The 69135-nt window shown below is 33.2% G+C and overlaps 3 protein-coding genes across 4 annotated transcripts; 2 read left to right on the top strand and 1 right to left on the bottom strand.

Moving 5' to 3' along the window:
- Window positions 1–346: 346 nt before the first annotated feature.
- Window positions 347–13509, bottom strand: LOC139504007 (uncharacterized). Its single transcript, XM_071294058.1, has 7 exons — window positions 13419–13509; window positions 10916–10995; window positions 8359–8457; window positions 7296–7358; window positions 6947–7003; window positions 1105–1397; window positions 347–639 (listed from the first exon to the last, which is right to left on the bottom strand). The coding sequence occupies exons 1-7, from the start codon at window positions 13459–13461 to the stop codon at window positions 462–464; spliced, it is 813 nt and encodes a 270-aa protein (XP_071150159.1). The 5' UTR covers window positions 13462–13509; the 3' UTR covers window positions 347–461.
- Window positions 13510–17113: 3604 nt separating this feature from the next.
- Window positions 17114–34755, top strand: LOC139504008 (actin-related protein 3). 2 transcript variants are annotated; one of them, XM_071294059.1, is made up of 11 exons: window positions 17114–17717; window positions 18742–18922; window positions 21556–21666; window positions 22539–22634; window positions 23166–23273; window positions 23728–23871; window positions 24171–24344; window positions 24884–24976; window positions 25612–25737; window positions 27277–27360; window positions 32293–34755. In XM_071294059.1, the coding sequence occupies exons 1-11, from the start codon at window positions 17653–17655 to the stop codon at window positions 32386–32388; spliced, it is 1278 nt and encodes a 425-aa protein (XP_071150160.1). In that variant the 5' UTR covers window positions 17114–17652; the 3' UTR covers window positions 32389–34755. The 2 variants fall into 2 exon arrangements, with proteins under 2 accessions (XP_071150160.1, XP_071150161.1); XM_071294060.1 differs by having other exon boundaries at window positions 17114–17278.
- A 6568-nt stretch (window positions 34756–41323) lies between these two features.
- Window positions 41324–43182, top strand: LOC139504010 (uncharacterized). Its single transcript, XM_071294062.1, has one exon. It carries the CDS (start codon window positions 41452–41454, stop codon window positions 43162–43164), a length of 1713 nt encoding a protein of 570 aa, XP_071150163.1. The 5' UTR covers window positions 41324–41451; the 3' UTR covers window positions 43165–43182.
- The last annotated feature ends 25953 nt before the right edge of the window (window positions 43183–69135 follow it).

Genomic DNA, 69135 nt, shown 5'->3' on the forward strand with positions numbered 1-69135 from the left:
TTCTTGTCTATTCGTTTTTGGTGTGTTTTGTCATTTGATTTTGACATGTAATTAAGGACTTTCCGATTTGATTTTCCTCTGAGTTCAGTATTTTTGTGATTTTACTTTTTTCCACGTGTAGTGTTCGAATTCATAAGTTTATTACATGAATTAATTGGCCACTTAGCCGTCAATCCTCTCGATCTAATCTCCCCGTGTTCTACAACATGTACAAGTTAGTGACAGTATGATTAACCAACTATTTTCTAATAAAATGTTCTCGGTTAGGACTTTAGTAAACAAAGTCTGGTCGTGTAAAACGAAATAAGTAATATATTGGATTAACAAGTTAACAGAACGCATTCAGTGCAATTAAAAAAGACAACCTGTTGCGTTTATTTCAGGTAGACATCATCAAATGATGGCATTTGATTTGTTGAGTGTGTGTCACATGATATCTTACATTGTAAGGTTTAATCGGGTCATAATGTGTGTTGTTTCTTCAGCAGCTTCTCTTTTTCTAACATTCTTTGAACAGCAGGATTTCTATCCTGTTGAAGCTGTCCTCTCAGTATAACATTTTCTTTAGAAACTCTTGAAATAGATTCTTTCAACTTGAGATTTTCTACATAGATTTCATCGTAGTTTTTACCCTGATATCTGAAATATAATTATAAGTAGAACTTAAATGTTAAAGGTGCCTATTTTAAAAACACAGACAGGGCAAAATATAATTCACTGTAAGCGAGAAATAAACAGAAACATTTATCTTTTTTAAATATTGCTGTGAAATCTATAAATTGAGCAATACTTTTGTATCTCTTATGCTCAAATACTGAATCCATATGAGATCTGATAAAATTGTATCATGAGCAGACGATAAAATCACAAATTACAGAAGCAAAAATAGTAGTATAAAAAACTGCATGACCATGGTCCCTACTTTAAACGTAAAACATCCGTTGTCTTTCGTATAGCATTCTAAACAAAATTTAAACAGATTCATTTGCGATGAGTCATTTCTGAATCTAATGTACATAAAAACGTAGACAAAAGTAGTGAAAATACCCTGAAACGGCGAACTTGACAAACATTTTTCAGTTTTATAAGTATTGTATTTCATACCCTTCAAGCTCTTTTGACAACTTTGAGTTTTCTTCGGTTGACTTTGATAACAATCTCTGCATCATTTGAAGTTCTTTCTCTTTTTCTTGTAAAATTTTCTTTAAATATTGCGCTTGATGGCTGCTAACGGCCGAAGATAGTCGGGTACGATCGGATGTCTTCGGTCTATCGAAACTGAAGTATTTCGATCGTTCTTTGGCTGAGCCGATTGGTTTTGGCGATGTCCATACAGCGCCACCTGGTTTCGTTGTGTCGAATGGTCTACTGATGTGAGACGGGTTTCGCAGTGTAACCTGTAAAAAGAAGTTACAATTTAATTAAAACAAATCTGCGTTTCAAGCGCTTTAGTTTGAGAGCTTACATGTATCTCACCAGAGATACTCTAGTTCAGCATTTAGAAATTGAAGGATGTATATTCAAATGAATACTTTTGTTTCTATTCGTCGGTCGGGTTGTTGTCTCTTTGACATATTTCACGTTCCATTCTTTGATCTATGTGTCAAGCTATGTGACCAAAGGAACATAAAAAAGTATTCAAATATATCACAGCCTTCTAAGGGTTGCAAGTATCTTTGCGTCATTTACTATTTAGTACAATTATATCATTTGCGCAAAAGTGTACTCTTCAGCGGCATCAATTGCACCAGATAACGGAATTACGTTGCGATAAATTAACTTTCTATCATACATAATAATTCTTATCGTTTAAAAGAAGAAGAAAATCATTGAATAACGAGGACTCCTATTACTTAAAGACCAGATTAGGTGTTGATTGTGTGTTACTTTGTTTGGACATGTGGGTGTAACATTCCAAATCAAGCAGCTTCAAAACTGTACAAGAGAAGTGGCAGACTATATATGTGAGGAGAACTCGACTGAAAAACTACGTGTATCTTAAACTGCAAATTTCAATAAACTTATATTGCCAGGCTGTTATTTTTTATCTGAATACTCGTAATATGTGCGTTGAAACGGCGTAAACTCCGACAGTTTAAACTACTAGTGCCAGTTCGAAACCAGGATAAGTGAGAAGAAATTACTTGTTTTATTTTATTTTTTTATTTTAGTTTTTAAATTGGCGGGATCGTTTCTGTTATAGATAATGCTTATTTTTATGCAATGGTACTTAGAATTAAAAAAAATCGTGACCCAAACGTAGTTCTTTTATTGGCGCAATTGTGTTAGGGCGATAAAGGAGGTACTTTTGGCGCAAACGTATGTCGACCTCCAATTTAACACGCCTGAGGAGTTTGATCTTGGGTTTTGAACTCTCCTAAACATTTTCTATATTTTACACTTATGAATTAAAGAAAATTTATCTGTAAAAAGTAACTTTGAACAGAAAGTAGAAAATATCTGTACCAAGCTATAGAAGCCAACTTTACAATGATTTTTCTGCATAGCATTGCATACATACAGCAGCTCTACTTTGTTTTGTCGACAAAGACAGCTTAAGAATCGCCTACCCCTGTCCAAGAGATCATTTTGACACAGTTATATTTAAAATTTATACTGCACTCGTTCTTTTTGAGCAGTCAAATGCGTTGACTGTATATTTCTATGTCATATTAGTACTGCAACCAGAGTTCATTTTTTAAAACTTTAATGGTCCGGAAGAACACACACCTAAATTATATATCGATGGAAAGAGGAAAACGTGTACAATAAGAAAAGTTGGGTCGTAAAAATACAGAGTGGTCACAATTTTGTGAAATTGAGGTCAAAGGTCAGACAAAAAAGTATCAATATTTCAACCACAAGGACAAAAAGGAGAAATATTCTGATATTTATTCAATAGAATGCTACAAAAACGATTCAATCATAAGCAAATGCTATAAACGATGTTAAAACGACAAATTTGACTACTTATATGAAGAGCTGCCATTACAAAATGGCGTTGATTTGGAACCACCTGATTATTTTGTCATTTAAGACATAGCAAAAGAAGAAGTGGCCTTGACCTTTTCACATCCATAAACTTTCATATTGTGTGTAGTATTTCACTATAGTATATTACAGAATTATTTTCTAAAGTATAAAATACCACTTTATCAAATTATTTCAATATTTTTTCTATCTTTGAAAAAAAACTAAATTCAAGCGCTGAAACATTGTTTTTAATTTTGCATCTTATAGGTTGTGTATTTTGTGACCATTAGTATCTAGTTATAGATTAATACATATTGTGTATTTGCAAAGTCTGGAAAGAGCAGTTATAACACAAAATATACTATAGTCACCCGAGGCGAATGCGAGGTTTAAAAAAAATTGAGTGTAAAACAAAGTCAGTTTGGTGCATGAACATTCTTTTAGTGTGATAATCCTGGTAAAAATGTTAACTCATTAATTTTTTAAGGGAAGGATGAAAAATTATACAATGCAATGCCAATTTTCTAATGTTGTAATTTAAAATCAGTCATGATCCTTATATAACTTTTAAAAGCGAAACACAATAGCTCAAGTATTCATAAAATAGGGACATGAATCAATCTCGTAGTCATCATATGCCGATTCAGTACGCGTATTAGCATTACAAGACACTTCCCTTTTTTTTTATAAGAACAAGTTCGGCGCAGGACAGATTTTGTGCAAAGCAAACACAGTTTTTGAGTACAAATGCTATCTGGAGCGTAAAGACCGTCATGATTCGGTCAAACTCGTCAGATATAGTCTAACCTTTGCATAGGAAACACAAAAGAAATGTGAGTACAAAAGTTCGATCAATGTTCGTGACCCATATTCCCATATTCATATGCATGATGTATCTGCACTGCCAAGCCCAAATGTAATGGGTCGAATGTTGCAATAGTAACGATTGATTTTGTAATAGCCATACATTTACGAATTTTTGTTATCTTTAGGGACAATATACGGTTCAGAAGCGCCTTTGTGTTATTTTTCACCAATTAACTAACAAATGGACTTTTGAGCCTAGGCTCCGTGTTGAAGACCGGACCGTGACCTATAATGGTTTACTTTTATAAATTGTGACTTGGATGGTGTGTTGTATCATTGGCACTCATACCACATCTTCCTATGTCTATTAACAAGCTATGCGGGCATCATTTCCATAGAAATACCAAAACGAGGACATAGCTTATAAGAGCACTGGTGGCAGGGTGAAGTAATTGTTCTTCTTTTAATGTATCCTTGATATTTTCAGACACACCTTGGTGTAATTCTGAAAGTCTTAACATAGACTTCACTTTTCCTGCAGCAGATATGGCATCCCCTAAATTGAGTTCAGAGCTAAACTCTATATTTCATATCCCTTGGCCCCACTGTGTCTGAATTGTAAGGTGTCACAATATCTAGTTAGTTCTGGAGTTTGGCAGTTTGGTAAGCATCAGAGACAATCTTGGGTAAAATTGATCGGTATATATAGAGGGTGTGCTACATGAGAAAGGCTTTTTTCTTATGGAAGAACAAATCACATCACTAACAATCGTTATCAATGAACTAACAGCAAGTTCAAATTCTAATTTTTCAGTAACTGTTTTACTTAATTGCAAAGGTGTTGACTTCAATAAGAACTTTGTTATGCATGGATAAATGATTACTCACATTAATAAGCACAACTTAAAAGACTGTCAACACGTTTAGAGGACTCAGTTTTGCGTAGTTTTCTGGTTTTTTTTAAAGGTTTTTCTTTTACACAAAAACCCTGTTTTCATATCAAACTATAAGGAAGAAACTGAGCGTGAGATCGTAAAAAAGTGTCAGGTTGTGAGGATACATGTCGATCAGTTTGATCACATATATGGATTTCTGTTGTTTCTAATTTAAAGTTTCCCAAGGGTGACTGGGGAAACGAAATATGGTCACTTGGTCTTCCCCCGACCGGCAGTAAAACGAAGTGGGGCGTCCGTTTGGCTTTGCGGGATGTATCACGTTCGCAGTCACGTCCGGTCAGAATGGGGACGTTAAATCTGATGCCTCGTGTAAAGGGAGTGTCACGTTCTTTGCACGTTAAAAACCTTTGCATCAACTCTTTGAGGGGTCCGTAGGTGGCATGTTGCAATGGAAAATTTCTGTCCCAATCCAATATACCATCATTTTCCAGTGGCAGTCTAAATTTTTCCGATCATCATCCCGAATGGCCTCTATTATGACAAAACCTACCTATTGTTTTTATTGTTAACTTGTTCTCGTCCTGAACATGCATGAAATATTTGCCACTGGATGTTAAGCAATCATCAATTAATCAATCAATCAATCAATCAATCTAATTTAAAGACGCACCAATTTTGCCTTCTGGTGCAAGTCTCATAATATCACTGATGATTCGCCCACGGAAAGCAGAATATCAAGAGACGTTGGTTTTAGCATCACCTTGTCACACACCAAATCTCTACGAAACTTCAAAAGTGCTTTTTCCCCGACCACTTGTATGCATTTTAATTGCTCTGAGGTTAAACATTGACATACAATGTATTTTCACACAATGTCAACTATAGTCATTATCCGGAAAACCTCTTATCCGAAGGATTTGGTTAACTTTTATATAAAGTCAAAATTTTATTAACCAAAATATAACTTATTTACAGAAAATACACGATAGAACTACCATATATATTCAAATCACTCAAAAATAAATTAACTTCTCCTACAAAATATACATAATCACATCGAAACTATTAAATTCATTGTGAAGGAAAAAATAAATGGTGGAGCTGATTGACGGATAGGAAATTTCCGTAATTAAAAAAGGTACAAATGATGTTTTTATTTTTGAATTTTTGACAAAATTGTTTGGAATTTGCCCAACAAAACTTGCATGCAGTATCGCAATAATATGTTTTGTCCTCTCAAATGTCAAATACTGTTTTTGAATCATATGTTTTCTTGTTTTCAAAGAAAAACGCGTTAAATTTCTATCTAAAAAACAGCCAACTTTAAGTTTGAAAGTTTTACTTGGAGATGGTATTATATTTATATCTTCATCATTCCGATGATCCTTGATGATATGTGCATAGAAAATATTTACGAAAATAGCTGGAAATTTAACCAAAAAATATTTTTTTGGATTTTAAGGTAACTACCCAAAACCGTAAATTGAGGGGTACCCCCATTAAAGGGATAAAATACAAAAATGTGACCATAGAAACTTTTTACGACCCGACGGAAATTAAAATATAGATATTATTCTATCATTTAAAACAATTTGCAGCCGTGTGTTATTCCGGACTATTAAACTCGTTAACTAAGCGTCTTTTTCGATGTCAGTTGCAGTACTATATACAGTCACTGACCTGATATCTCTTTTTCTCATGAATATTTAAATAGAAATTGACGAAATTATTAATTAATTATTCATACGAACTATTCAACCTGCTCTTGGTTCCAATGTATACAACGACATAAACTTATTTCTTTTGCAAATTTTAGAAAAAAAAACATATTTCACTTGTTAATATTTTTGGTTTGCAAACTATTATATATCATTATGTTTTATGCTTATTGTTGATATTTTAGTTCATTCTAAAACAAACTTGTTCATCATCGACTGGAGGTAGATGTACATTTCATTGTGCTGTACATTTCAACGCCTGCATGATATGAGGCCTTTTTATAAAAGGTGGAAGTTCCCCAATATTTAAATCAAACAATTACATACACACTAAAAAACAATTCAAAATGTACTATTTTAGATTGCAGTATAAAGACAATAATAGTACATTGACTTGACATATCAACGATATAAGGATTCGGCCCGAAACGGGGAAAAAGTTCGGCAGAGCCTCGCATTTCCCCGTTTCTAAGCCTCATCCTTATATCGTTGATATGTCAAGTCAATGCACTATTATTGACTATATATATGAGGAATTTATGTGGTGTCTACCTGTATGCTATCGTCCTGGTCGACGTCTGTCATCTTTGAGAAACTCGTTCTATTCTTCTGAAAATAATATTCGTGACAATAAACATAAATGTAAGTTTATTCTAGTCCATGTTTTGATAAGAGTAAATGCATAGCATAATATATTGGTGACTTGTCAAAATTATAGTGTAAGGGAGATAACTCATTTTTTTCGATCAGCATGTTTCTAGATTAACGTTTGAATTTCAAATGATAGTATTTTCATGACGGGAAGTAAAAATTGAAAGGCAAACTGTGTATAAAACTTTGTATATGACATTTTTTCACAATAAACTTACTTTACTTGGTATTAACATCATGCATATCTTACCGTTGCCCTTACTAATGATGCGACATCTATTCTAGGTCTTGTTGCATTACGAATACCAAGGAACTGAAAAATAAAAAATAAAATAAAAAACAATATAAAAGAAGCAAGTAGCAGTCATCATACCGTTCTAACAAATGTAAAAAATCTTGTGACAAGCCTTAAATTCAAACTAAGAAAGGGAAAAATTACATTATAAGACAAATTATCAAATAAAATATGAATATATCAATTGTTTCTTCGTCCATCAATGAATTTAAAGCTTAATGTATATATATAAGGTGTATTCTAATTCTTGAGTGCGAAAGAAAAGATTGAGAAAAAAGAGGAAGATTAAAGTGGATATGGGTAGTTTTCAATTCACTTTTCCATGGATGTTGGCAAGCAAAATAAAGAAACCCATATGCATGAATCCAATTTTTCAGGTACATGTATAACCACCCCTCATCTTTTTCAATAGTTGCTGTATACGTCTCTGTTTCCAAATTTATTTATTTATTATTATTATTTATTTTTTTTTTGGGGGGGGGGGATACGGTTTGTTACTAGGATACAGTATGTAACTGGTAATTATACGTCAACTATGGTGTGGAGTTGAATTTAGTATATATGATTTCTATCAAATGATAACAAATATACCTTTTTTAATTCTTTTTTACAGGTGTACAGATATGCATACACAGATGTCATTGATATTTTACATGTTCGTTATACATTCGAAATAACACATAAGTCAGACATTCTGTATGTGCCAATCCCAAGTCAGGAGCATACAGAACAGTGGTTGTCATTGGTTCGTGTCTGTTATATTTGTTATTGGTAAATTGTTTAGTTTCCTTGTTTGAATTGTTTCACATTTTTTCACAGGTCCTTTCATAGCTGAATATTCTGGTTGGAATCACGCCTAGTGCGCTTTTTAACGACCTTGACTACCCACGACAGTCTTGCACGGTCGGGAGCTTTGGAAATCATACCACATCTGAAAGCATACCACATCTTCTTATTTCTTAATTTTTTTAATATCCGGTATCTGTCACCGGCTAATGTCATATTCAGACATACAAACCATAACTGCTCCTCGAGCTTTCACCCATTTTGAATGAGTTTCTTTTTGTGGCCCAACCCATCCTTTGGCTCTCGAATCATATGTAACTTTATGTAAAACCTGTAAACAATAAAAATGAAATATCCATACCTGTTATATAGATCCAGTTTATTTTCCATTCAATTATGAAATATTCTAACTCTATATTTTCTACTTTTAAAAATTTACCAACAACACTACCCCTTATCGTGATTCTTTTTATTACATTCGTTAGGATCTTTTGTTTGCTTAATCTCGATTTATCAGACTAAATAAATTTAGTAAGAAAGTTATAACTGTTAAGCCTGTTTAATTTGATATACGTCAAGTACCTAACAACTCCTCTTATTCACAAATATGGTTATAATGTATAGAAAGTTTTGATTTGATTTGCGTTAAAACGCAGGTTTTTGTTAGTTGCAATTTATGTACGTCGTTCAACATGAAGATTGTTTATGGTGTCTAAAAGAACATTTTAAAATGAAAACATGAAAAGTACACTCTTCATTAACAATTAATGGAAAATGATTAAAACGGGGTCTTTTATAGCTGACTATGCGTTATGGGCTTTGCTCATTGTTGAAGGCCGTACGGTGACCTATAGTTGTTAATGTCTGTGTCATTTTGGTCTCTTGTGGAGAGTTGTCTCATTGGCAATGACACCACATCTTCTTTTTTTTATACTTATTTTTGTAATGCTTTGAATTTTCTATTGATATTAGGCAGCTACCATTTGATTTCTATGGGGGGGGGGGGGGGGGGCTAGGATGACATTTGAAAAAAATAGGCAGGACATGAGTTTTGATTTAAAAAAAAAAAAAGGCAGGATGAGACGCTTGCAAAAAAAAAAAGTTTTGGTAAAATAAAGTCAGGAATAACTAAAAAAAAAAAGGCAGGACCGAACAGAGTGAAAAATAAAAAGGCAGGACAGAGATTACAGCTAAAAAAAAATGCAGGACAACATTTTACTTTGCATTGTTTTTGTTTTAGAAATTAAAACTTAACACTATTTCATTATCTTATTTCAGTACTATTATTGTGTATTGTTGTGGAAGGGGATGTACTGTAACCATTGGTGTTACTCGTACGATAGTCCCGCATCTTCTTATCTCTAACAAATTTGTCGAATGCACATCTTCTTGCGTTCATGAGTAGCTACGCAACAAGCACCCTGATTTTCATATAATTATATTTATTATGAAATGTTAACGAGTTATTGTTTCTGTCTATCAGCTTGCCTAATTAAGAGGATTGAACCACTTTCTGCACGACCTTCTATATTTCGAAAAGTAACATATATAAGGAATTGTTGTTTGCTTACCGGCCAGTAGCAAATATTTCATGCATATTCAGGATGCAAAAGGAAAAATATGAAATCAATTCAAATCCATCAATGATAGTCACAAGGCATTAATTCGATAGATATACATATTTATATTTAGTATCTTTAACAACAAGAAGATGTGGTATAAATGCAACTCTCAATCAAAGTCCCAATGTATAAAAAGATAGCAGATATGGTCAAAGTACGGCCTTCAACACGGTGCCTTGACTCACACCGCACAGCAAGCTATAAAAGACACCAAAATGACTAGCGTTCAAATAGGAAAACCAACGGTCTAAGTTTTATAAAAATGAGAAACAAGAAACACATATGAACCACATCAAAAAACGACAACAACTGAAAAACAGGCCCTTCATTTAGGATAGGTGAATAAAATGTTTTAACAGGCGCCAACATTCACCATAATCTGAGACAATCGTGTAACATTACAACATAAAAAGACACACTATATGATATAATTTGAAATGGTTGATTTCGATCAAAAAGACATTTAAACATAACCCAGTAAACATACACCGAACGAATAAGTTTAGTCTATGACACATTTATAAATACAATATTAAAACGTAAATGCCTATATGACATAGACGTTACAGGTCGTAATACATTTGCGCAAAGTCAGGAGCCTTGTATGTTTTTTAAATTTATATGTTTTGATGTTTAGTATATGAGGTCAGTTTGCACTGAACTAGTACATATTTTTATTTAGGGGCCAGCTAGTGACAATGCACCTCCGGTGCGCAGTTTTCTCGCTGTGTTGAAAACCAAGTGACTTCGGCTGTTGTCAGCTTTTTGGTCAGGTTGTTGTCTCTTTGAGACATATTCCCCATTTCCATTCTCAATTTTATAAATCATAGATCTTGTCATCAGTATTTAAATGTGAGTTGAGGTTTTATTCAGCCAGAATAATATTGCAGGAAGTATCATACATGCATGTTCTATAAATTCGGTCATAGTTTTACCTAATTCTTTAATTTTACAGCTATTCTCTATATTCTAACACCCTATTGTTCTCTATTCTTTATATGTTTGCTACTTTTTCTCTATTTTTTCAATTATTACTTTTGTCCATTATTCTCTATTCTTTCAGTAATTACTTTTTTTTTCTATTATTCTCTATTTTTTTAGTTATTACTTTTGTCCATTATTCTCTATTCTGTATTTAACCTCATCCACACCCTCATTCATACTCACTGGCTTGCTTTTGACTTGATCTATAAGGAACTTTGCACTCTTTCCTCCATTTGATCGCTGTCGAAATTTTGTTGTCATTTCTGAAATTTAGTTTATTATCCTGTGAATTTTGAGAATTTCTCTCCCTAACCTTGAACAATGTAGCAACAGCACAGCACAAGAACAAACCATAAAAATAAGTTTCCAAAAGCTCAACTAATCAGAAGAAACAACAAACAAATGATAAAAAACACTCCAAAAACAACGCGACAAATACCACACGTTTCTCTGATCGTCCCTACACTAAATTCGTTGGTTGTGTACTAGTTGATCCTTTAGTCTGGAAATCATGAGTTATTGATTCATTGTAATTGGCTTGGAGAGTATTTCAATTTACTACGAGTACTCTTTTGCCAATGCTTTATGTCTTTTGTTTTTATGTTACTTGCATGGTTTTGTATTTCGTAACGATTTATTGCGATAAGCCATCTGAAACAGATTTTTCCAGTGTGTTCGTATGGTGTGCTGCAACACTGCTGTTCCGTGTTGAGGTGGGGCGGAGCGTTCACAAACAAAGTTCCGCCGCATTCTTTATTAGACTGTCTCATCAAGACAGAAGCCTGGAATTCAATGATTGTCATTGGGTGTAGCTATGTCACTTTTTTTGTAAAATTTATAGTAAGAAATTATAGCGTAAGTTTTCTCGTTTGAAATGCCATGTAAGGAGATATATACGTATAGAAAGATGTTGTATGAGTGCCAATGAGACAACTCTCCATCCAAGTCACAATTTATAAAAGTAAACCATTTAAGGAGGCTTGTCTCACAAAAAAAAAGCGAGCTATAAAGGGCCCCAAAAAATTACTAGTGTAAAACCATTCAAACGAGAAAAAAAACAACGGTCTAATCTATATAAAAAAAAACGAGAAACACATACGAACCACCTAAACAAACGACAACTACTGAACATCAGATTCCTGACTTATGACAGGTGCAAGCAGATGGATTTAAAGTTTTAATGGTACCAAACCTTCTCCCTTATCTAAAACAATAGTGTAACATCACAACATTGAAAGACCTTTGGGGCCTTTATAGTTGACTTTACGATACAGGTTTTCTTCATTGTTGAAGATCGTACGGTGACCTAAAGTTGCGTTTATCTTCGCCGTTTCAACTTCAATCGATTATTTTCTGATTGGAAAATATACCACATCGACATATTTGTATATGTCATATATTACTAGGAGTATAAAACCTTAGTTTCAAAAAAAGGAAAGTATCTTTTCAATTTAATCTAAGAATAACTAAAAGATATCAAATTTGACCGGCAATTTAAAAAAAACTGTCATCCACGTTCGATATATCGCCTTATTGTTCGCTGGCTTATTGTTCGCTAGTTATTGTTTGCTAGCTTCAGCCTGTTATCCAAGTGCGAGGTTTTGCTACCTATAAAACAGATTTAATCTACAAGTGTTTTCGGAAAATGTACCAAGTCAGGAATATGGCAGATCTTCCTCACTTGCGTTGTTTAATGAAACCATTTGATTTGACGAGGTCTAATTTAGGCTGAAAACAATAGACATTAAGTTAAAAATATGAAAAAGATCAACCAACGATAGCCACATAACAACATGTTCATGACTTGGAACAGGCCGCAAATACAGAAAATGGCGAAGTTTAAAATATTAGTGAGCCCTCAACATCCATCACTTTCCTTACCGCAGACATTTGTGTAACAGCACATTATGAGAAGACACGACAAAACTCAGATATAAAAGAACTTACAAATCAGCACGAAGTACCAGAAACAGCTAACAAAATGACAATGGACACAAAGTCCTATCCATTATAACATAAGATAAATACATTGACTCTATCTGATTATGAAGGCTTCAAATGAAATATGCACTTGCCAATAAATATAGGAAAAATATAATTGAATGCTGAAATTTTGATCGATTCTTTCAAATTGATATATAGATATAGGAAGATGTGGTGTGAGTGCCATTTAGACAACTCTCCATCCAAATAACAATTTAAAAAAAAAGGAAACCATTATTGGTCAATGTACGGTCTTCAACACGGAGCCTTGGCTCACATCGAACAACAAACTATAAAGGGCCCCAAAATACTAGTGTAAAACCATTCAAACGGGAAAACCAACGGGTTAATCTATATAAAAAAAAACGAGAAACGAGAAACAGGTATAAATTACATAAACAAACGACGACTACTGTAAATCAGATTCCTGACTTAGGACAGGGGCAAACATTTGCAGCGGGATTAAACGTTTTAATGGATCCAAACCTTCTCCCTTTTTCTGAAACAATAGCATAACATAACAACATAGAAAAAACACGATCCATATTTTTATACTTTCTATCTTTATTTTAATTTATTTATCTTGAATGTTCGTATTGCTTTAATTAATAAATATCGTTTGAAACCTAATAAATATATGTAAAAATGCATTAAAAAATGAATAAAAATTAATTAGATTAGACTATTTGAAATACAAAATTACCTTTCTTTTTGTTACTGGTCGAAGAAAAATTCGATGTTTTCATGGCGAAATCGATTAGGTCGGAATTACAATCAACTTTTAGGATAGCGTATTGCCTTAAACGATTTTATAACAAATAAATAAATATTAAAATACCTTGAACAAACATTACTTTGTAATATATTCATATAATGCTAATCCATAAAAAAGCATTGGTACTAAGTATATCTAAATCGATTCGTCAGAAATGTAAATTTATTTTGTTCTTGAATATTAATATAATTACGCGTTTCACTTTTAATAAAAAGTGTGTGATTTTATAATCATTAGATTCTGTGTCTATTTTGAAGCTTGATGTTTACTATAAGTGTTTGTTTTAGATATTAAGTTCATTGTAAAAATTGTGTCAATATGTTTGAATATATGAATGAAAAACGAACGAACAAAAAACGAAAGAATGATGAAAGGAAGAATGAATAGGGATAAGAACGAAGTCAGTACACTCTTCACATGTACATCTTATTTGATCATCCAGCAATATACGACCAAAAAAAAATAGCCAAATTCAACTGGCAGCAGTCCTTTAGCGCCAATTACTGTTTTTCAGGGGTATCATTTGCGTCAAATTTTGTTTTCCAAATGTATCAATTGCGCAAATATTTGGAACTCATTTGCGCCAATTTACCTGTACACATATCTATCATAATTATTAATGATAAATCTTTATTCTAATTCTTTGCTTAAAAGGTATCATTTGTTCGGAGATATTTCACCATGAAGATGAGCATCTGGAGAGAAATGACTTGAAATGCATTAGAAAGTCCATGTACAGAGAGAAAATAAAACTTATTGCTTTGCTCATTATTTAATACAAGATATACCAAAAGAGAATAAAATAGAAGCTTTTGCTGATTACGTTTTAGCCACATATGTTTAATGACACAGTGCTTTCTTCCCATTATCCGTATGGACTAAAACTCTATCTACCGAAAGACGTACTGGTAATGCATGGAGCAGAAGCATTCTACAAGAATTATTATGAACTGTTTTTATGCATTTCATCCTTCAATGTTTGTCTTTTTGGACAATAAAGTGGAGTTACAAGCTACTACATACATTAATTTGGAAAGTACCCATGCAGTAGCAGTAAGAAGAAAGTATCTTTCAGAAAAAGAAACATTTGCCGAATAAAGGAGGAGGGAAGTCATTTCTTCTAATTGGCGCAATCGTATGTTTTATTTTTAGGGCAAACGATACCATGTAATTTTAAAACAAGTGGCGCAAACGTAGCATTGAAGAGAAAAAGTTGTGGCGCAAAAGGCCGCATTTTTGGCGCAAATGGATCTCTCCCATTCAACTAAGGTCAACTTTCCCTGAGGGAGTTAAAACCTTAGTTTTTAAATAATATCGAAATCCATAAACGGACAATCTCAAAAAGTTTTGTAAGAAATCATGTCATCACCGTAAAACTGACTACTAAGCTGATGATACCGATGATCGGGGACATATAGTCCACAAGCAGTGGTATCGATCTGGTCAGTGCTTTTTAAAATTAAAAAACAAAAAGTTATATTCATTCATCCGAAGCTTTATTCTGGAATTTATCATGCATGAACGTTCTATGCAAAACATTTGAAAGCCAAGGATGTATAGAACCGATACAGTTGAAGAACTATGCGACCAAAAAGGACCTAAAAACATAGCCAAATCTATCTAAGGTCAACTTTCCCTGAGGGAGTTGAAACATTGATTTATAAATAATTTCAAACTTCATAAACGGACAATTTTAGAAAGATCTGTCATTAAATTCCATATAATTGATTACAAGGTAAAATGATTAACCGGAAATACAAAAAACTTTCTGCAATTTTAGAGAAGTTTTCGTTCGTTGGAATTGTTTTTACATTTGTTATTAGTTTACTCGTTTGAATTGTTTTACATTTGTATTTTCATGGCTTTTTATAGCTGACTGTGTGGTGTAGGCTTTGTTCAAACAGTGACATATAGTTGTTAACATATATGTGTCATTTTGGTGTCTTGTGGAGAGTGTCTCATTTGCAATAATATACCAAATCTTCTTTTTTATAAAATTAAAATAAAATAAATAATTTATTTTATTAAAGTGTCACATAATTGTCTACAGATTTTTTATACAGATTATATATTATCGCTATTTTGTGCATTTTTCTTTTGATCTTTTTTTGTGATAATTTTCATATCATGCTTCTAGCTTGAGATGGAAAAATTATCGCTAGAAACTAAGGAGGCCACGTGGCGTTGCTAACGAAATTGACATGAAATTGACAACGTCGTCATAGTTAAAATAGCGATAAACAGATTATCATTGGTCATCTCAACTCGATTGCTTTTCTCACTTTCGCTGTACCAGCTCAAGCGAGAAAATCAATCTCGTTGAGATGATCAACGATAATCTATAAATATACATTGCACAATAACAAAATAAGACAAATACCCAGCCTAGATAGGCTTATGAGACACCATATATACAAATATATTTCTATTTAACAAATATTTTCATACAAATTGTAAAACATAGTACAATTTCAAATATGTTTGAAATTATCCGGGTTTTTCACATCATAAAAAAAAAAAGAAGTAGGCCAAAACTTTTAAAAATAGAAATTACAAAATTAAGTATGACGTAAAAATAAATGATATGTAATAAAAAAAAATATTTTAAAGAGGTTATATAAACAGATTGCGAAGAATAAAATGAAATTATCTTGTTGTTTTATTAAAAAACCTCTCATATGTGAATTATATTCATCAAAATTTTACATGTTCTGTATTAAATTGTTGACCGTAATCATCTATTGAGAAAAAAATGTAGAATCCAACCAAATTCACTAAAATTTCATGAACCGAAATGAACAGTAATATCTCATGATATGATTTTAACATACACATGTATAAGGTCAATTTAATTAATCATCGTGTACGCTCTCAAAGATAAACCTTGCTATGCATTATTTTATTGGTATTTTAATTTCCATGTTGAATTGTTTTATCATTTCGGGATCTTAAAATTAGCTGATTATGTGTTATAGTCTTTGCTCATTGTTGAAGGCATTACGGTGACCATCATACAACATATATGTTAATTTTCATTATACTTTTGTCCAGTTTTAATGAGTCTCCATTAGGCGGATCCAGGGGGCCCGGCCCCCCCCCCTTTCGTGGGAAAAATTTGGTTGATTATATAGGAAATCACTGAAGCATGAATGGAGCGGGCCCCCCCTTAGGTCATGCAGTCAACGCCCCCCCCCCCCCCCCCCCCCCCTTAGGAAAAGTTCTGGATCCGTCACTGCTTTGTCTGATTATTTTACTACGAGACTGAGAGAGAGAAAGATTTTCTTTACCCCCTATTTCCCCCCTCATTTAATTTAAACAACAAATCATCAATCGGATATAGCATTTTAAAATTTGAAATAAAAAAAAAACAAGCACAAAATTTGAAGATCCAATTCATACATGCATAATATAAATAAAAAATATTTTCCCATTTTGTACCTCATTTACCTTCGACTGGTATCCGTATAATTCAGTCCATCTACCACATTTCTTATTTGTTATGAAAATATATTAAGTTTGAAATTTTAACTTGAAACTTAAAAATAAACAAGTTCGAGCACCAAATTTACTTTACCATTGCATTTTGAGTGGTTATCGTTAAATTTTAGAAATAAAAGTTCTGCATAGAATATGGTAATCACCTCCCATCGGCCATGTTGTTTCTCATGTCGCCGGCTGAGTCACTTCCTGCTTTCTGTTTTTAACTCCAAACAACTTTATTTAACATACATTCAATCATAAACAATGGCTGGACGACTTCCAGCGGTTGTAGTAGACTGTGGAACCGGGTATGCAACAATTAACCTCAATCCCCATTAAAAACCAACCCTACTACCTGCAAAAATGAAAATGGGCGGATTTTCTGAAAGGTGTATGCATTTAATGCACTTACAACGTTCCCAGTAAACAATATCTACATCTTTTGTATTGGTTGTTAAAATAAAACACTAAATACTTCCTTAAACACTTTGTTCACGTGATATAATTACAAAAATTGTGTATTGCCGGTTTATGAATATGTAAATAGAACAGGAAGCTACGTTTTATGACTAAATAGCAATAAACCTGTTGACAAAGTTGTCACTTCCTTGAGGACATCAAGGACCATCTCCTTCAGCCATCTTTATACTTATTGCAATATTCTGGGCGTGTATTCATTAAGATGTCATTCGGAAAGTCATTTGGTCCTACAGGGACCCCAGCTGTTATTATTGACTGTGGCACAGGGTTTGTACATTTTGTAAATACAAGAAAAAGTCATTAAAAATGTTCAAGTTGAAACAGGAAATGAATGTAATGGAGGGTGTTTATGTTTTGTGCACTCATTTTACATGCAATCAGCTATAGGCAGATAGGAATATCTCACCTCCTGGTACATTTAGTAAATGTATCTGTCTAAAAATACAATCATTGGAATAAAATGTCTAAGATATCAAGAAAACACACTTTGCACTTATTTAAATTAGTTAATATAAAATTGTTATCCAAATTAATTAAAGAAAGGAATTCAACTCGCTCAGCCCTCTAACATAAGAAAATCAAAGGTTCTTGGTTGAAGAAATCTACATGTCATATCAAATGTAGGAAAGATTCATTATGGTTGAAATTTTATTGCGGCTGTGGTTATGATTACGACAAATATCAATGCTTCCTGTATTGACAGTTTTTAAATTGGACTGTCAAAACAGATCGACCAATATTCAATCTGAAACATGTGGTAGATTATTAGATTTTTGGCATAAAGCTAACCTTCAGTTATTTTAAATCTTGTGTGAATGCTTGTGATATTCTTATGGATAAAACATGGTTTCCATTAATTCCTCATCAATTAGAAGTTGAAAATGCGTATTATAAATTATTCTAGAACTCTTCACACTTGTATTCATATTATTTCACACTTTAAATGTCCTTTTCATGATTGGCACCCTGCCTTTTTGAAATCCTAGCTTGAACACTAAATTTCTATAGCAAACTTTTTGGAACTTAAACAAACCTGATGAAATCTTTGTTTTCTCTTTTTGCCTATACATGTATAGTTCTCTTTAATATACACCCATGTTTGGCTATTTTGATTTTGAGGTTAAACACTGCAGACAATACACGAAAGAATTGGTTATAATAAATGAATGGTTAATTATTGAGTTTCCTGAAATTAAAGTTTTGAACAGAATTGTCAATTGAGCTGTGCTGTGATAGATATATAATTAAAGTTTTACATGCATTAATATTTTATTTGCTTGTACTTTTACAGGTACACCAAGATGGGGTATGCCGGTAACACAGAACCACAGTTCATTGTACCATCAGCCATTGCTGTAAAAGAATCGGCATCAGTAGGAGATAAAGCTATACAACGACTTGGTAAAGGGGTGGAGGACCTAGACTTCTTTATTGGAGATGAAGCCTTGAGTGCAACATCATACAGTGTAAAGGTAAAGAGTAATTTAGAAAAATATTTGTGGTGACAGTTAAAATGGTAGATAACAGGCTGTAATTCAGTGGTTGTCGTTTGTTTATGTGTTACATATTTGTTTTTCGTTCATTTTTATACGACCGCAAAATTTGAAAAAATTTTCGTCGTATATTGCTATCACGTTGGGGTCGGCGTCGTCGTCGTTGTCCGGCGTCCGGATACTTTTAGTTTTCGCACTCTAACTTTAGTAAAAGTGAATGGAAATCTATGAAATTTTAATACAAGGTTAATGACCACAAAAGGAAGGTTGGTATTGATTTTGGGAGTTTTGGTCCCAACATTTTAGGAATTAGGGGCCAAAAAGGGCCCAAATAAGCATTTTCTTGGTTTTCGCACTATAACTTTAGTTTAAGTTAATAGAAATCTATGAAATTTTGACACAAGGTTTATGACCACAAAAGAAAGGTTGGGATTGATTTTGGGAGTTTTGGTTCCAACAGTTTAGGAATTAGGGGCCAAAAAAGGGCCCAAATAAGCATTATTCTAGGTTTTCGCACAATAACTTTAGTTTAAGTAAATAGAAATCAATGAAATTTAAACACAATGTTTATGACCACAAAAGGAAGGTTGGTATTGATTTTGGGAGTTTTGGTCCTAACAGTTTAGGAATAAGGGGCCCAAAGGGTCCAAAATTGAACTTTGTGTGATTTCATCAAAAATTGAATAATTGGGGTTCTTTGATATGCCGAATCTAACTATGTATGTAGATTCTTAACTTTTGGTCCCGTTTTCAAATTGGTCTACATTAAGGTCCAAAGGGTCCAAAATTAAACTTAGTTTGATTTTAACAAAAATTGAATCCTTGGGGTTCTTTGATATGCTGAATTTAAAAATGTACTTAGATTTTTAATTATTGGCCTAGTTTTCAAGTTGGTCCAAATGGGGGTCTAAAATTAAACTTTGTTTGATTTCATCAAAAATTGAATAAATGGGTTCTTTGATATGCAAAATCTAACTGTGTATGTAGATTCCTAATTTTTGGTCCAGTTTTCAAATTGGTCTACATTAAGGTCCAAAGGGTCCAAAATTAAACTAAGTTTGATTTTAACAAAAATTAAATTCTTGGGCTTATTTGATATGCTTTATCTAAATATGTACTTTGATTTTTGATTATGGGCCCAGTTTTCAAGTTGGTCCAAATCAGGATTCCATATGAAATATTGTGCAATAGCAAGAAATTTTCAATTGCACAGTATTGCACAATAGCAAGAAATATCTAATTGCACAATATTGTGCAATAGCAATTAATTTTCAATTGGAGTTATCTTTCTTTGTATAGAATAGTAGTTGATAATATATGTTGGAAATTTGCCAGACATGACTATGATGTCATTTTCTATTTTTATTTGCCAATAACTTTATGTAAATGACTTCATTGGAAATTTACCAATATAAAATGTTGCTGATGAAGCTTTTTTTCCTTATCTTATCTAAAATGTTTTTAGATAATGTATGTTGGACATTTGCCAGACATGACTATGATGTCATTTTCTATTTTTATTTGCCAATAACTTTATGTAAATAACTTCATTGGAAATTTGCCAATATAAAATGTTGCTGATGAAGTTTTTTTTATTGTTTTATACAATAAACAATGTATATTCACTTTTACTACCAACCAATCTTTACCATTCAGTGATAACAAGCACTTTATTTTACATTTTAATATTTTATGATGTATTTAAAAGAGTAGTTATTGTTGCAAACTCCATTAGAAATTTGAATTGATATCAGTTTTGGAAAAAAGGGAAACGGGGATGTGAAAAAAAAAAGGGGGGGGGGGGGGGTTAAATTTTTCTCATTTCAGATTTCATAAATAAAAAGAAAATTTCTTCAAACATTTTTTTGAGAGGATTAATATTCAACAGCATAGTGAATTGCTCAAAGGCAAAAAAAAACTTTTAAGTTCATTAGACCACATTCGTTCTGTGTCAGAAACCTATGCTGTGTCATGATCAATTATTTAATTTTAGATTTAAAAAGTTTGAAGAAGAAATCTTTAATTGATTTGTAAAATCTTGACATTTGTTTTGTGTAAAAAAAAACCATGTAATGTCAAAAATTTGATCACAATCCAAATTCAGAGCTGTATCACGCTTGAATGTTTTGTCCATACTTGCCCCAACTGTTCAGGGTTCGACCTCTGCGGTCGTATAAAGCTGCGCCCTGCGGAGCACCTGGTTTTTACATAAATGAGGCTGTTAGTTTAACAGGATTAAAGGTTTGTTTGCAAAGTGCATGTTATAGCTACAAAATACTCATCAGTGAAGGATCAGAAACAATATCAAATGCTTAATTATATTTAACAAATTGAGGCAAAACAAAGGCCACAAAAAAAAATGCTTGTTTTGGGTCTACACATTTTTGTGAAAAGATTAAGGTACAACACATGTGAACGTTCATGATTGTTTTCTAGGTCACATAACACTTTTCTTCAGAACCGTAGCCTTATCTGAGTTATTTCCCCTCATTTATATCTAGACTGATTTTGTTTACCTATTTTTGCAATCCATGATGGTTATTTGTTGCTAACATTTTATTTTGCTCCTACATGTAAAATCTTATATTAAATAAATGTTTACTATGTTTTAGTGGCCAGTTAGACATGGTATAATAGAAGACTGGGATTTAATGGAGAGATATATGGAACAAGTGATATTTAAATACCTCAGAGCCGAACCAGAGGATCATTATTTTTTACTGGTAAATATATGTCAGGCCACACCAATTTAATTTCTTGTTCTATGGATTTTTGGACTCCAAAAATTGGGGCGAGCGAGCGATTTGAAAATTTTAATCAAAAAATATTTAATTTGCAAATTTTTGAGGCGAAGCATAAAAAGTAAAGGCGAGGGATTATTATTTTTTTTTGTAAACATAAAATAGTAGGTTTTGACTATATTGAAACTTGATTTATCACTTGTACTTTGCCATTTCTTTAATTTATGAATTATTTTTTCCCTGTTCAACAAAAAATAATTGAATAATTTAATCTGGTCTATGTATGTGTGACTGACAATGAGACAATTCTCCATCCAAGTCATAATCAGGTTCAGAACAACCCCTTAATGTTATAAATATCCCTTTTATGAGGGGTCAATATAAGTTATAATATATTGTTTTGGTAAAAGCACTTTTTAGTACAAAAGGGCTCATATTTTCTCATAGAACTATAATATCTATATGGTATTAAATGGTCAAAACATGTCAAAGAATTTTGTAATATTCCTCGACTTTAAACATGTTAACAGATTTACTTTAACAGTTTAATATTATTCAAAATAAGTGGACCCCTCTTTTAGAAAATTTGTTTAAAATATAATGTATTTCTCCTCATTTGAGTAAAAATATCTAAGTTTTCAAAGGTTTTGTATAGTAGCACTATATAAATCCTTATATTTATAAATAATTTAGCAATAATTTAAAACAGTTTTTTAGGCAACCATGCCCCCCTTGCTTGTCATATGACAGCTATGCCACTGCACACAGTATGTAAGGAATATCATGTTAATTATATACAAGTTTGTATTGAATTGTTTTACATGTTTTAATTAGAATATTATTCGTTTATTCAGACAGAACCTCCACTTAACACACCAGAAAATAGAGAATACACAGCTGAAATAATGTTTGAATCATTCAATGTACCTGGATTGTATATTGCTGTACAGGTATGTTATATAACGACAAGGGAGATAATTCATAAGAGAGAAAAGCAAGGGAAATAATTTATACGTTATAAAACAAGGGAGGTAATTTATAAGTTAGACAAACAAGGGAGATAATTAATAAAAATACACAGTTGAAATAATGTTTAAATCTGTCAATGTACCTGGATTATTTTTTGCTGTACAGGTAGGTTATAAAATGACTAGGGAGATAATTAATAAGAAAGAAAAGCAAGGGAGACATTTCTTTATATCCTGTTAATGAACAAATGATGAATGTGTACTTTTTATCACCTCAATATACATTATGCCTAGTATCAAAGTTTTTGTAAGATCTTGAATAATTCATTAATAAAGGGAGCTGTAGATTAACATCAATGAGACAGCAACTTAACAAATAACCAAGACTTCCAAAGAAAAAGATAAAGACAAAATGTCAAGGTTGAGAGCGAAAATGACAACCAAATTGTTTGCTTAGCATGCAATACCATGTAGAATTATGAATTAATGTTTGTTTTGTATTTTTTTTGACAGGCTGTGTTAGCATTAGCTGCTTCATGGACATCAAGACAAGTAGGGGAGAGAACTCTAACAGGAACGGTGATAGATTCTGGGGATGGTGTTACCCATGTTATTCCAGTAGTAAGTTGGCATTAGAACTTTTTTTTTTTAATAACAAAAACATGCACGCTCAGTTAAGGACAACTACAGTTGATTCTGCATGAAAAATCAGTCAGACAGACAACCAACTGTGTACGTAATAAAAGCAGTTTTTAGCATAGAATTTATTTGGAAGCTATCAACAAAACCAGCAAGATTTTTACCTTATGAGTGCCAGTGAGACAACACCAGTCAAGTCACAATGTGTAAAAAGTAAACATACTTTGCTCACACCAAACTGCAAGCCATGAAGGGCCCAAAAATTACTTGTATTAAATGATTGAATGTCTAATCGATAATGGAATATTTGTATGAATTGAAAAAGATGTTGTAAATCAAATAATTTGTATGACCTCGAAAATACTGTTGTGAAAACTACTAGATTGCATATGAACTAAATATTATTTACAAAACTGTATATGCATTATTATTTCAGGCTGAAGGATATGTGATAGGAAGTTGTATTAAACACATTCCCATTGCTGGGAGAGATATTACATATTTTATTCAGCAGTTATTACGAGAAAGAGAAGTTGGCATTCCACCAGAACAATCATTAGAAACAGCAAAAGCAATAAAAGTGAGTTTGAGGAAGTCAATGGGCTTTTTGTTTTAAAAAAAATTATAAAAAGTTATGAATAGACGAATAATTCTTAAGAACACAACAAATATCTCCTGCTATGCAATCATCCTATCATATGATTCTAAATTATCCAGTAGTAAATGCTAAAAAGGAGATACTTTTACTAGACCAAAGAGGTTAAAAGGTGGTATTGTTTTTATCAGAAATGTCAGGTCTTTGATTAACTATAATGTCACAAGTAAAATAATGATTTCATTTGTTAGAAAATATTAAATTGTTACATATATTCTTTTAAGGAGAGATATTCCTATGTGTGTCCAGACATAGCTAAAGAATTTGCCAAATATGATGCCGATCCATCTAAATGGATGAAGAGATTTGAAGGCATGAATAGTATAACAAGACAACAGTTTGCTGTAGATGTAGGCTACGAAAGATTCCTTGGGCCAGAAATTTTCTTCCATCCAGAGGTATGATTCATCTTGCATTACTGTAATCAAACAAATTATTGTGAGGTTTTTATTATTGCAAATTAGGTGACTTAGTGTTAACCACAAAGTTTAAGAACACACATTTTGATATCTGATAAAATTGAGAATGGAAATGCGGAATGTGTCAAAGAGACATCAACCCGACCAAAGGGCAGACAACAGTCTAAGGCTACAATGGGTCTTCAATGCATAAAAAAACTCCTGCAACAGGAGGCATGCTTTAGCTGGCCCCTAAACTAAAACGTATATATTTATTAGTGAAAAAATGAGAAATATGGTCATCAAACATTCAGAGAAATATAGAAAAGTAAAAATAAAAGAATTCCCATTGATAGAAATCAGTGAACATGCCTGTTGGAACTATAAAATCTGTCATATAATCAAAATAAAGATGTAATGTTTCTTGTCTTATCTTTGTGTCATCTTTGTGTCATCTTTGTTGTAAATATTTTTTATTTAAAAAGAATTAAAAATAAATCACTTTAGTATACTAATGTACATTAATATTTCTATTTTAGTTTTCAAATCCAGACTTTATAACACCTATCTCAGAAGTAGTAGATACAGTTATACAAAATTGTCCTATAGATGTCCGGAGAGGTCTTTATAAGGTAAGGTTATGATAAGAGGTTAAGGTCAAACTGCTAAAAATAGAAATATTGTGTGAAAAAAGTTTCTGAGAGAGATTACAATCTTACATAGAAAAAAAGGTTTTATGAGCAAAAGATCCCTGTATATTATTATATCTTATGGTCATAGTTACAAAAAAAAAACAGACAGACGTTTGTGCAGGAAGTAGTTTCTGGATGCTAAATCAAATATTACAAATTGGATTGCAACCTTACTTTGTTATTTGGTCACATAAATAAAGATCGAAATATCCCTATTAATTTTAAAGTCACTATGTCCAAGTTCAAAGTATGAGTTTCTAAAAAATGTGCATAAAAAAAATTCTTACTAGTATATGGTTGATGTTGGGCTGAAGGTTCTTGAACTATTATAATTATAACTTGTCAATTCTTTATAAGTCAAAATTCAATTTAGTCATGAATTTTCACGTCCTGAACTAATTTTGTTATTGTGATGGCTAAAAGAAAATCAACGTCATATGGCACAGCATAAGTACAAATTTTTGCAGATAAGATTATAATATCATGAGTTAACAATAGGTCTGAAATTTTCAGTTGCACCCATATTTTCATTCAATTTATGTTTACCTAATGTGTTCACTTATTTCTCTTACCAGAATGTTGTCTTATCTGGAGGTTCAACGATGTTTAAAGATTTCGGTAGAAAAATGCAACGTGATGTGAAGAGAGTCGTAGACGCAAGATTAAAAGTTAGCGAAGAATTGAGTCAAGGAAGAATTAAGGTAGGTACACAAACACAAACAAACAAACAATCCACTTTATAACCTGTTGTGTTTCTGGTTGACCCTGAAAATCAGTAGGCTAGCTCAATCAGATATTTCAAAATGTGTCTTGTTGGAAAAAATGACAATAGATGTATTTATGTACTAAATTGAAAGAAGAAAAAAAATTATATGTTTTGTATCTTTTTTATGCCCCACCTACGATAGTAGAGGGGCATTATGTTTTCTGGTCTGTGCGTCCGTTCGTCTGTCCGTCTGTCCATCTGTCCGTCCGTACGTTCGTCCATCTGTCCCGCTTCAGGTTGAAGTTTTTGGTCAAGGTAGTTTTTGATGAAGTTGAAGTCCAATCGACTTCAAACTTAGTATACATGTTCACTATGATATGATCTTTTTAATTTTAATGCCAAATTAGAGGGTTTACCCCAATTTCACGGTCCACTGAACATAGAAAATGATAGTGCGAGTGGGGCATTTGTGTACTGGGGACACATTCTTGTTTCTAAGAGGATATCATCAACCATTTAACACTTGGCAAAAACAGCTTTTCTTTTTACTTTAGATTTATGAAAAGATTTTATTAGTTCAGGATGTATAATGGTTTACAGGAATTGTTACATACTTGTGTCCATTGTCCACATGCCTTTCAAAATTTTGAGGATGATTTGTGGAAGAAAGCACACTTTTGATGTTAAAATTTTTCTTAAATTTTTGGGTAGCATTCAAATTTAAACAATTATAACTGAGGGTTACAGAACTTTTTTTTTCTTAAAATGCAATGCAATTAATAAAATCAGATATTTTATATGTGATAAATAGGAGAAACTTAATTTTTGCTAGTTGAGGAAACATTAAACAATAAAATAAGTTACAATTCAGTGAGAGCGTTGCTTTCCAAAAATAGATCAGTACTATGAAATAATCATAGCCTTATTTTCTTGAAAAATAAAAGAAATACTGAAATTGTCAAATGACATAGTTATCTGCCCTTGCTTTTAAGAGATTTTTTTTTCTATTATCAATACAATTAAGGACACTTAATTTGTTTGATAGTCTAATCTTTAAATTTCAATTTTAAGAAGTTTCTGTTGTATATTAAATAATGATTGGTAAAATAACATGACCAGAAGGGATGCTCGGAAAAAGACACTGCTCTATTATGTCTACCTTTATTCAAGTATTTGCTGTTTTTCTGCAGTAATTTTACTGACTTCTAATTTAGCACACTCCAGAGTATTTCAATTGTTCTTTAAACAATTACAGTATGCATACAGCATATCTTGTGCTCCTGTTGCAGCTTTTTATTATAACTATTGTATATTCAGAAATTATTGCATGCATTTAATATAGCAAGATTATTATGATTTTAGGAAAATCTGCATACAGAACTTTATACATATCAGATATAAGAATGTCAATTCTAATTGTGGCGATTATTCATTTATGCATTATTCGCCTTCATAAAACATCGCAATAATTTCAGAATTTACAATAATTGTATACAGAAAAACATAATTACAAAGATTTTTTTTTCATTTTTAGCCAAAACCAATAGATGTACAAGTGATCACACATCATATGCAGAGATATGCCGTATGGTTTGGTGGTAGTATGCTGGCATCTACAGTAAGTCAAATATTTCTTATATAATACATTGAAAGGGGTATGATAAAAGCCAGTTTTTGTCCCCTGAAAAGACAAAAATAGATACAAATTAAACAATTTTTCTAAATTTTGTAGATTTATTGATAAATGAAGTGGTAATTCATGTAACTCGATTAAAAATGTTATTTTACACATACATGACATAGGTTACTGACAAAATAAATATGAGCTTATCCTTTACCCTCATGAATAGATCTAAAAGACATAAAATAAAAATAGGGAGCAAAATGGCTTAAATTTTCTTGACAAAGAAAAAACAAAATGTCTGATCAAATTTAGTATAATTATCTGCCCTTGACTTAATTTTTATGGCCCTGCAACGAAGTTGTCGATGCCATATAGTTTTACCCTTGTCCGTAATTCTGTAATTCCGTCATTCCGCAACAAACCATTATACAGAGTTTTTTTCTAAACGCCTTCAAATATCGAGTTAACCATGATGAGTTACAGATCGAGTTTAAGTTTCGTTCCGCTCCACTAATTTTTGCTGTAATTACGGGCTTTGGACTTTGATAAATTGTTGAAAATCACAGTTATAAGGACTTTTTTCTCAACGCTTTCAGATATTGGTATGATTTTTGGCATGTAAATTAACCAAGATGAGTTACAGATCAAGTTTAAGTTCGTTCTGCTCCGCTAATTTTTGCCGAAATTACAGGCATTTGGACTTTGATAAATTGTTGAAAATCACTGTTATACAGACTTCTTTTCTAAATGGTTTCAGATATTGGGTTGATTTTTGGTATGTGGGCTAACCATGATGAGTTACAGACCAAGTTTAAGTTTCATTCCACTCTGCTAATTTTTGCCAAAATTAAGGGTTTACAACTTTGAAAATTGTTGAAAATCACAGTTATACGGACTTTTTTTCTATACGCCTCCAGATTTTGATCTGATTTTTGATTTGTGAGGCTTCCATCATGTTTGTGTACTCATGTGTTATTGAAATTGCAGATTTTTCAACTTTTTGAGACAGGTCCATTCGTGTCGCTTTGACACATCTAGTTTTTAGCTCACCTGGCCGAAAGGCCAAGTGAGCTTTTCTCATCACTTGGCGTCCGTCGTCGTCCGTCGTCGTCCTTCGTTAACTTTTACAAAAATCTTCTCCTCTGAAACTGCTGGGCCAAATTTAACCAAACTTGGCCACAATCATCATTGGGGTATCTAGTTTTAAAAATGTGTCCGGTGACCTGGACAACCAACCAAGATGGCCGCCATGGCTAAAAATAGAACATAGGGGTAAAATGCAGTTTTTGGCTTTTAACTCAAAAACCAAAGCATTTAGAGCAAATCTGACATGGGGTAATATTGTTCATCAGGTCAAGATCTATCTGCCATGAAATTTTCAGATGAATCGGACATTTCGTTGTTGGGCTGCTGCCCCTGAAATGGTAATTTTAAGGAAATTTTGCTGTTTTTGGTTATTATCTTGAATATTATTATAGATAGAGATAAACTGTGAACAGCAATAATGTTCAGCAAAGTAAGATCTACAAATAAGTCAAATGACCAAAATGGTCAGTTGACCACTTAAGGAGTTATTGCCCTTTATAGTCAATTTTTAACCATTTTTCGTAAATCTTGGTAATCTTTTAGAAAAATCTTCTCCTCTGAAACTACTGGGCCAAATTTAACCAAACTTGGCCATAATCATCATTGTGGTATCTAGTTTAAAAAATGTGTCCAGTGACCCGGCCAACCAACCAAGATGGCCGCCAAGGCTAAAAATAGAACATAGGGGTAAAATGCAGTTTTTGGCTTGTAACTCAAAAACCAAAGCATTTAGAGCAAATCTGACATGGGTAAAATTGTTGATCAGGTCAAGAACTATCTGCCCTGAAATTTTCAGATGAATCGGACATTCTATTGTTGGGTTGCTGCCCCTGAAATGGTAATTTTAAGGAAATTTTGCTGTTTTTGGTTATTATCTTGAATATTATTATAGATAGAGATAAACTGTAAACAGCAATAATGTTCAGCAAAGTAAGATCTACAAATAAGTCAGCATGATCAAAATGGTCAGTTGACCACTTTAGGAGTTATTGCCCTTTATAGTCAATTTTTAATTATTTTTCGTAAATCTTAGTAATCTTTTAGAAAAATCTTCTCCTCTGAAACTACTGGGCCAAATTTAACCAAACTTAGCCATAATCATCATTGGGGTATCTAGTTAAAAAAATGTGTCCGGTAACTCGGCCAACAAACCAAGATGGCCGCCATGGCTAAAATAGAACATGGGTGTAAAACAGGGCTTCCAAAAAACATTTGAGCCAGCCGGACATTTTATATCTGATCCCGGTTTTATTCCCTTAAGACTAAGTCACAAAAGGCAATTATGGTAATCAGATGGCCATTCCAATGATAATGACATTAGATTAAAAAACGATTTTTAACTTTACTTTGTTTTGGATGTCTGGATGTAAACTGTTAAATTGGCAGTGCATCACATCAGCATGCTCATATCTGCCATAGACTCTTTATTTGTGCAAAATGACATGTCAAAAACTTCATTTTCGTTTTTAAAATCGTGTTTTTCTAAAACCGGATGTTGACTTGACAATGGTAAAACATGGACCGTAAACGGATAAGTAAAATCTGTGTACGTTTGCAAAGCATGACTGAGTGAAGAAGCTCTTTCCACGTTATTTCTTCAACAAAATGCTTGAAATGAACGTTTAGATACAGGTATCAATGATAATTTTAGCATTTTGAAGAAAATATAAAGGATGCATAATTGAATTTCACACCTTTGCACATGCGCACACGTGTTCTAGTTCATTCTACGTAGTTCTGACGATTTTTCATTTAAACCTTTTAAATTTTTTAATAAATTATGTAGATAAACTAATTTCTTATAATTTTAATCTTTTGGACTAAATCAATGAGCTACAAACCGCTGAAATGTAAGAAAATAATTGTGACTAGACCGATCAATTAATACGATGTCCGGTACTGAACATAGTTTACCTGTCACCTGAACAGGTAGATATCACCTGTCCAACAACTAATTAGCCTTGAAAGTTGATTAAAATTAGAAAGTATTGAAGTAGGGGTTGTTTTGATAGTAATTAATCATCATGTCACTTTTATGACCGGAAATGTGTAGATGATAAAGGCAAAATTAAGGGTGGGTCAAAAAGATCGAGACTGTGTTAAAATGACCGAAAAAGCCTTGAAAACTAAAATGTATGACCGTTTCATGCTTTGCCCAGCCGGACTTTTACCGGACATTAATCAAATGTCCGGAATATATGACCGTTTTGGAAGCCCTGATGTAAAATGCAGTTTTTGGCTTATAACTCAAAAACCAAAGCATTAAGAGCAAATCTGACAGGAAGTAAAATTGTTGAACAGGTCACGATCTATCTGCCCTGGAATTTTCAGATGAATCGGATAATCGGTTGTAAGGTTGCTGCCCCTGAATTGGTAATTTTGAGGAAATTTTGCTGTTTTTTAGCTCACCTGGCCCGAAGGGCCAAGTGAGCTTTTCCCATCACTTGGCGTCCGTCGTCCGTCGTTGTTAACTTTTACAAAAATCTTCTCCTCTGAAACTGCTGGGCCAAATTTAACCAAACATTGCCATAATCATTATCAGGGTATCTAGTTTAAAAATTGTGTCCGGTGACCCGCCCAACCAACCAAGATGGCCGCCATGGCTAAAAATAGAACATAGGGGTAAAATGCAGTTTTTGGCTTGTAACTCAAAAACCAAAGCATTAAGAGCAAATCTGTTATGGGGTAAAATTGTTTATCAGGTCAAGATCTATCTGCCTTCAAATTTTCAGATGAATCCGACAACCCGTTATTTGGTTGCTGCCCCTGAACTTGTAATTTTAGGGAATTTTTGCTGTTTTTGGCTATTATCTTGAATATTATTATAGATAGAGATTAAACTGTAAACAGCAATAATGTTCAGCAAAGTAAGATTTACAAATAAGTCAACATGACCAAAATGGTCAGTTGACCCCTTTAGGAGTTATTGACCTTTATAGTTATTTTTTAACCATTTTTTGAAATCTTAGTAATCTTTTGCAAAAATCTTCTCCTCTGAATCTACTAGGCCAAATTAATCCAAACTTGGCCACAATCATCTTTGGGATATCTAGTTTAAAAAATGTGTGGCGTGACCCGGCCAACCAACCAAGATGGCCGCCATGGCTAAAAATAGAACATAGGGGTAAAATGCAGTTTTTGGCTTATAACTCAAAAACCAAAGCATTTAGTGCAATCTGACATGCGGTTAAAGTTATTATCAGGTCAAGATCTATCTGCCCTGAAATTATCAGACAAATCAGACAACCTGTTGTTGTGTTGCTGCCCCCAAATTAGTAATTTTAAGGAAATTTTGCAGATTTTGGTTATTATCTTGAATATTATTATAGATAGAGATATACTGTAAACAGCAATAATGTTCAGCAAAGTAAGATTTACAAATAAGTCAACATGACAGAAATGTTCAATTGACCCCCTAAGGAGTTATTGTCCTTTATAGTCAATTTTCAACAATTTTTATAAAATTTGTAAATTTTTACTAACATTTTCCACTGAAACTACTGGGCCAAGTTCATTATAGATAGAGATAATTGTAAGCAGCAAGGATTTTCAGTAAAGTAAGATGTACAAACACATCACCATCACCAAAATACAATTTTGTCATGAATCCATCTGCTTCCTTTGTTTAATAGTCACATAGAGCAAGGTGAGCGACACAGGCTCTTTAGAGCCTCTAGTTTTTAAATATTGTCGATACACTTAATGCAAAGATTTCATGTTAAAAGTTCCATATCACACCCAGTCTTAGATGCAGAAATTTAGCTTGTAGGTCCTTATGATATTGCGGACCAATTAGTCAAGAATTGATATATTAATAACAATTTCTATGATCTTTTTCAGCCTGAATTTTACAAAGTGTGTCACACAAAAGCTGATTATGATGAGTATGGACCAAGCATTTGTAGACATAACCCAGTGTTTGGTACAATGGCATAACGTACAAACAAAATACTAGGACTATTTTAAAATTGGACTGTAATTGGAAGAAACTTTTGCTGGAGACGTTATTCAAATCAAGTATAAAAAAAACATTTGGACATTCTGCTTCATGGAACACATTATTCCAACCAGTAGGACTTATTTCAAAGTGGAAATCAGATACAATTGAACAAATGTGATATAATTCAACATTGTAGAAATGTTATGACCAACATTGAAGTGTAACATATTCAGATTGGGGGAATATAGACATATATACATGTATATCTAAAGCTCAACTGAGAATGAAAATGATGTAAATTGATGTAAGATTTATTCAACCAGATTTGATTTATGACCATTTAAAAATGGATTCATCTGGTATCACTGCATAAAATTATCAGACTAAAATAGGATAAAAAAAATCTGAAGACTTCTTACATTGAGAACTTGAAAACATCGTTAGTGTTTTTCTTTCTAATTTTTTTTGAAAATTTATGCTTCAATATTGTTGATAAGGGCAAAAATGATTAAGAAGGAATTAAAAATGATTTTATACATGTCTCTATAGCAAGAGAACAAATTTAATTGGTGCAGATTATGACAATGTGCTTTCTTATTTTTACAACCATTAATTGTTCAGTGTATTGTGGATTCTTATATTGTTAAAGGGTACCTGTTATCATGGCCTGATGAAAAAAATATTTAAATGGTATGTAAATCCCTTCCCAAAAACCAATGACATGAATATTCATTAATCTGGCATGAATATTCATGTATCTAGATGAATATTCATGATCTGATATGAATATTCATGAATCTACCATATTGCCTGGTTATTGATATTACATCAAAGAGGTGTCTAATGGAAGGTAGAGCCTTTACGTTTTTGGTGCCTCTCCTTTTTTTTCCATGAATGTTTGACATTGTGTGACAGGAATGAATGATTTTGGTCATGTTTGTTTTTATGCAAGAGGTCAAAGGTTAATATATATATTTACATTCTGATCAGTTTATTTCATGAAAGATTTTAGGAAAAATGTAACTGGAGAAATGGACGATCATGTTTCAAAATTGTTTTGAACAAATATGAAAAAGTTGCCATTTGATATTTTTCATAGAATGTGATTTATATAAAAATCATGTCTTCTTTTGGTGTTGATGTTTTTACACTTAAACATGTTAAATGAACATTTTTGATATTTTTTATTGAAATGGATTGAGGAAACCAGTGTAAAACCAGTCAATCAAAGCCTCTTTCATGCATTAAAGATTTAATGAATTTTAATGTACATGTACAAATGATGTACTTTACATATAAATTGAAATTAAAATCCTGGCGCCAATATTTACTGTATAACATTGTGATCATAATTCTTTGTATTTATTTCTGTATAAACTGTGATTTATAAGAAATTATCCTTTAAATTGATTAACATATAACTCTGAACTCTCTCATTAGCATATTTCTCCGAACTCTCTGATTAACTTTGTCAATTAATTAAATGAAAATTCTGGTTTAAAAAAGGTATTTACAATTTAGAATAAACTAGTATGTGTAGAGCTTACAGCCCTGGTGCTATTTAAAAGAAGATAGAATATATGTACAGTGTTTGAATGCTTCATGCATAGAAGGGTTTTATTATAAGACTTGCTTTGTAAAATTCTGATAATACTTAAATACAGGTACCATACAACACAAAGATAACTAACTGATCTCTAAACTACTCTTTCAAGGAGTAAACATGCAGTAACCTATTTTCATATTACCAACTTTTGACTCAAGAGTTTTATTCTTTTGACCGGATACCTATTCTTTGGTAAGACATCTAATACCCGGTCAAGTGAGATCAACCAAAAGACGAAAAATCAGTATGATTTTGGAAGGAAATGAACTATTCAATATTTTCTATATCCATTCAAAATAATTGGAAAAACAGTAAACTTCCCCCCCAAATGCAACGAATATATTTGATTTTACTTCTTTTGGATACTGTTGCCTGACTGTGTACCAGGTTGTCCTACCGAAGTGTTGGTATTTTGTTGAAAAATAATATAATCTGGAGTCAAATGTCGGTAAATGTGAAAATCGTCTGTTAGGGTACTACTCTAGTAGCGTTTAAAACAAGTGTAAGATTTAAAAACCACGAAAAAAAGAATTTAATTTTAGAAATTCCTACTCATGTACACAGCCAAAGTAAAGTGTATATTGTTTATGGATTGTAAAACTCAAATACATATTATGTACCAACAGAACAAATGTTTGCTTGTTATTTAAGAGGAGTCAGGATTATGCAATTTTATATATAAAAAAATAATTGTAAAAATGAAATAATGATGTAATTATATTAAACTTTTTAATTAAAACCATAAAATATTTATAAACTATTGTTATTTTGATTAGCATGGTTACTGGATTTTAACAGTAAAAATAGTTCCAATGTTGTTTTTTGCCAAGCTTACAACTTTTGTCGCAGAAAGCTTGCCATAGGGAAAGTTATCTATCGATAACTAACTCCTTAGAACCTTTATATTTTAGAAGGTAGAAGACCTGGATTCTTTATACTTTGTTTATAGATGTCATATGTTATGAAGTTTCTGTCTGTTATATGTCCATCGTTCCATGGTTCAGTGACTACATGTATTTGAAAAAAGATTTTTAGTATTCTTAATTTCTCTCTTATTATGAGTAATAGGACAACTATAATATTTGGTATGTGCATACCTTGGGAGGTCCTCATGCGCATGAGGCATCAGATAGTTTTCACTTGACCTTGCCCTTATTTTATGGATCAGTGAACAAGTTTATGTTGTTAAATCTACATCTCAGACACTTAAGCAATAGGTCTCCTATATTTAGAATGATTGTAAGGTGTACATGTCCAGCTGGCAGGTATCATCTAATTTAACTTTGACCTCATTTGCATGGCTCAGTGGTTATAGTTAAGTTTTTGTGAGCTGCGACTTTAGTCGCAGAAAGCTAAACATCGGGAAGTGACCTGGGAGACGCAGTGATCACTAACTCCTTAAAACCTTGATATTTCAAAAGGTAGAAGACCTGGATTCTTCATACTTTGTATATAGATGTCATATGTAAGAAGTTTTCGTCTGTCATATGTTCATTGTCCTTGACCTCATTTTCATGGTTAAGTAACCTTTTTTATAAAAAAATAGAATTTTTAGTACTTATTTCTCTTATTACGAGTATTTTGTATGTGCATACCTTGCAAGGCCCTCATGCCGGTCAGACATTTTTCACTTGACCCCTACCTCATTTCATGGATCAGTGAACAAGGTTAAGTTTTTATGGTTAAGTCCATATCTCAGATACCAATTCTTTTGGGAAATTTGAGTTCCGTTGTGTACCTTTCTGATTTCTCCTCCCTCCACCAATTATGGCATGAATCTGTCGGCCGTTTGGCGATTTGGTTAACAGTTGACGTTGCAGCCGTAATCATGTCTCGCAAACGACGTTGCCTGATCAAACTCTATTGACGTGGTGTTGTCAGTGCATATTGATCTGGTCATTGATGGTCATCAACAAATCCCGTCTACGTTTAGTGTTGTTGAAAAAACAGTAAGGTCAAACTGTCTAGATACATTACTACACGTTCTTCGATCGCAATATGCTTATCATCTGATTCAGATTTTCGTTTCCCAGATTCGGCAATATGGAGAAGCAAATTTTATTTACTGATTTTAGTGTGGGTATGGATTTTCTGAAAATTCGGGCGACTTCAATAATTCGGTATTTCCAGAAACCTCAGGTTATCGAGATATTATATGCAGAAAGTAGTATGACAAGCATGAATGGTAGTTATTTGAGGATCAATCATGATTAGAATTTTGTTAGTAAAAAAAATCAACAAAATGGGTTGGGTATTATAGTGCTGTTACTTTTATAGAGAACATGCTGAATTTTGGGGCCCTTTATAGCTTGCTGTTCGGTGTGAGCCAAGGCTCCGTGTTGAAGGCCGTACATTGACCTATAATGGTTTACTTTTATAAATTGTTATTTGGATGGAGATATGTCTCATTGGCACTCATACCACATCTTCCTATTTCTATTTCTATTTCTAAAAAAAGTTACATATGATTTTATCTTAAGTATTTTTCTTAAGTTTTCAAACATCCATCTTACCGCTTACATTGCTGGTAAAAATTCTCAGCTGAGAATATGTTGAGAATGTGAGCATATTCTCAATGTTTGGAACGGGTTTTATTTTATTGCAGAGAGAAAAGTTTTTATTCTTAGCTTAGTAATATTATTCTTCCTTTTTTCTCAGAAGATATAAAAGTTTTATGACACAAACAATGGCGGATATAGCCATTTACCAAACCAGGAGAAAGGTCTGGTTCCAACCATATGTCCATATACAAATACATCAATCGTCCAAAAAAAGAGGGTTCATACTAAGGGACCCCCTGGATCTGCCACTGGAAAACTTAAAAAGTAAGATGTGTAATTTAAAATTGAGAATGGAAATGGGGAAAATGTGAGGGTCAACATCAACAACCCGACAAAAAAGCAGACAACAGCCGAAGGCAACCAATTGGTCTTCAACGCAGCGAGTATATCCTGCATCTGGAAGTGGTCCTCAGCTGGCCCCTACATACAATTGTTCAGAGAAAATGGACGTCAACTGAACTGCAAAACATATAAATGAACTAAAAATAAAAGCATACAAGACTAACAAAGGTCAGAGGCTCCTGCCAGGCGCAAATATACGGCGGGGTAAAAAATGTTTTGTGAGATCTCAACCCGCCTCTCCTATACCTCTAGCCAATGTAGAATAAATAAACACTGCATACAGCATTAAGCACAGTAGCATTCAGTTTAAAAGAAGTCCGAGTCCGATGTCAGAAAAGGTAACAAAAGGAATGATTGCCAATAAGACAACTTTCCATCAGAGACAAAATGAAGAAGATAACAATTAAATTCACTTTGTTGTCAATAGTTAAAAAAAAAGACACGAACTATATATTTTATAACAGTTTTAGTGAAGAATTATTGATCCTGCACAATCATGCATCGCTACTATTTTTTTATATTTAATAAACAAGATAACGGTACGTAACATATGGTCAATGAATTAGTTATTAGATGATAACGATTTATAAGGGTATAGGTATCAGTAAGGTAGAAATGTGATCAATATCTATCTATCGCCATTGATTAGATCATATCACAAAAAGGTACGTTATAAATTATATTCTGATAACATCACAGAAATCAAGCTGAATAAAATAGATCAAAATAGGACGTAGCAAGCATTTGCATTCACTTTACTAAACACAATAACTTACGAAAAGCTGACAGTTTTAGTATTAAAAGAGTATACAAAAAACAAAAGCGCCAAATAGAATAATAAAATTGTATATTTTCTGAATATTAAGGAAGTATTTGGGTGAGGTTTTGGAATTTGTGTCAGATGTTCAGACTCTTTTTTATAACTTCAATCTGGAACTATTATACTATAAACGTAAGTATAATAGTCCCAGCTTTAATATATGGTGCAATATTCAGTGGCGGATCCAGGGGGGGAGGGGTTCCGGGGGTGCGCACCCCCCCTTTATTTTTGCCGATCAATGCATTTGTATCGGGACATATGTTTTGCACCCCCCCCCCTGCACCCCCCCCTGCACCCCCCCCCCCTTTGCCCTGGGTTAGCACCCCCCCCCCCCCCCCTTTTCGAAAATTCCTGCATCCGCCCCTGATATTTTGCCGTATAACACCATAATGATTATTCTTTTCCTATACGAATTCTAAAGCTCATAAAACGTCATTTACCAAAATTAAAGCAGATTCTATATCTCTTTTCTTTCGATTTGAGACCCAAATAATACCAATGCAAATATATAAGGTAAACGTCAGTCTCTTCAGTGATGCTCTAGGCATAATACAGTTTGAAAATTCAAAGCTTTTATTAAAATGAAGAGATAATAGACCGTGATCAAAAAGGACAAAGACGTACAGCAAAGGAATCAGGGCTTTGCATGAGGGAGATATATTCCTTAGTTTCAATCAATTTCCATAATTGTGTAACAACAACATTAGGTCCGAGACCACAATTGTCCTAGTGTTGACAGTGGGTTACTTGCCATTAATTTTTATACCCCTTCCAAATTTATTTCTCCATGTTTAATGCCTCAAATTGCAAGTATGGGGGTGAAATTACACTGTAAAAACATTTGGGTCCAGAATTTTAAAGGAAAGTAGTGATTTGGTCCAGCTGAAAAAGGTTAAAAATTAGCACTTCGGAAGCTGTCAAAAGATTTCAAGACGCCCTAAACATAGAATTGTCCATATTTTGAGTTAGAGCCGATGAAGTTTTCTATAATTTTGATATAATTTGTCCCAAAAGTATTACAACACACTGTAAAAATTTCTTTGAGAAAGCGCAGGTGGGATTTTTTTTATTTTCATTTATGTTCTAAAAGAAATGCACTACGAAAGAATTGTGTTCTCGGACCAACATATGTAATGTTACAAATTTGCAGTACACCATGAGCAAACATTATTAAATAAAACTTGGACACGGTATTGTATTTTATTCAATACACTTTCTATTATTATTGATAATTACTGTAACATGTGTAACAAAACATATGTTATGTTTACATACCGAGAAATTTAAACTGCTTATATACATAAACCTTATAAAAAGTTTGCATATATCAAAAGTATAGTGTATTTTAAATATTCTAAACTACCTGTACACTAAGTCTTATGTATTGTTTTTTCCGCATAATCAATATATAAACCACTTAAATGTTTTCTTGTCTTTTCAAACAGGGAGTAATTACAGTACAGGCGGGTAAGGTTAGCTTAAATATTTATAGTAATTCTGTAGGTTATTATTAAGATCAATTTATGTGTAAAAAATGTATCTTTTATTATTGTATTTTATGTTGGTATATGCATAGCATGCATAGGGTGAGCCATAAATTAAATATTAGATTATATTTCATTGAATTCTATTCTGTTGCTAATGGTACGTTAAAACGAAGATATGCGGATTAACATGTTTAAATAGTATACCATCTTGTGTTTTAGTCTATATGTCCTTCTTATTCGTTTGACTGCTAAAAACTTGTAAATGTTAAAAGTAGGACGATACCAAAGGTGTATAAGAAAAAAAAAAACCACAAATTGAGGGAAAAGACAAAACGATTAGGAAGCTGTGCCATTTGATTTTTTCGGGGGGAAGGGGGGGAGGGGGGCTAAGATGATAATTTTGTCCTGTGTTGTTATTTAGTTGTAATATATGTCCTGTCTTTTTGGTTTTCAATCTGTTCGGTCCTGCCTGTTTTATTAGTTTATCCTGCCCTTTTTATTAGTTTATCCTGTTAGTTTATCCTGCCCTTTTTTTGACATAAATTGTCATCTTGCCTTTTTTTTTACTCCAAACTTCTGTCCTACGTTTTTTCAAATTTTCATCCTAGCCCACCCCCTCCACCATAAAGAGAAGTTGGAAACTGAATTTGTCAAAAAGAAAACAATCCAAACAAAGAGCACAAACCAGACCAGGACCACCAAAAGTCTTCAATACACCGAGAAAATACCGCACTCGGAGACTGGCTTTAGCTGACACCTTAACAATAATATAATCTAGTTCAGCAATATGGACGCCACACTATAAACTCCGAAACTACAAGGCTAACATGGCTAGAGGTTCAAGACTTTGGACAAGCCAAAAGTGCGTCGGGTTAAACATAGGATGTCCACTCAACAGTCTTAATGAAGGGTTTTGAAATAACTTAATACTTGGAGTCAAAATAGAGAGATAAGAAAGTTAAATGGTCTTAATTATTGTCATTTTACATGCAATTCCATGGGTCTCTTTATAACCTGATATTTCACTCGAGAATACATCAGATACACAGTCTTTAGTCACAGGATTGCTTCCCTTAAAAATGTAGTAGATACTTCATCAGCCGTAAGCGGTTCAGCTAAGGAAGAACTTCTATAGCTCTGTAACACAGAGGTCCCGGATTCGAGTCCCGGTGGAGACAAGCTTTTTTGTAAGGAACTTCGTGCTCTCCGATTACAGTTATATGTAGCGTTTCGTTTTCTGGTGTTTGTCTTAACGTCATATTTTTGGTGCCATAACGTTTTCGACTTTCTCTCAGCTTGTGAAATTTGATTGGTCTCTTGGTATCTTCCTTTCCTTTTAACAATAATCATTACTAGTGACAACAATTTCTGTTTTCTGTAACATAATACATCATTAATCATCAAGAACTTAACAATGGCATGGTAATTAATTATTTTTTTTTTTACAAAAATGGCACTTTGCACGTCGATAACCAAATAGGGCACATAAATAAAATAGTAATTTACATATTCAGGGAAAAGTGACTTCTCTTCTTGAAACTGATAGGATGAAGTCGTTAAGTTAAGTACCAACCGTTGCCTTTATCTGAAACAAATAGCGTATCATCAGAACATATAACAGACACACTATATTATATCAATTGAAATGGCTTATCTCAACCAAATGACATATTAACACCAGTGAACATACACTGAACGAATATAAGTATGATCTATAACACAATTTGTGAGATCTCAACCCTCCCCGTATACCTCAGACTAGCCAATGTAGAAAAAACAAACACAATGCAACATGCATAGTAATGCATTTGAGTACATATATAATATATGACCAGAAAAATGTGGAATTTCAAACAAATTTCGGACTTTTTATTTTCCTTGGTAATGTGGCCACCTCAATATTGTAATATCTATAAATACTCCAGAATAGAATATCTATATTGATCTGTTAAATAAAACCAAATATACCTTACATAAAAATGAGATGTGGTCTGATTGCCAATGAGACAAGTACATAATACAGTTGAAATGAAGTAGCATAATGCAAATTAAGGCATAGCTCATATAAAGTTCTAATATATCAAATGACCATAATTTCATTTCCATTTTAGATTAAAAACAAGAACACCGTAAGAGAAACACAGTCCTCGTCCATTTGTCACAACTCGGCCGATTCCGTGCCTTCATCGTAGAAGGAGAAGCGGATTCACCCGAGGATTGCCGATTGAGTCCTTGACGCTAGTATGATGACCAGAAAGAAAGGGCTATGGAAAACAACTCTCATTTTTATCATTTGCATTCTTTTTATATACATGATCATTCCGAGAAATGACAAATGTCTTACAACGGAAGATGCCAAAAATGAACAAAATGTTGCAAAAATCATAAAACACTTTCAAGAGGGGCAACTTAATGCAATCTCCGGAAACGGAAATGGAAATAAGTCTGACGTATTGCAAAACTTGCCGGATCTATTTCTAGGGTATGACAAATTGTCATTCAAAGATTTGGAGAATAATTTCATTCCTAATCATGTTTATTATATGTGGTGTTACAATCGAACCATTGAGTTCAGACAATATCTTTCTATACTAGCAATATGGAAAACTATAAGACCAGATTCAATTACTCTCTTTACAAAATACAACATCAGTGACAGCAATGAACATTACAACGTTTGGCTTACGGATCTATTGGTATCGATTCCGTGTTTTAAGGTTCAGAAACTCCCAGCGTCGTCAAAGGGTGACGTAGAAGACTGTGGAATGACGGTTGCGTTTGATATATTAAAGCATGATGGCGGAATGTACTTTTCTGAAGATTTCTTTCCATTAAAATCATTACGTTTTGTTCGTAAAAATAAATTTAATGTTGCAATGACGAAAAATATGAAACAAATAAGTTTTATCTCTTCTTCTCGTCGAAATGAGCGACTAAAATCATTTATTAAGCTGTATAAAAACAACATTACTCAACCCTTAGTCACTGGTCTTCATTTTTGTGACATCCTTGAAAATGTAAATAAAACCATATTGCAGAGTAAACTGTGTGTCCACGTCCACAATGTGTTACCAGCACATATAATGCATGCAGATTCTGAGTTTGGAAAATCAGCACGTAAGATTTTATATGGTAACTCAGAACAAGTTAAGGTGAAACCATTACTCCCAGGACTTATACCAAACATTTTCCACATGGTATGGTTCGGACATAAACCAATGGACTTTACAATGTATCTGTGCTTGAGGAGTATATTGACAATTGTTAAACCTGAAAAAGTATACATTCATGGCGATGGACTTATGTATGGCGAGTATTTACAAAAGTTAAAGAAGGACCCGAGAGTAGTTTACATACACAGAGAAACGCCGACGCATGTTTTTGGACACCAAATTTTATACACGCAGCATAGAAGTGATATAATAAGAGCAGACGTTTTGTTAAAATATGGCGGAATTTATAGTGATTGGGATGTTCTGTGGTTGAAGCCAGTAGACGATTTAATTTCAAAACAGCATGACACAATTTTAAACTTTGACCACATGCCTCGACCAGGATTTCCAGATTCAATTAATTTAGGAGTTTTAATGTCGAAACCGGGTTCACATTATATCAAACACTGGCAAGACTCCCTCGTAAACTATAGATCACGTGACTTTTTCTTCAACGCCATTGAACTCCCGTACAAAACATTTGAAAAATACCCTGAAACTGTGTACATCGAACCTCATTTACAGGTCATGTGTTATTATCTAAAATGTCATCCAACTTTCCATCCAGAATATAGAAATTTCAATGTTGACAAACCATTTAACTGGACAAAAGATGCCTATTCAATACATTTTACATATCCCGATCCTTCAGAATATGCAAATGAGACTGCGTTAAGACATGGTAAAGGAATGTTTGCTGATATAGGCAATTTTATACTAGATCAATCATTTGCGTATGATTAAAAAAACACAATACTGGAATTTGTTGTAATTTTATTGTAACAGATACCTATAGGCCTGCACCTTAGGCAAAAAAACACAATACTGAAATGTGTTGTAATTTTATTGTATCAGATACATACAGGCCTGCTCCTTAGGCAAAAAAACACAATACTGGAATGTGTTGTAATTTTATTGTAACAGATACCTATAGGCCTGCTCCTTAGGCAAAAAAACACAATACTGGAATTTGTTGTAATTTTATTGTAACAGATACCTATAGGCCTGCTCCTTAGGCAAAAAACACAATACTGGAATTTGTTGTAATTTTATTGTAACAGATACCTATAGGCCTGCACCTTAGGCAAAAAAACCCACAATACTGGAATTTGTTGTAATTTTATTGTAACAGATACATATAGGCCTGCTCCTTAGGCAAAAAACACAATACTGGAATTTGTTGTAATTTTATTGTAACAGATACCTATAGGCCTGCTCCTTAGGCAAAAAACACAATACTGGAATTTGTTGTCATTTTATTGTAACAGATACCTATAGGCCTGCTCCTTAGGCAAAAAAACACAATACTGGAATTTGTTGTAATTTTATTGTAACAGATACCTATAGGTCTGCTCCTTAGGCAAAAAACACAATACTGGAATTTGTTGTAATTTTATTGTAACAGATACCTATAGGCCTGCACCTTAGGCAAAAAAAACCACAATACTGGAATTTGTTGTAATTTTATTGTAACCGATACCTATAGGCCTGCTCCTAAGGCAAAAAACACAATACTGGAATTTGTTGTAATTTTATTGTAACAGATACCTATAGGCCTGCTCCTTAGGCAAAAATACACAATACTGGAATTTGTTGTAATTTTATTGTAACAGATACCTATAGGCCTGCTCCTTAGACAAAAAAACACAATACTGGAATTAGTTGTAATTTTATTGTAACAGATACCTATAGGCCTGCACCTCAGGCAAAAAACAACAAACACAATACTGGAATTTGTTGTAATTTTATTGTAATAGATACCTATAGGCCTGCTCCTTAGACAAAAAAACACAATACTGGAATTAGTTGTAATTTTATTGTAACAGATACCTATAGGCCTGCACCTCAGGCAAAAAACAACAAACACAATACTGGAATTTGTTGTAATTTTATTGTAACAGATACCTATAGGCCTGCTCCTTAGACAAAAAACACAATACTGGAATTAGTTGTAATTTTATTGTAACAGATACCTATAGGCCTGCACCTTAGGCAAAAAAAACCACAATACTGGAATTTGTTGTAATTTTATTGTAACAGATACCTATAGGCCTGCTCCTTAGACAAAAAACACAATACTGGAATTTGTTGTAATTTTATTGTAACAGATACCCATAGGCCTGCTCCTTAGGCAAAAAAAAAACCCACAATACTGGAATTTGTTGTAATTTTATTGTAACAGATACCTATAGGCCTGCTCCTTAGACAAAAAAAACCCACAATACTGGAATTAGTTGTAATTTTATTGTAACATATACCTATAGGCCTGCACCTCAGGCAAAAAACAACAAACACAATACTGGAATTTGTTGTAATTTTATTGTAACAGATACCTATAGGCCTGCTCCTTAGACAAAAAACACAATACTGGAATTAGTTGTAATTTTATTGTAACAGATACCTATAGGCCTGCACCTTAGGCAAAAAAAAACCACAATACCGGAATTTGTTGTAATGTTATTGTAACAGATACCTATAGGCCTGCTCCTTAGACAAAAAACACAATACTGGAATTAGTTGTAATTTTATTGTAACAGATACCCATAGGCCTGCTCCTTAGGCAAAAAAAACCCACAATACTGGAATTTGTTGTAATTTTATTGTAACTGATACCTATAGGCCTGCTCCTTAGACAAAAAAAACCCACAATACTGGAATTAGTTGTAATTTTATTGTAACAGATACCTATAGGCCTGCACCTTAGGCAAAAAAAAACACAATACTGGAATTTGTTGTAATTTTATTGTAACATATACCTATAAGCCTGCTCCTTAGGCAAAAAAACACAATACTGGAATTTGTTGTAATTTTATTGTAACAGATACCTATAGGCCTGCTCCTTAGACAAAAAAAAAACACAATACTGGAATTTGTTGTAATTTTATTGTAACAGATAGATAGATAGATAATTTTATCAACCAATCATGGTGCCCAAAATTTGAGCTATACAATCAAATGAATTACAAAATAAAGCACAGAAAATGATTAGAATGATTAAAGTACATTTAAACAAAAAACCACATGAATACACATTTACACTAATTAACCTGATATAAACCAAGTTATTGACAAAACATAGTTGTTATGGGTGCCACTGTGACCTGGAGAAATTACATAAATCTTTAGGATAGTTCTAGGTCTATGGGAGACAACTCCTGATCAATTTTATTTCCTATATATATATCTATATATATTTTTCTTCTATTTTTTTTTTCAAACAACAATATTTTCTATAATTTTCTTTCGTTCTTCAAAAAGGGAGTGCAATAAATTAGATAAGTTTGAAGTAACAAACAAATCTTCAGATGAAAGAATCCAAACAAATTTCATTTCATCAGATAATCTTGAAAATTTTTTGAATTTAGAATTTAAATTAGATAGATGTCGAGATCGAGTATCTTTTAGAACAGGACATTTAAAAAAAAATGTAGTTCGTCTTCAACTGTGTTCTTACATAGCTTACACTTTCTGTCTACAGCTTTAATTCCAATATACCTCCCTCTTTCGATTTCAAGATCATGACAGCTAGTTCTAAATCTTGTGATTATTTGCCTGTCTTTTTTTGAAATCATTTTTAAATATGGTTCAAACATAAAAATATTTTTAAATTTTCTGTAAGTTCTTAATTTATTGCCAGATTGTAAATTAGTACACTTCCCAGAATTGCTTTCTAAACTAGCTAACCAGATTTCTTTAAATTTAATAGTTAAAGATGTTTTTACTTTTTTTAGAATATGGTTTTGTTTAAAGTTTGACTGGTTAACAAGAATAATTTAAATATATGTTTAATGCTTCCTATCCAAGATTCCTGGTTATGTTTGTCCATAGAATGAGATAGATTTATGGCTTCCCTTAGAATAATATTTGAAGGTTCAATATCTTTCATAAGATGGATCCAATATTTTACCATATTCATTATTACATAATACAGTGTAGGGAGTGAACCTAGTTCTCCTCTACATGCCATATTTGATGTTTTTATATTAACTCCAAGTGAAAATTTACAAAGCTTAGTATGAATTTTCTCTAGTACGAGATAATCAGTTTCTTTTGATATAAAGTTATCCAGCACCAGATCATTTGTGATTCCAGCTAATTTCAGATTACTAGCAATACATGATAATAGAAAGTTTGAAAGTTCCAGTTCGTGTAACTGATTTGATTAAATGATTAACAAATATTGAAATATCAAAATACAGAAAAAAAGAAACAAGTTTAATAATGATTGTAATAAAAAAAATAGTTGTGTTAATGAAAGGAAAGACTCCAGTACTAAAAGATGCTGACATAATGTACTGACACATTGGAAGATGAATACAGCAAGTCCAGACATTCCAAAGGTTGATGGTCATTGGGCAGTTGCATTAAGCTTATTTTCAAAAAAAAAAAGAATTCTACGAACATTCGAAACATTAGCAGATTTGAAAATTGTAGTCCTGATGTCATATATAAATGTATTGTCTCGAGACCATTGTACATGTAGTCATGTATACATCTTGTCTTTCATAATGGTAATCAAAGTCAGAAAAATAACATTAAAAGTGGCTTATTATTGGAAACTTACCGGTAGTACATTGACATAGTCTTATAAATATCAAATTGTTAACATCACCATTCACATGGTAAACTAGCACTTTACAATTCAGACTCAGTTTGTTGGTCAAGTACATGTATACATTTCACACTCTGACCTATGATGTCACATTCTCAATATGCATTAAACTGGCCACTGGACATGAACCAAGACAAAAAATATAATCTTCCCGGCATTCATCAGTAGCTTTTTTTTTATGTTTACTTGATTGTTTTAATATGCATTCAACACACATCAAAACCTTAGGAAATGTTCTGGGTGTTATATTGGTGGCTTTATACTAAAATCAATTGATTAGGAAGCATGTAAATTCGTATTTCATAATGAAAAATGGTAAATGTCTGCATGGTTGTGATGCCAGAATCCCTATATTCTGGAATGCCAGCATCCAGATATATAGGGATGCCAGCATCTCGATATTTTGGGATGCCAGGATGCAGATATATTGGGATGCAAGCATTCGTATATTTTGGCCGGGATGCCAGCATCCAGATATATTGGGATGCCAGCATCCAGATATATTGGGATGCCAGCATCCGGATATTTTGGGATGCCAGCATCAAGATATATTGGGATGCCAGCATCCGGATAATTTGGGATGCCAGCATCCGGATATATTGGGATGCCAGCATCCAGATATATTGGGATGCCAGCATCCAGGTATATTGGGATGCCAGCATCCAGATATATTGGGATGCCAGCATCCGGATATTTTGGGATGCCAGCATCCAGATAAATTGGGATGCCAGCATCCGGATATATTGGGATGCCAGCATCCAGATATATTGGGATGCCAGCATCCGGATATTTTGGGATGCCAGCATCCAGATAAATTGGGATGCCAGCATCCGGATATATTGGGATGCCAGCATCTGAATGTTTTGATATGCCAGCATCCAGATATTTTGGGATGTCAGTTTCCGTATATGTTGGGATGCCAGAATCTATAAATAATCGGAAGCCAGCATCCAAACGTTGAGGTTTTCAATGGACTTCAATATGAAATTAAAAGAATTACATCAGCATCTATCAAAGGTGGAGATGCAATTTTAGTTTTGTTCTTCATTATCCGCAGACACTTTTATTAAATATGCCATATACAGAAATAAGAAGTGCTTTTTATACAAAAAAAATTCACAACTACAAAAGTTATTAATATAATCGAGAGAGCATCCATAATCTTTGAGAACCAATAAAATCTATTATGCAGCATCTACTATTCATAGAAATAAATGAATCAGTATGATTTTTTGTAACATTATCATATGTTGATACTAAAACAAATGCAATATAGTAGAAATATTCCAAATATGGAACATGGCCGTAACATTTTCTCTGGACATTGAAATATTTAGTAGAATACAGCATAATTTTACCTTAAAAGTTCAAAAATTGTCAAAAAATTCTCTTTTAGCATATGAGAATTACAAATTTTAGTTGAGAACTCATTATATGAAGTATCTCGTCATTTCTCAATCCTCTGAAACAAAAATCATCATTCAAAATAAATGAGTCTTTCAAAATAAAATCCTTTCTATTAGTATTTAAAGAATACCAGTAAATATTAATCATATGTCGAATTGAAAAAGATGACATGTAAAGGAAGTGAGCAGACCAACATTTGTAATCTTCCAAAAATTACATAGTAAAACTGAAATTTTATAAGTGGTCCGCTTTAATTGAATGCTACATGATGATGTTTGATTGTCGTGAAAATGCCTGCATTTTGAATGAACGATTTTTTTGGTGGAAGTTTACAAACAATTAGTATACCTCTGTCAAATATGCTTTAATTAAGGTTTAAACGCAATGAAGGAAATGAATTCACCAGGTTTTAATACATTTTAACCATAATGTAACTCTTAATTTAATTCCCTTTAGAATTTAACCTCTAATGTGTTTCCTTATACGCCGATAGATCATATTAGTTACATAGTGTGTAAAAGACCAAATACGATATACACGGGGTCAGTAAATTCTATATGGGGTGAGACCAAAGCACACTATGTAATGATTTATCTTACCGACTTCTTTTATTTGTTGGATTAAGACTGGAGTTGTCTCATTTAAAATCATACCACATATTCCTTTTTTCGTATAAAAGTGTTTAAGTGTTCAATTTTAAGAACCTACTTCGAATGGTCTGCACAAAAGAAAAACTTATGCCAACAATAATAATTTAATATCAACAACCTTTATATAGCAATATTAAAAAAAAAAAAACTTTCAATACATTAAAATAATCAAATAGTTCCACAGTTGTAACTCTGCTACTAACCAGGCATAAAAAAAATCCGTCACCCCTGATTTTTTATGGAATATACAGTGTCTCCACGCGGACGCTTTTAACCATTCATATTCCTAAAAAAGTATTGGAGGTAAGATAAATGAAGACGTACATCATCCAGAAGCACACCTTATACGTAAAGAAGGATATGTTACGCTTTGCAAGATGTATAAGTACTAAACAAAATCTGCTCGTAATGTGGACCTTTAATCTTACTCCTTGTGAAGTGAGAGTGTCATATACTCTGTAAATGGACGGATCCTTTCAAGAACTTGTTCCCATTACTATTTTCCATATGAAGCTATTAAAACATACAATCCTAAAGAAAATGCATGTAAAAAGTCAGAAACATGACAGTTATTATTCATTTGTTTGATGGGATTGAGCTTTTGACTTTGTCATTTGATTACGGACTTTCTATTTTGAATTTACCTCGGAGTTCGGCATTTTTTTTATTTTACTTTATACCACATCCACCGAATTCATTGCTGCATAAATGCTGTGTGATAATGTCTCTCGTCTCAAGCATGCTTTCATTCGACATTATTTCCGTACTTCGTTTGTTTCAATTCAACAAATTCTATAGCACTATACTTATTATGTTAGTTGGTTTTTGATTTTATGTTTTCCTGAATATGAAGACCTTAGACAATTAACTTTTATTCCATGTCTTCCATATCTAGTATAAGGTTAGTTAAGTCCTAACTATCCTGCTGCTTCTCAACACCAGATTCTTGGAATGAGTATTAGTTGATTTTAGTCTCTGATGCATGTTTTTTTTTTTATTGTTAATCTAATTATTTTACTCTTTTACCTAGCTTTTGGTAACTGCGAGTACTTTCAAATAGTATTTTCCTATTAATTTGATCTGTTGGCACAATTTGTAATGTATTGATGTTATTCAATATTTGTCTATTTTGTGTAAAAATATCTTTTCTCACTGTTTTGTTATGAACAAAGTATCTACTATAACGATAAATTTTCAATTCTGTTCTCGTATTATATACACGAATTTAATTATGTGTTATTAAAATATATCTGTACTCCTCACAAACGTAATATTATATTAATCTGTTGTTTTATTCAACGCTAACTTTGTCCAAAGTTATAGTTGTCTTTCGGATATTTGTTTTACATCAACCTTTTTTCCTTTTTTTTTTTAGTAATATTGTATTTATATTGTGTCAAATTCGTTCAGTTGATGTTTACTTGGTTTTGTTACTATATGTTTTTAATTGAGTTAAGCCATTGTAATAGATATGTAATATGTTATAGTGTGTCTATCTTTATTGTATCGTTACACTTCTACTGCATGTTTGGACGAATGTTGGTGATTATTAAAAGGTTTAAACCTGCTGCATTTGTTTGCAACTGCAAATTAGTAATGAACCTGTTGTTCAGTGGATGTTGCTTGTTGGTGTGGTTCGTAAGTGTTTCTTTTTTATATATAGATTTGACCGTTGGTTTATCGATTAGAATGGTGGCGCACTAGTCATTTTGTGGGCCCTTTATAGCTGCTGTTCATTGTGAAAAAAAGAAAAATCGCAAAAATACTGAACTCCGAGGAAAATTCAAAACGGGAAGTCCCTAATCAAATATCAAAAGTAAAGGCCGTGCTATTGCCTACTAAATTTTTACAAATGGTAACTTAGATGAAGAGTTGTGTCATTGGAACTTGTACCAAATCATCATATGTCTAGTTATTTAAATAAACATGTAACAGCAAAACTAAAGAAGACATATGAGAAACAAGCATCATGTAATTATAAAATTCACTTGTATTATAAGGAGAGTTGCGTTTTGAGATTAATACATTCCGACATTCAATAGAGAAAAAATATTTGTGTATTTGTAAATTGCTGTGCATATCAAATATATGTTGAATATATAATATTACTCAACTATAGTTTAGAAAGATCTGGCTAAATTACACTACATGAAATAATAAAAAGTACTAACCTTTTTGATACAATATCATGTTCTATGCTTCTTTACGTAACTGTTCGTTCTCGCTTAAGCATCTTTTTGATGTGCTATAGCTCTCTCTATGTCCATGTACTTTTACTTTTTAATCGTGAAGACAATGTGCTTTGTTAATATGATATCATTACACGGAAATAAAATAGTTTCATCCCGGCATTACATTTGATAGTGGAAAATTTAATTTCCCAAATAACGGAAATTAATCAGGAAATCAAAAGAGGAAATTATATATTAATTTATGTAATTGAACTATCAAACTTAACAATATAGAAGCTACATTGTATATCATTAAAAGAATAAAAGCATATTTCTCATTCATGCCATTGAGACTTTGCATAATTAAATAAGGATTAAAAAATCGAAACTGTCAAAAATGTCCAGATATACAGTATGCCAGTTATAACACATTCATTATAAGGAAACTTATATCCAGGAAAATATTGATTTAATTTCTATATCAACATGGTTTATAAGTTTTTCGCGTTCTTCGCTTTTGTTATAGATTAGACTTAACACTTGTCATTTCTAGGCCTCTCATTGCTCGGTGTGAGCCAAGCCTTCGTGTTAAAGACCGTACTTTGACCTATAATGGTTTGTTTTTACAAACTGTGACATGGAAGGAAAGTTGTCTCATTGGCACTCATACCACATCGTCTTATATTTATATTTCAATATGATATATATGTTATAATGATTGGCTAACATCAATCTGGCGTAATTCTGAAATTAATCTTAATTTCAAAATGAAATGTAATTTTCGTGATGACAAGAGCTTCCTTAAAACAGTGAGTAGGTAAATTAAATATAAAACTTTATAAAAATCGGATTATAAAAGCTTGATTGTGTGCATATTTTTGTAATGAAGCGCGAAACTTCATACCAAATGTACTTCGGTCAACACGTTTACAGCTAAACAAAAAGAAACAGATTTAATTCTTAAACCGTTTACATTAGTTTTGTAACTAAATTCTATATGTTTCTAAAATCTTACTTTTTTAAAGAATAATGGCAGCTTTTGTGCATTCTCGGTATTAATCTTACTACTACAAGTGTCTTGTAAAATAATAAGGAATAAATCAGCACTCGTGTTATCCAACATACAAAAACGAACCTTTAGGCAATGATGAGTTTTTGGCGAATTAACAGTCCCTCATGGCTTCAATGGAAATTAAATTGATGAGCAAATAGAAGGACTCTCCTTGTTTACATCGGATCCCAAAGCATCAGAAAATAACGTTTAAAACAACGGTACTCGCGTAAAGGTATTAACTGTTGTGGATTCCTCAATTTTTTAGAAATTCTGGATAACTTTAAATCCCGATATTTCTCTGAAATTAGTTCATCAAAACCTTTGATTTTTCAATCCTGTAAACATTGTACTACCACTCCGCATGGGACATTGCAAATCGTATAAAAGAAATATTTCACAATGCTTTTACATCAAAATGGTATGCTAACGTTATGAAATCATTTCTTTTAGATACCTTACGACATATTTTGTTAAAAGTGAACATAAAATATATATGCTACACAAAGGAACAAGTGATAAGTACATGTATGCTAGAGTTTCTTATTGATAACATATTTTGTTGAATTTGGAGGTAGACTTTCTGAACACTTTGTAGGCATTCCTGTGGGAACGAACTTTGTGCCTCTCATTGCCGACCTCCTCATTTTTTCGTGCAAAAATTGTTATTTTTTCTGCCATTTATAATGTCACTTAAATGACATTCTACAAAATAAAGACGTTGTAAGTCTTGTATGATTTTTAAAATTGTATCATTTATATATTTCAGAATTTATCATGACGTCCATTATGACTAAACTAGTACACATGTTTGTTTATGGGACAGCAGAAGCACGCCTCCGGTTGCGGGATTTTCTCGCTGTGTTGAAAAACTATTGGTTACTTTTGGCTGTTTTCTGCTCTTTGCTTCGGTTTTTGACAAATTCCCCATTTCAATTCTCAATTTTAATTACAACAGAAGAGCTATGCAAATTAGCAGATTTCCCATTTTTATCATATGTCTAGACTTATTCAATCCAGAAGCACACCTGTTTTGAATGATTGGTCTGTTTTGCTTGGCATGGTGTAAAAATTCATAATGATATCTTGTCTTAATGGGACAAACAAATCTGTTTCCTTGTTTGGTAAGAGTGCCACACTCTCTATTTGTTGACAGACCCTTTCAATAATTAATATCCTGAGACGATTGTAGATTGCCATATGCAAACTCTTTGACAGAGTCTCTTGTATCATTCATGTCCTTATTTTACAAATATTCAACTAATTAGTCGATTCCAGTCGAATATGACACAGCTAGTACTTATTGTGTTAGTTAATGATTTGATTTTTTCCTGAATATGTAGAAGATATATATAAGGATATAAGACACATTATAACGAAAAAATATGAGAAATCAGCATTAGGCAATCATGAAGTTCAGATAGATTCTCAGGAATAGTGTTTTGAGATATATACAAATTCAGAAGTCCAAGTTTTGTTCTTGTTTAACATTTAGCCTACGCACCTACGGAACTGACATCTAGACCAAACATTGTCAAACTCAGAGACGTTCAATTAAGCAAACGCATTTGTAAATCGTTATATTGCTTTACATATGAAACAGATATCAAAATAGGATATTTCTCAACTATCGTGTAGAAAATGTGGAAAATGGCACCACATATGATATAATGGGTCTTGTCGCTATTTGTTGTTGTGACGTCATTTTGCTACAGGAACCTTTGTGATGTTTAGTAATGGCAGAAAATAGTGATCAGATGTCATAAAAAAAACAACTAACCTTTGATTTTGATATAATATATTTTTGTAACTGCCCTTTCGTAATAATATCGTAATACTATGGATTTACTTAACCCAGGCATAGATAACCTTAGCCGTATTTGGCACAACTTTTTGGGAATTTCGGGTCCTCAATAAACTTCAACTTTGTACTTCTTTGACTTTATAACTATTTTGATCTTAGCGTCACTGATGGGTCTTGTATAGACAAAACGCGCGTCTGGTGTTTTAAATAATAATCCTAGTACCTTTGATAACTATTGGTTAACTATTACTGCATGTCCGTTTACTTGTGCCTTGTCATCGATGTGATAAACCGTTTGTGCACAAAGTAGGTGCTTGATCTTTACAAGTTCGTTAACACGGAGATCAAAATCTTAAATTCTCCCTTTACATTTGATGGTGGAACATTGTTTCTCTACATTTGTGCTATTTTTACATTTTCAGTCCGGTGTGAGCAAAATATTTCTCCTCACTAGGAAAATCTTTTCTCGCCAAATGGTTGGTGAAATATAATTTAAAAAAAGTCGGCAATGCATGACGTCACATTAAAGGTACACAACTTTCCTCAAATCTGTTAAAGTGAGGAATAAAAATCGTAAGAGAATCAGATTTCACCACTGTAACTCGTGTATTATGATATTTCTCCACTCTCAACAGTTAAATTTGATTGTCTCCAGTGGTGAAATAATCTAATACACTTGTTGCAGTTGTGGAATCTATATGTTTTACCTCCCACATACCGGAATTAATCAGGAAATAAAGAAAGGATATAGCATATTCAATTGAACTAGGAACTTAATTGTATAGAATCGATTCACATTGAGACTTGGCATGAAGATTGATACAAGAAATAAATACATTTAGTTGTTAGAAACGAATTACTCATTGTTTATAAAAAAATAATCAACCTTTCGGGAAAACTTGAAATGGGGTAAGAATAAGGAAAAATGAATACAATCAGACGAAGATAAAAAAAAAAGGGAATGTATTTTACCCGTTATAAGGAGAACGTTCAGTTTTGGATAAAACTGGCCCAAAATTTACTTTATATCAAAAATGTCCGAAAAGTTTAGAGGTCATTTCATTAGAAGAAAGTAGATTGAATGAAGTTTCTTAATTGCACACTATTTTAACTGTTAACACGAGATGTGTATTTGTCATTTTCTGCAAGCTATGAACATTCTTTTTGAGTGAATTTTGGTTTGCGGAACTTCAAATTATTTAAACTAGCGCATACACAAAGATGAATTCGCTTTTGTGGGATCATATTCAATATCTGCGGAAGCATTAGGTAAAAAGTTTTGTTCATACGTCATATTAGATATTTTTTTAACAAACTACCATGTAACGGTATATATCAGAAACAACTTTTTCTTTTTTTTTTTATTAATTTACTTCCATTTATACTAAAGCGACTATAATATCGACATCAAACACTCCAAGAGCGAAAACAAGTAGAATGATATCAATAAAATAATATTTTTCAGCAATTATCTGTCATATTTATTGTCGTCGACTTTTAAGACCAGTTTTAAAAGATAAAACGCAGACACTATTCTTTCTTAAACTGTCATGCGCAACAAAGGTGTCATTGATTTAGATAATATTCATCATTATACATCAGTCGAAACGAATATACTACTCCAGTGAAAACTTAATCTGTATACATATGTTAGCGACAATAAGTGAAAACAGACATTAAGCTTAAATCCTAGGCAATAAGCCAACGCCTAGGCGTTAACTTATATATACTTTAATCGTTTGTGGGTATTTGAGTATATTCAAATATGATGAAAGACGTACATCATAATATGGAACATCCGTTCCACAGATGAGAAAGGTTATTTTCCTTATGTCGTAACTGTAATATGTAACTTACCGAGTTTATCATGATCGAGTTTGTTATAACATGAGTAACACTACCGGTGTCACACGTGGAGCAGAATATGCTTACTCTTCCGGAGCACGTGATATGATGCCTAATTTTTGAAGGGGTTCATGTTGCTCTGTCTAGTTTTTTCATGTTTTGCTTTATGTACTATTGTTTATGGTATGGTTTTCCTCTTATTAATCCATGACGTTGTCATTTTTTTTAATATCCATCTGGTATGTTTCGCCTATCTTTAAGGTGGCTCGGGACTATTCGACTGCGCATAATTTCACGCTTGAATTACCAAAGTATTTGTCATAAATTCGATATTTTTTTTTAAAATATTTTGATTGATTAGAAATGTTTAATCATTGTAGATATGTGACTAAAAGAATATTTTCGTTATCATTCGTATTTGTAAAACGGTCAAAATGACATTTCACCCATTTTCACCATTTTTCGGCAAAAATGTGGGTTTTAAGGCACAATATTTATTTTTCTTTATCGGTGACTTAGTTTTTTATTTGCTCATTCTTTGAAGCTATATTTCAGCTTTTTATATTACATTTTTAGACCGAACGTCATTGAACGTTTTTTTTTTTATATTCCGATAAAAATATGTCAACACCTCTATTTTCCCTATCATTTCATTGAAAAATGGCCCCTTTTACATACTGTTTAAAAGTAAAATTTTGGTCCGTGACTCCCTATTTTTGTTCAACCAATTTGATTCATTTTCTGGAAAGAATAGATAACAAAAAATACGGCATTTCTGATAGAAAAATTGAATAGGCCCGAGCCACCTTAACACGCATCCATATTTCTAAAAATGAATAGTAATCATGGGCTTTGCAAAAGATTATATCAAACAATTGTAACTCGATATATAAGAAAGTGTACCTGGAATGGTTGAAAGTTTGGTACTCTTTATAATGTATGTGAAGTTAGCAGCCGGTTCGTTACTCGTTATTCGATATTCAATATCCAACCCAGCCGGTTTGATATTCAAAATTTCGTGAAAAATTATACGAAAATTAAATACTTGATAACATAAAAACAATGATTTTCATAGTTAAAAGGACTGATAAGATAAGTAGAAAATCGTTAAATGACTTTTTTAAGCTGTCGTAATTTCTCGTTGTCCTCGCATGTAAACCCTTTTCCATGTTATATATTTTTTCTTTATGTAATATAGAGTTTTGTCAATAAAACGACTTCAAAGATGTACTTTTGTGTATACTATTTCTTAAGACAAAAAGAAAAAACTCATAACTCTAGAAATATTAATAACTATAAATAGAAATATATATGGAAAGCCAAAAAAAAAATTAAAAAATTTAAGACAAAGGGCACAGGGTAATGGTGAAAGCCCCCTGATCTCTTAATCTTTCTAATATTTTTCAAACATTAAGTCAATAGGTAGATACAAACGTGACTAAAAGGAATTTGGGTACACTTCCGGTCTTCTATGTTTACGGTGCGCCCAAAGAGCCAGTTGGATATTCAAATTATATAGTAAAAACCTACCCGAGACCGCTTAAATGAGGTTGAGACCTCCCTGGTCTTTCAATGTCCATAAAATTCAACCAAATCATTGACTCTGTATATATAAAGATTGTATTAGATGGATTTTCGAGAATAACGTCATCTTCAATATGACGGGGGGCTAAGATTGTCACTTTTCAGTCAAACAAATGTCAAAATTTTAGAACAAAGGGCACAGGGTTATGGTGAGAGCCCCCTGATCTCTCAATCTTTCTAATATTTTTCAAACTGTTAGTCAATAGGTAGATACAAACGTGACTAAAAGGTATTTGGGAACACTTCCTGTCTTCTATGTTTACGGTGCGCCCAAAGTTCCAGTTGGATATTCAAAATATATAGCAAAAACCTACCGAGACCGCTTAAATGAGGTTGAGACCCCCTGGTCTTTCAATGACCATCAAATTCAACCAAATCATTGACTCTGTATATATAAAGATTGTATTAGATGGATTTTTGAGAATAACGTCATCTTCAATATGACGGGGGGCTAAGATTGTCACTTTTCAGTCAAAAAAATGTCAAAATTTTAGGACAAAGGGCACAGGGTTATGGTGAGAGCCCCCTGATCTCTCAATCTTTCTAATATTTTTCAAACCTTTGGTCAATATGTAGATACAAACGTGACTAAAAGGAATTTGGGAACACTTTCTGTCTTCTATGTTTACGGTGCGCTCAAAGTGCCAGTTGGGTATTCAAATTATATAGCAAAAACCTTCCCGAGACCGCTTAAATGAGGTTGAGACCCCTTTGGTCTTTCAATGCCCCTAAAATTCAACCAAATCATTGACTCTGTATATATCGAGGTTGTATTAGATGGATTATTGAGAATAACGTCATCTTCAATATATACGGAGGGCTAAGATTGTCACTTTTCAGTCAAAAATGCCAAAATTTTAGGACAAAGGGCACAGGGTTAAGGCGAGAGCCCCCTGATCTCTCAATCTTTCTAATATTTTACAGACATTTAGTCAATAGGTAGATACAAACGTGACTAAAAGGAATTTGGGTACACTTCCGGTCTACTATATTTACGGTGCGCCCAAAGGGCCAGTTGGATATTCAAATTATATAGCAAAAACCTACCCGAGACCGCTTAAATGAGGTTGAGACCCCCTGGTCTTTCAATGACCATAAAATTCAAGTAAATTATTGCCTTTGTATATATGAAGGTTGTATTGAATGAATTTTTTAAGAATAACGTCATCTTCAATATCTACGGAGGGCTAATATTGTCACTTTTCAGTCAAAAAATGTCAAAATTTTAGGACAAAAGGCACAGGGTAATGGTGAGATTCCCCTGATCTCTCAATCTTTCTAATATTTTTCAAATATTTAGTCAATAGGTAGATACAAACGTGACTAAAAGGAATTGGGGTACACTTCCTGTCTTTCATGTTTACGGTGCGCCTAAAGTGCCAATTAGATATTCAAATTATATAGCGAAAACCTACCCGAGACTGCTTAAATGAGGTTGAGACCCACCTAGTTTTTCAATGTCCATCAAATTCAACCAAATCATAGATTCTATGTTTAGAAATACCGTATCAAAAGGGGAATGTTGTTAAAAGGACTGTTTGCTTCTAGGACCAGAGCAGAACCCTAGTAGATTCGAAGACCTTGTTTCAAGTACAAACCGGCACAATAGGTGACGGGGGAAGATTTACAGACCTTTACAACGCACCTTCACACAGCTCACACAAGCAACCCTTTTGATGTTTATTCCAGGTCCAAATGCATTGTTGACGGCTATTTCACCCAGGCAACTTAGGGCCCCAACACCTCATGCTGGCAGAATTGTGTTTGCCAACATAGGAAGGACTTGCATTGCCCTTCCCGCTTACATGGGAAGGAATCCACTTTCTTTTTGAATGTTTTTCTTTAATTGGATAGTGCTGATTTCCATAGTCATACCACTAGAAACGTAGCTAACCTTGATGATGCCACTGTTCACCTGGATGCTGTTGATACTGCTGATGCTAACAATGTATTCAATCTCTTCGTAACCGTTTGTTTGCCTGATCAAAGGTGTAGAGCTGTCACTTAAATCCTAACATGGTTTTCAATTCCTTAAATTGTAGTTGGGGGCGGGGGGGGGGGGGGAGGGGGTTTGAACCGGGTCAAATGCGGCTATCGTTTCCAGAGACAAGAATGGAAAACCCTTGTTTTGAGTCTGTGTGGTCGACGATTTGCTGCAACAGTGTGGTGTCCATTTACTAGTATTCATTAAAACACGACGTTCATCTTCTGACCGTCCGATTCGAATTTGAGGAGTCCTTCGGAGATTGCAAGTGCAAATGCTTCGGTGTTGGCGGGAACATTACGCTCGAATTCCGCTCGAATCTGGAAGTCCACTCGGGCGGATGACTTACTACGATCACAAACAGCGGCTACAGGTAAATAAAATCAGAGGGTTGACACCACCGTTAGCGAGAAGGTTTTCAATGTCGTAGAATTTCTTTCTGAAGTCTACAGCCTCCTTGAACACTTTGGCAACCTTGTTTTGTAAAAAACAGACATTAAAGTCGACGGCTGAGTCGCGTTCAGCTTTGAGGGTGACATAGAAACTTTGCGAGGGAGGACCCAAGAGATCTTATACAGGATTATTTTTGCCACGTTATTGACGGCGGCAGCCCTCAGAATGGCATTTGCATCTGAATAGCGAACGATTGGAAGTTCGTGCCTGAACCCGTACACTATTTTATAGTAATCATCCCATAATATGTTTCAGGGGAATGGCAAACGAGTACGATCCTTTGTTGGTGGGCTTGGTGGTAATGTATTCATGTCAGGCTGTAAATCCAGTGTTCTCAGTCTCGGCATCGGTAGAATATCCTTATACCACAGTTGGTTGAGATCGGGGTAGGTTAACATTCCCAGCATAGTGGTGGCGATGCCAGGGTCGTTAATGTGTTCAATCTGCTGGCCGGAGAGTCGATATCATATAGTTTTGAAGAGATACATGATACCATTGTGAATGAGATCAACGTCTGCATATGCAGTGCCGTCGTGATTTTTAAGTCTTCCTTCTACTATGATCTACTAAGAGATAACGCTCGATTGGGTGGAGTAACATGTCTTACGTTTCGATGTTGATTCGGATCTCCGCTTCAGAGTTGGAAAGTAGGGCGCCGGCTTAAGGTACGAATTCGTGAACCTGGTATTAATATTTTTGAAGAATTCCATCGTAGATTAACCCTTCTGTGATTGTAAGGATGTTAAATATTATGGATTTATTGATAGTTTACGGTAGTGATGCCATCGGATATCAGATTGTTTAACTGTGTTTGGTTGTGGGGCTCACTGCGTTTAATACTGAACTGTTGATTGGGCTTGCAGCGCTGGACACTGGGTTTTCGAAGCGGGTCACTTTTTCAACGACATGGTCGACGCCTTTGGCTACCCCCTTTTCAACTCCTATCATGGCTGCATTGGTGTAAGCGCTCATAGTCTTACTTTCCAAGGCTTTGGCAGCAGAGGAGGTTAACATGCGACCAGCGATACTGGCGATAGTGTCATACAAACTACCGCTGTATGCATACTTTTGAGCAAAACCTTAAACATTTATTTACAGGATACTACGATGGAATTGCTTATATTCCTTGGTCATGTTGGTGCTGATGTGTTCACCTTTCGTCATGGTATCGAGGATCGTCACAATATCGTTGCGCATACCATTGTTTCAAGCACGGTCGGCAGCGTTACACAGATCCAAGCGATATATGGAGGAGCTGGTTAAAGTCAGAGTGTAGAAATACGGTTTGCAGTCCACTACTATACTTATCTTGCTTTAGATGTGCGACACAATATTTGTCCCCTTATAACTTATTATCGCCTTCGGGTTCTAGAGAGGGTCAATTGCCTTGTCGATTCATCTCTTGCAACTCCCTGGCGAGCGCCTCACACTGTTTAGGGTCTGTAATTTTTGTAAACGTCATTTAATTATAGCGTTGACATGACCCCCTAAGCGATGGTTTGAACACATCTAAGCGTTTGTTTGAACGCCTCTAAGCGTTGGTTTGCTGAAACCATAGGCATACATCTATCAAAAGGTAAAAAAAACCTCACATGTATTTCTGCTTGTTTTTTAATAAAATTGAATTGAAAAGATCGAGTGATAAATCTTTGTTGATAAACACTACAATAATTTATTGACTGTTAAACACATAAATGCAATTAAAAATGTTGATATAAAGCCACTAAGAAGGCTATATATTGTTCTTCAATTATTTAAATCTATTTTATTGTACAAACACTTTCATATTTAAAAAAATCACAATGGTCATAACATGCACTATGCGAAACTTAACTCGAAACTGTGTATTGCTACCTTATCGTTTTTGGTTTCAACCTTATCGATAAAGCACCCAAAGTACGCGTACACCACGAAAGGGACTCTCATCTTGTGGGTGTTGTTGAGAAAGTTCAGTTGGTATGTCCCTTCTTTGGGTAGCTCGATCTTGACTACCTTGTTGTTGACGCACCAATCTGTGTTGGTCTCCAGGACTTCCTTGCTATAAAAGTTGTTCACCTGTATTCTTCGATCAGTTGAGTTCCCCTCCCGGTGTTCACCAACGTCTGAAATATGCATAGGGTATACTTCCCTATCATCTTTTTCAAATACATTAGCCACCAGGGTGGAATTGGCCTTCTCAAATTTATTAATATTCTTAATGCTAACAAGATTGAGATCTTTTTAACCCTGTCCGGCGATCCCCTTATTTTAGGTCTACCTTGTCATGGTGCAAGGCTGAAAGTTTGGCCCACGTAAACCACTCCTCGTCGTTATTTTCACATTGAATACAGCCTTCTTGGTTTTGATCCACGCCGGCTAATCAATGTAATGTGACCAACCCAGCGGTCGGTGTTTGTTAATATTGACTTGAGGTTTTACAATTGCCATCAATGTGCACCCACTTTTTTCAGGGGTCCACTGTGCAATCTTTTCTCCGATTTTTTCATCCATCTCCTCAAGTTCGTGGCTGAGGTGAAAATCTGGTTTCCCGATTGAAAGTAACCCACGTTCTCATCATCCATCTTACCTGTTGGGTTAATCTTCACAGTGCAGCAACACATTGACTTTTTTTATCCTTTTAATGCCCTCGTCTATAAGTTCCACCCTTGACATCCGAGAGACCTCAAGAAAGGTCTGCACATCCATGTCAATAATGGGGGTCATCTTTCATGTAATAAATACATCTTTAAAGGCTTTCTTCGGTGGATGTACCTCAATTTTATCACCAATGGCTTTCCTATCTTCTCTGATCTTTTCCTGTACGTTCTGCAGCAGTCGATCGTTCGACATCCTGCTAACCCATATCAACCCATTTTGCTGTTTGGCCTAGTTGATACTATCCATCCTCATATATATGGTTGGGACAACGCTCAAATAAAGTTGGTCTTCGTTTCGATCAACTGAAACCAACTGATCCGTCCTCATCTGGGAGTACCATCGGAGATGGTTCATTTTGGCAGGACCTCTCAGGGCTTTGCCGTTTTCAACAACTAATTCACGCTATTTTTAGCTATTGGATCAATGTCTTTATCCTAAAAATCCAAAATAAAGTCAATTTAGGTCAACCAAAACAACTATCCCCAATTCAATGTTTTTAGACCCGGTTTTTGATCTTTCGATCCTATCGTCAAAAATATAAAATTCGTGGTAATCATACCCGGTACGCCTGGGTTTTTTTTCATCAAATAGCTCACAATGTGAAGAGCTCAATCGGTCCCTCTCTTTGCCAAGACAGTAGTCAGCTGCTTGTTTAATCTCTCACAAGTTGGGATAGTTTCCCCTTCCAGGATAAGGTTTTGATTTATGTCTACCTATTAACTAAATGTCTGTATAATATAAGAAAGATTGAGAGATGAGGGGACTCTTACCATTGCCAAGTGTCCTTTGTCCTACATGTAAAATTTTGACAATATGTAGCTGAAAAGTGACAATATAAGCCCTCCATAGATATCGAATATGACAATGTCTGCTTAATATTAGGCAAATCGAGAGATCAGGGAGCTATCACCATTGCCCTGTGCCCTTTGTCCTAAAATGTTGATCATTTTAAGCTGAAAAGTGACAATATTAGCCCTCCATAGATATCTAATATGACAGTATTCTGGGCAATCCTTCTAATACAAGCTTTATATATACAGAGTCTATGATTTAATCAAATTTTATTGACATTGAAAGACCAGGGGGGTCTCACACTCATTTAAGCGGTCTCAGGTAGGTTTTCACTATATATTTTGAATATCCAACTGGCACTTTAGGTGCTCCGTAAACATGAAAGACAGGAAGTGTACCCCAATTCCTTTTAGTCACGTTTGTATCTACCTGTTGACTAAATGTCTGCCTAAGATTAGGCAAATTGAGAGATCAGGGAGCTATCACCATTGCCCTGTGCCCTTTGTCCTAAAATTTTGATAATTTTTAGCTGAAAAGTGACAATATAAGCCCTCCATAGATATCGAATATGACAATATTCTGGGCAATCCTTCTAATACAAGCTTTATATATACAGAGTATATGATTTAATCAAATTTTATAAACATTGAAAGACCAGGTGTGTCTCACACTCATTTAAGCGGTCTCAGGTAGGTTTTCACTATATATTATGAATATCCAACTGGCACTTTAGGTGCTCCGTAAATATGAAAGACAGGAAGTGTACCCCATTTACCTTTAGTCACGTTTGTATCTACCTGTTGACTAAATGTCTGCTTAATATTAGGCAAATTGAGAGATCAGGGAGCTATCACCATTGCCCTGTGCCCTTTGTCCTAAAATTTTGATCATTTTTAGCTGAAAAGTGACAATATATCCTCCATAGATATCGAATATGACAATATTCTGGGCAATTCTTCTAATACAAGCTTTATATATACAGACTCTATGATTTAATCAAATTTTATGGACATTGAAAGACCATGTGTCTCACACTCATTTAAGCGGTCTCAGGTAGGTTTTCACTATATATTTCTTTTTTGGGCGTTCCATAAATATTTCTATTTATATTTCTTATTGTTTTCTAGAGTTAGCGGTTTTTCTTATTGTTTTAAGAATTATCATGTATAAAAGTAAATCTTTGCAGATTTTTTTATTGACAACAATCTTTATTATATGATGACAAATTTGCAACATAGAAAAGGGTTTATATTCGAGGACAACGAGAACTTACAACAGCTTAAAGAGGTCATTTTGATATTTCCTACGTATCTTATCAGTCATCTCAACTATGAAAATCAAGTTCTTAATGTTATCAAGTATTTCTTTTTTTATGATTTTCAAAAAATTTTTTGATAATCCAACCGACTGCTAGCAGCCGGTTGGATATTGAATATCGAATATCGAATAACGAACCGGCTGCTAACTTCACATACATCTCTTTATAACAGAATCATTGGTCGTTTAAATATCGCTTCAAATCCATTTTCTTGTGATTCAATATAGATTTAATTTAATTGGTTAAACTATGTAGTAAATAAGGCTACATCTACAATATAAGAACATAATGACAACTTTGATCTGGATCATAAATAAAAGTAGGTGAAAAAAAAGAGTCAAAATGAGCGTTATTTGGATACCAATACACTACCAATTGTCAAGGGTATCAAGGGGTAAAAACTGGAGAAAAAAAGCAATATATTCATCATGTATTTCTGACTAATGGATTCTTAAAAATAAGATTACTTTAGTTAACATATTAATTGTATTTGATTAATTGTATTTGATTAATTGTTTTTGATTAATCTCTCTCTCTCTCTCTCTCTCTCTCTCTCTCTCTCTCTCTCTCTCTGTTAAATATAAATATAAATTTATTTATAGTATATAACTTATTTCTTTTCTCTTCAATGAAGCATACATAATATGAAGAAAACACTTCGTTTATTATCATGTAAACAAGACCAATATTTTCACAAACTTTGACATATCATTTTTCTTTGCAATATGGTAATCAAAAAATTGTTATTTCTTTATTTTATTCTTGAACTCAACCATATTTGGTTTTGTTATATTTAATTTCCATTTATATATATTATTCTTTGTAATTATGGTATTATGACCAGCAGATTCTAAAAAAAACTTTCATGTTTGCAACCAAGAAGCACATTCTCTATGTTGAGAACAAAATGTTTACAAAAAATAATTCACATTATTTGAAAAAAAACCATGCACAATAGAAAACAAATTGGTCATTTAAAAAACAGGTGTTCAATAGTTTCTGCTCCAAATTTACAAAAAGTGCAAAATTTGGTATCTTTTAATTTATTTTATTTACAAAAAGGCATGACAGTAGTTGGGTTTTTTTTGCCAAAAAAGATATTAAAAGTTTCTAAAATAAGCATCTCTGCAAGATATTTTTAGTTATGTTGAAATATTCAGTTGTATCAATTACTTACAGCACTTCCCATTTAAAATAAAATGAGTGTTGGTAGTTGAATAACTACAATTGCTATGATTTTTTATATACAAATTTGGCTTTCACATTACCCATGATTTTTTTTTGTAATAAACTATCAGTGTAAGACCAAATCATGATTAAGAGAGTTCTCTTTAAGGCAACTTTTCATCGTAGTAGGGATTTTTTTTTTAAATCAGACCATAATATTTGATAAAATTGCTGGTTTGTATTTTCTCTTGAAATTGCTAAAATTTACAATAATTCATATTTCATGATCAATAAGGTCACTTACTGACTACAAATCTCTTCTTTTTTTTTATTATAAAATACAGGAAATTATCCAAAGAAGAAAAGTTAAAATATCGAGAAAACAAGTATCTGTTGACAAATTATGTAGCTGACAATTTAGATGACACCTGTGAACCTCTTGAAAATAATTTTAAAATCAAGTGATTAAGATTTGATCTTAATTGTAATCAAAAGTGAACCAAATCACCTTCATGTCTCACATTAAATAAGGACGTAACCATAATGGAGTGTTAAGATCGAACCTAGAAAAGAAAAATGCGAAACTTATTTCAAAACAATATATACATATATTCAAAATAAAAAAATCTTTATAATTAATGTATTGCGACAATGTGTAACCTAATTATAAAACAAGAATGTGTCCTCAGTACACGGATGCCTCACTAGCACTATCATTTTCAATGTTCAGTAGACCGTGAAATCGTGATAGAAACTCTTATTTGGCATCAAAATAAGATAAATCATATCATAGGGAACATGTGTACTAAGTTTTAAGTTGTTCGGACTTCAACGTCATCACAAACTACCTTAACCTAAAATTGTAACCTGAAACGCAATCGACGGACTAACGAACAGACGGACGAATGAACACACGGGCTAAGAACGAACGACGAAACGGACGAACAGACGAACGCATGAACGGACGAACAGACGAACGGATGCCCAGACCAGAAAACAATGCCCTCTACTATCGTAGGTGGTGCACAAAACCATTAAGGGATCGCCGTTTTATATAGCAGTATTTCAATCTAGATCTTTAAAAGAAAACACGTTAGAGTAGTTTTATATTTACATGTCCCCTTTCGTCATCACTCTTAATATATTGTGTTGGAAAAAATACCTACGAATTAATGGATCAGTGAACATTTACCCAACTGTTTAACATACAAAATGCAAGCCGGTGTTTTCCTTCTATTTTATTGCATCACATTTTGTCATTTCTGCTTTTTTTAATTTAATTATATGTTATTTGTTTTTCTAATAGTACCATGCCAAAATATTGTTTATAATTGTTTACACGTTTCTACATGTCATATTTGTTTTTAGTTCATTGTGTTGTATATAAATAAGGCCATTAGGTTTCTCGTTTAAATTGTTTTACATCAGTTTATGATATTATTTGGATGACTACGCAGTATGAGTATTTCTCATTGTCAAAAGCCGTAAGTTGACCCACAGTACAGTTGGTAACGTCTATGTCTCCTATATTTGAATTAAATTACCGTTTAATGAAAAACGAATACCCAATAGCGCATCTGGTATCTTAAATTAATTCGGGTTTATGTAATCGTGTGATCTAAAATCATCTATATTTAAAAAAAAAATATTTAATTACCTTACTCCCCTCTCCATTAAACAACTTCAAATGCATTTTTGACGGAGTCTTTCAAAGTAATGCATGAGTGAAATCGTGTGAAAGAATAGTTTGGTGTGGTCTTGCTTTATAGAATTAATTATACCTTTCAATATCTCCAAATTTGATTACTTCAGTATCCGGCCGAAAATCCTTCAAGGCAAGGAATGATTTTATCTTCGCCGGAATAGGAAGGAGGTTGATCTTTGTCTCAATCTCTGACCCTTTTGAGGCTTTTACAAGCTGCTGTCTATTTTTTTTCCTACAAATTATTGACAAAGGTTTTGGGCCTGTATTGACGCTGTCAATAAAATTCTGGAATAGGTCTGTAGCATCTCGTATATCTGGTTTTCTATAGTCTTCCCAAATCTCAAATCTTGACATCTTAAGTTTTGCGATTTTCAGACCACTGAATCATCGTTCTCTCTCTACTTGTCAACCGGATCGTATGAGATATTCGGCGGTCTTAAGTAACCCTGTCTGTAACAATGTGAGTAAAACTGATCTATATGAATGGTCCATGCTGTCAATAAACATAACAATATATGAACTTCACAACAACTGAAAAAAGAATGTATATTTGATAAAAAAAAAATGCATTGTTCACTATCAATTACACTGCAAAGTAGACTACTAGTAATTCCTTTCAAAACCTTGGTCGGCATTGATATTCGAAACTGTCAAAAAATCTTATTAATATAAACTCGGCCTGAGAGAGCTTACAGTGCAATATTCTATTTGATTTACATTTCCAAGGGATAAACAACTCTTCTGTAAATTATTTATCAGCACTGATTATAATCTGTACTTGTTTGAGGTATTGCTGATGTAATTCTTGGATACCATTTATTTTTTTAATTCTACGAGAAATGTTAAAGTTGGCCGGCGCATATTTCTGAAATGGTCCGTCACATTACCTTTAATATCAATTTCATAAAAGTGTAGCAATAAATTTACATGTGACAGCGCTTTCTAGACCGGACACATGAATGGACATACGTGCGTCAAAAACTCTTATGTAGCACATTTGCATGATCGCCATACATTATTTAGTGAACCAAACATATCGAGATCGCAAATCACTTATTAATTGCACTAGACTATATAGTCCGACATAAGATACATGATAAGAGATAGGAAGACGCTCTGAATATTTCTGAGACCAAAACAAAAAGTGTAAATATTTAAACTTTATCGAAAATTCTTTGTTGGATATTCACTTTTGTAGTATTATGATACATTCAATACGCAAGACGAAAACTTACAAAAATGACCAGATATAACATTACCTTCCTTCAATTAGATTCTTTGACCATTTGGAATTGCATTTTTTCAACAAACTCAGCGTGTCTTTTTTCAGTTTTTTAATTGGACATAAATCAGATCCTCCACAGATAAAGAGATTGAGTAGGGACAAATCAACTTCCTCTTTAAAACAATCTTGGTCATATTTTACAGTCCCATGCTTTCCTATATCATGTGTCATACTATTTAGCAGGGCATTCAGCGGTTTTTCTCTCGTAATTGATCGACAATTAAGGTCTGCACCGTATTTTACGAGAAGT

This window comes from Mytilus edulis, chromosome 14 (assembly GCF_963676685.1).
Source record: "Mytilus edulis chromosome 14, xbMytEdul2.2, whole genome shotgun sequence".
NCBI lineage: Eukaryota > Metazoa > Mollusca > Bivalvia > Mytilida > Mytilidae > Mytilus > Mytilus edulis.

What these genes read in the sequence shown, in the direction of transcription:
- LOC139504007 (XM_071294058.1), bottom strand. Translation starts at nt 13,461, where the DNA reads ATGAAAACATCGAATTTTTCTTCGACCAGTAACAAAAAGAAAG. An exon ending in ATCAAGTCAAAAGCAAGCCA is followed by an intron (nt 8,458 to 10,915) that starts GTGAGTATGAAT and finishes TATTGTTTACAG; the next exon opens with GTTTTACATAAAGTTACATA. An exon ending in TTGTCAAAAGAGCTTGAAGG is followed by an intron (nt 640 to 1,104) that starts GTATGAAATACA and finishes ATTATATTTCAG; the next exon opens with ATATCAGGGTAAAAACTACG.
- LOC139504008 (XM_071294059.1), top strand. Translation starts at nt 17,653, where the DNA reads ATGTCATTCGGAAAGTCATTTGGTCCTACAGGGACCCCAGCTGTTATT. An exon ending in GATTGTATATTGCTGTACAG is followed by an intron (nt 22,635 to 23,165) that starts GTATGTTATATA and finishes TTTTTTTGACAG; the next exon opens with GCTGTGTTAGCATTAGCTGC. An exon ending in TTACCCATGTTATTCCAGTA is followed by an intron (nt 23,274 to 23,727) that starts GTAAGTTGGCAT and finishes TTATTATTTCAG; the next exon opens with GCTGAAGGATATGTGATAGG.
- LOC139504010 (XM_071294062.1), top strand. Translation starts at nt 41,452, where the DNA reads ATGATGACCAGAAAGAAAGGGCTATGGAAAACAACTCTCATTTTTATC.